The 72,089-nt window shown below is 32.7% G+C and overlaps 1 protein-coding gene and 1 pseudogene across 1 annotated transcript; one reads left to right on the forward strand and one right to left on the reverse strand.

Moving 5' to 3' along the window:
• Positions 1-34,492: 34,492 nt before the first annotated feature.
• Positions 34,493-42,798, reverse strand: LOC149575088 (14-3-3 protein 7-like; annotated as a pseudogene).
• Positions 42,799-64,909: 22,111 nt separating this feature from the next.
• Positions 64,910-67,446, forward strand: LOC149575089 ((R,S)-reticuline 7-O-methyltransferase-like). The gene is made up of 3 exons (XM_089814954.1): positions 64,910-65,831; positions 65,936-66,000; positions 66,830-67,446. Exons 1-3 carry the CDS (start codon positions 65,036-65,038, stop codon positions 67,151-67,153), a joined length of 1,185 nt encoding a protein of 394 aa, XP_089671080.1. The 5' UTR covers positions 64,910-65,035; the 3' UTR covers positions 67,154-67,446.
• Positions 67,447-72,089: the final 4,643 nt, after the last annotated feature.

A 72,089-nucleotide genomic window follows, 5' to 3' on the forward strand; every position in this document is an offset into this window, starting at 1 on the left:
TGACTTTTCATGTCGTATTGCTGAATTCTTTTAGGCTAGTTTTATGATTAGCGATACTTGGTTACCGGATTTGATTAAATGTATTTCATATTCGGTTGATATATGTGTTGAGTTACTTAGTTATTTCATGTGTTCATGATTATTTCGATAATGATACATGTATGTTCATATAGTGATTTTAGTTATCTCATGATGATAGTAGATGGATTATTTATATGCAGTTCTATGCTTACTTACCCCATACTTGCATGTGTATGGTGTACTTGTATTTTTACTTTATGATTGACATTTCTGATCTGGTTGAGGGAGGGAGTTGTAGTCAACTACTAGTCAAGATCTACACGATGCACCACTTCTCGCCATTGCCTGTTTAGTTTAGATTATATGAGTATGTACATGTGTGTATTTTATGCAGATTGTAGGTATTGGGCATCAACTTCCCTAAATTGCCAGGATGAGTGTGTCTTATCACAATATCTCAATGGTAAAAGTGGGAAGATAATTTTTGAGTCCAAATCCTAACCCTGAGCCAATCTGTACTTTATTATGGGTTTTTGTATTTGGTTTTGTGGGTCTATGGTGATTTTCAATTATAATTAAATCAAATTAAAAGATAATTTAATAATTTAATTTACTAAAAAAAATTATAAAGAGAATTCAATATTTAATTATATTTAATTAATTAAGAAATAAATTACATAAAAGAATTAAATTTAAAAGATTTAATTAAAGTTCTAATTTTTAGTGTAATTATATTTATTTAATTTAATAATTATTATTTAGGAGTTTCATTTTAATAGTAAACTCTAAATATTATTATTAGTTAAATTAATAAATATATGATATTAAAAACATCTTGTCAATTAATTAAAGAGAAAAAGAAATTGATTTAATAAAGTTATTTTAATTAAATTGCAAAAAGGTTGCACATGAAAATTAAAATATAATAAAGCAATTAAGGAAAATGGGTTTCGCGTGATTGGACAATCAAAGCCCTAATTTAGGGAAAAACTCTTTATTAGGAAATTAGAGTTCATTTCTCAATACCGAGACTTGGAGGAGCCATTTTCCAAGAAGAGGGTTTTCAAAAGAAGGGAAAATTTGCCTGAAAGCTTTGTACATCCATTGTTTAGCATCAGATCCAGGTAGGATCTTGTGGGTTTTGCACAATAGTTCTTTCATTGAAAATATTTGTCTTCTCTGTGTTTGAATGGAATGGTCTTTTAGACATTGAATTGGGTTAAAACCATTGTTTGTAATATTATTGTTCTTCATTTGAGAAACAACAGTAATTGGATTGAAAGTTTGAAAGCCTTGTCTTGTAAAATTTTAAGATCCACGTTCTTAACTGATTTTAATTTGGGATAGGGTTTGGAAAAGATTACCAAAAGTTAAATTGATAAATTTGATAGGTTGTGTTTGTTTTCATATCAGATCTATTATCAAAATTATTAAAAAAATAAAATAAAATTATAATTAAACTTGCAAGGTTTATTGTGAAGGCATTGTTTTTGTTTTGTTTTGATGAAAAACAAAATTTATTTTAAAAAAATGAAAATAAATTATTATGATCTCTATGATTTTTTATGGCGGGGTGTTGTGTATGGTTTGATTATATATATATATATATATATATATATATATATATATATATTATTGGTTATGAGGAGGCAAGTCCCTAAACCCACCTCCCTCGTCCTCCCTTCCTTTTTTTGTCAGCGACATTGGTTTTATAAAAAAATCCCCCCCCCCCCCCTTCTCCTCCTTGTTCCATTGCTGACTATGATGGTAGCCAATGTTGTCATGTAGTCCTTGATTGTTGTGACTGCCGAGGCTACCAAAGTAGTCAACCACATGTAGTGTAAGCATGACGACAACTCCACTTGGGGTTTGGGCTAAGTTATTTTTAATTTGGTTTTTTTTTAAATGTTTTTAAATTTTATTAATAGTTTTTTTATGTGTTATTTAAAAATAGGTTTATTTTATGATAAATATTAACAATTATTATATAATGTTTAATAAATATTGATTGTATTATTATTAATTCTTATTTTATTAATTGACTAATAATTATTTTATTGATAAATTAATATAAATTATTTTATAATTATCATTATTAATTTAAGTAGTATTAAATTGAATTCTAATAATATTTAATTGGATATTTTTAACTAATTTATTATTAAAATATATCTGTGAAGTCAATTCATAGTTGTAAATTAGGGTGAATTGATTTCTTTAATAAAAATCAAATTTTTATTAAATAGTTCAATTTGTTTATAAGTGATTTTATAGTATGGAAATTTTATTTCTTCTATATAATTAAAAACTTAGTATTCATGACACTTGGAAGCAGGAATGAAAACTTGAAAACCTATAAGTGAAAATTGAACCTTTTGTGTTTTCAAAACCTAACAAGTTATGAAAGTAACGTTATTTGGCACTTTAAGTGATGTGTGGTTACAGATGTTGGATTTAGGTTTGTTTTAGTGCATTGACCAAACAAAATGTTTTACTAGAGGCTTGGGGGTTTTTGTTTTATGATGATGTCATGTATATGATCTTTTCCACTTGACCATTGTGATGTAGTCACATGTCTTCTATAATGAGTTTGATCTATTGTTGTTAATGCTTTCTAGTTGCTTGTATAGAACTGAGGTGGATGGTGTGAGTTCTCTGGTGTAACTTTTGAGTCTTTGTAATGTCCCCAATTAGGATGTTAGGGTTTTAATTTCGACTCCTCATATATTTTCCCTTTTTCCTCTGTATGAACTTCATAATCCTCTTATTTGATGATTATTTTCTATAGGTTATCCTCTCTCTATGTATATTTTTTTATTGTAAGTGTCACGTCTCCTCAATAATTTAATTATATTGATTATATAATTATATTAATTATATCAATTATATATTTATACATTAGTAAGCTTTGATCAATTAATATCATTATATTAATTATTATATCATATGTTATTTTAATAACATATCAACTATATATTATAATATATTGATTTTAATATTATATTATAGTATTGCTATATTAAATATATCTTTAATCATAATATCTTTATTTATTAGATTCGTATTTATGTTATCATTATAATATGATATTATTATATGATTATAATATAATATAATATTGATAAATATAATATGATTATAATATAATATAGTATTACTTTATATATAATACTTATTAAATTATATGTTAAAATGGGGATATCACAGTCCTCCCCTCTCGAATTTGCTTGCTCTCAAGCAAAACCTTTCATACACAAACTTTGTCATAGACACAAAACATATTTGCATTCAAAGACAAGAGAAATTTATGAAATATACATCAAAACACAAAGCATACAAAATGTAGACAGATCATGAAAACACGAAGTAGACACGATGCAGACAGATGAAGACACAGAGAAAACACAATGCAAACACATCATACATTATTTTTCACAAATGAAGCAGAGCAAAGGGAATAATTTATAAAATATATTTCTCTAGCACATTTTTTTTTTAATCATAATTCCTACAACACAAACAATTATTAGCATGTACATGTATATAGTAGCTTCAAGAAAGATTAGTCATGATAAATTACTCTTGAACCAATATCCTACCAAGCCCAAGAGTAGAACTTTGGCCCTCTTGGCCTTGATGGCAGCCATTGACATCCATCAAGGTGGTCTACTTGGAAGATTCTCAACTGAATAGAGTTGACATGATGTCAAGTCTTAATCAATCTAAGCCCAGGAGTGGAACTTTGGCCCTCCTGGCCTTGATGGCAGCCAGTGACATCCATCAAGGTGTTCTACTTAGATGGTTATCTTATTCTTCCTAGCTAAGCCCAAGAGCAAAACTTTGGCCCTCTTGGCCTTGATAGTAGCCTGTGACACCCATCAAGGTGGTCTACTTAGGAGGTAATATTTATTCTTCCAAGAAGGCACCTTTGTATGATGTACCCTGAGATATCTCATCACCGAGGCCTTACTCGGTACCCGTAGGCTTTATTCGATACCCCGAGTGATGTCACCCAATCCATTCCACCATAGGCCTTATCTCGACTTGGAGATGATGATCTTAGATAATTTTATTTTATTAAACAACGTTCTTTGATTATTATCAGCTTAAAAATCAATGTCACTTCCTTATTTGGTTAGAATTATTGATAGTAAATATTTAAACTATTCAATAACAAAATGTGTTGATAATAACAAACACACTAACAATTATTTCATAATATATGAAGAAAACATATAATTTACCTTGTTACCTTTATGGTTGAAGTGGCAATTTAGGAATATGAAGTAATCTTTATATCTACTTAAGGTCTTCTAGTCCAACCATTTGATATGAATAGTAGGTCCTCTCCTTTAGACTTCTTCCATATTGATATCTTTGTGGTTATTAGACTCCTAAAGAAGCTCACTTTCTTGACTTTATGTGTCTCATATTCTTGTATTGATCAAAATATGAAAGAAAACGAGTAAAATAAAGATAACATGAACATAAAATAACTTAATCTACTCAACATAGCACAAAAAAATGAAAGATAAACATGTAACTAAGCATGACATGAAATCAAAAGAGTATAAACTATTCAAAATAGCACATATGCAAACCTCATGAAATCATCGAGTGTAGATGATTTCATTGTTGTGGGATGTGGTTGCTCACAAATCCAGCAGCATAAAAATGAGGTAGATGGTGCTTGTATGAAATGAGGAGAGGGCTCTCCTTTTATACGAAAAGAGGTGCAATGGACGGCTGAGATTGAATGCAAGGTGGAAGGCTAGGATCTCTTAGGATCAATGAGGTGTCCATGAGGTGGAGGCCAAGTAGACTCCATGTGGATTAGGGTTTTTGACCATTCAAAGGGGGAAAGATGCTCACACATGTGTGAGCAACCTTTGATGTGACATGTCTATGATAGGTGTAAGAGGGTTGGAGGCTCAAGGTTTCTCACACATGTGTCAGACACCTTTGAAAGTGATGGGTCAATGACATGTGTAAGAGTGTTGGAGGCTCAAGGTTTCTCACACATGTATGAGACACCTTGGTTCACATGTGAAGGGGGACAAAGTTGTAAGTGTGTAAGAGTCACATGTCACATGTGACTAGGGTTTGCTAATCCTTTGATTAGGATTGTGCAAATGATTAAGGATGTGATTAGATGGGAAACTAGGATTAATTAGTGGATAAGGGGATTGACCTAGGTTAGAAGGATGGGTTAGGTTAGGAAAGTGAGGTTAGGTGAGAGTTAAAGTTAGGAGCCATGTGCTCAAATAGAATTAAATGTAATATTTAATTCCAAGTGGGATTAGGCAAGGTTTAATTAAGTAAATGAAGTACTTAATTAAAGTGAATGAATTAGCATGCAAGGGGAATAGGTTAAGATTTAAATAAACCTTAGTTTATTTAAATCAAGAAAGGGCGAATATAATTAAATAAATGTAAAATTTATTTAATTAAAGGTAAGGGAATTAAATAAATAATAAATATTTATTTAATTGGTCAGGATAAGGGATTTGGACAATTTTAGGTGTCTACATTTTGCCCCTCTTTGATATAGCATTAGTAATGTTATATCAAAGAAGAATAAAATATAGTGGGTGGGAGGATAAGACTAGTAGCATGATGCCCCAGTCATGGAAGGATGACGAAGGATGACGAGGACGGAAGGGTATGCCCCCTCAAGAGGACATGCAAGTTAGGAGAACACAGATTTTCTCTCGAAATGGATGGAAGGATGGACAATGATAAGAGTTATGCTGCAATTGTGTGAACAACCTAAGTTTGATATTTTATTTAACACTATGCACCAAGGTATGAGGAACCAAGATGACAATGTGTCAAGTACATGATAAAAAGGGGTCTAATACAACCATATGCCTTGGGAAACCATGATATGGAAGACCATGATACATGTAGAAAATACTAATGCATACAAGTAACAAGCAACCATGCACAAAAAATGAAAAGCAAACCAAAAATTTGCCCCTAGTCAAGCTGAAAACCCATTAATGGATTGATTGATAATGATTGATTAAGGATGCAAAGCTAATGATAAGCGTAATGCACATCCAAGGATTGGGAAGGATTCATCCCATGATAGTGATGTTTGAATATGCTCAATGGATTATCAGCTGATTGGGTCAAATTGATGAATTGATTAAGGATTGATAGACAAGATTGCAAGATTAGATTGATTGAATTAGTATTGATTGCACAAGTGAGGTTTTTAGATTTTTAGATTTTATGGTGGATAGAAGAATGAACGTGGATGAGAGTGGAAGAATGATGTTGATAGGATAAAGAATGATGAGAGTAGAATAGAAATTGATTTGATGTGAAAGGATTGGAAGAAGGGAAAATTGATTGAAATAGAGGAGAAATGAATTGGATTGAAGTGGGTTGGAAGAATTAGATTGAATGAATGTGGGAGAGAATGGATAGAAATTAATTGATTGAACAAAGGTGGGATAGAATGGATTGGGACCAATGACAAGGGAGAGCCAAGGCATGGTAAATGAAGGAAAAGCAATATGAGTTGGTGGATGAAAGGAATAGTAAAAGGATATGAGGGGCCAAATGATATAGTATCAAAAAATGTGGAGCCAGGGATCATGTTTCGAAGGAGTCCAAATGCCCCATATTGAAGATGGAAAAATGGAAGAAAATGCGGTGGGAAAGGATGCATGAAAATAGACAGATGGTGTGAAGGCTAGCATATGGAGGAAGAGGAGGCATGTGTTCTTCCAAAGTAGGTATGAACGTTTTTGTTGTTGTGCCTCTAGTGGTGATCACGAGCATGGGTATGAAAGGGGAATGAATAAGGAATATGTGAGGAATGGTATGAAAAAAGGATAATGATATGGATAAAATGTGGGATATGAAGTGGATGAAATGGACCAAGATCAAGGAAACATGGAAGAAGGATGGAAGTATGTAGGTGTATGGATGGAAAATGGATGAACATGACAAGGGCTATGAGATGAAAGATAGGGAGAGCATGTCAAGATCAAATGTATGGAAGGATTATGGGATTATGTAGGATAATATATCGACAACAAGAAATGGACATGCGAAGTGTATATGGATGGATGAAAAGAAAGTGAAAGTCAAGATCAAAGATGGACAAGGATGATGAATGGTAGATGGAAGTATGGAGGATAAGTATGAAAGAGTGGTATGGATGGAGCTTGCCCCCAGTGTAGAGTGCAAGTGGAAGAGGAAAAGTGAATGGATGGATAAGTGGAATTGGAAGGCAATTGATACATGATAGGAAAATGGAGGGAGGACTCAACATCTATTTACATTGATGGTATCCCTTGATATATTTATTTTATTTTATTTTTTTCTTTGTTATTTGCACAGAATTTTGACTATTTTCTCCTAGATGTTGATAGGATAGGGAAAAGAAGGATGAAGTGGATTGAGGAACGAAGGACAATGGCCTATGAAAAGGTTTGGAGTAAGGTGGTGGAGTGGGTGGGAGGAAGACATGGTTGATGGATGCTAGGTTGGAAGACTTGTAAAGGAAACGAAAAGATCTTCATTGGCACACACCTTGAAGGGTGATGGAAAGGAGGGAATTGCAGAGGATATGTAAGTTTGGATTTTGGGATATAGGGACCCAAAATGGAAGAAGGCAACAATGGATTTGAGATGGTGGATTTGGGTATATAAGGACCCAAAATGGATTTGGAAGCCTTTGGATTAGCCAAATTGGATGTCATTTTGAATCTTTCTTTGAGATTCATTGCTACATTAAGTAGCTTTGGGATCCACATGATTTTTGCATTTTTAATTTTCAGGCTTTGCGGCCTTTTGATTTTTCTTTGGATCAGATTTTTCTTTTCTTGAGCATGTCATTTAGAGGGGACATGTTGATCCTTGTGCTTTTGTGGATTTTTGGCTTCATTCACTTTTTCTTTAGCATCCAATTTACTTCCATTGGCTATGGTAGGGGTGCATGAAGAAGAGCAAATGGATGATGGACATTGGAAGGAATTCAAGGATGCGTGCCTTTGTTGATCTTTAGTAGGAGCATGAGCAGATGAAGTGGGAAACATGGATATGGTAGAAGGGTTTACGTAAGGACCCAAAATGGATCAAAGGGATGAAGGGTTTGGATGTGGAACATAGGGACCTAGAATGGATGGAAGTGAGGAAGGAGTGGGAATATGGATATAAGGGCCCAAAATGGACTTGGAAGGAAAATGATGGGAAGCTATAGGTTTGGAAGGAAGAATTTTGGATTTGGAAGGAGTGAAAGATGTACCAACATCTTGAGCCATGTTTTCTTCAATGGGATACTTATTATTTTCAACACAAGATGCGAGTCCATGTTTATGGGGTTCATGAGTGGATTGGATAGGCATGATACAATCATGTGGAGGATTAGGATTGTGAGGGGAATTATAAGGGATAATAGGATATGGAGATGGGGTGGGATCATGAAAGGAAAATGAAGGAGAGCTTTGATCTTGGCTTAAAAGGGGATCATATAGCGGAATGAGTGGATCATGATATGGAGTGATTTGATCTTGACATGGAGGAATATTGGTGGATAGAGTGGAAGGAACTTCTGTAAGAAGTGGAGGATCTACGAAGGCTAACTCGTGAGATGGAGTGGAATTGGAGGTACATGGAATACCTTGATTTTGATTAGGAAGGGAATCATGAGATGGACTAAGAGGGATAAATGGATCTTGAGGGATAGGGGAAGGATGGGATGGAGAAATTATGGGATCTAAAGGAGAAGAGGAGTCTATATTGACATGCTTTGGAGGACGGTCGTGAGATGGAATTGGGGGTATAACTTTGGGTGATTGTCTCTCTTCATTTTGTATTTTACACTTAGACAAGAGTGATGTGAAAAACCCCTTACAAGGTGGGGATGAGGTTTTTGGAGGATTAGGATTGTGGGAAGGTGGAACTATGGGTAGGGGATTGCATGGAGGGTTGGGGTTGGATGGGACATGAGGACTATGATCTTCAAAACAGGGGGGAAGAGGACACATGGCATGGAAGGTGGCCTCTTTTTGTTGACTTGCTAAGAGATAATTCTTTAATTGCTCCATTTCCATGGCAAGGTCATTTGTTTTTGAGGAGGTGTGTGGACTATGAATAGAAGTGTATGTAGTGTAAGGATAATGAGGTGGATTTCCCTTGTCAAAGGTAGAAGAATAATGGACATGAGATGGATGAGAGTTGGATATGAAATGTTGAGGATGAATTTGATATGTAGGTTGAATAGGAGGTATAACTCCATATTGTCTTTGAAGATTGTCAACCATTTGATTAAGAAAATTTGGATCCATAGATTTTAGAAGAAGACTGATGAAAGATTCGATGATGGATGCAATATGAACCTAGGACTAGGAGCAATTTTGGACTTTGAGTTGATTTGATTTGAAATGGATTGGAGTTGATATGATTTGATTGAATTTGATTTGATTTTATTTTATTTTATTGGCTATAGGTTTGATTTGAATTGATAAAAACCCTATGATATTGCAAACAAGTGAATGTGAGATTTGAATGAAAGTCCAATGTGTATGACTATGCTCCTATGTCCAAAGTAGAAGATTGATGCAAAGTTGAATTAGAAGAAGACGTGAATAAAATTAGGAAGATTGATTGTGGAGGAATATGTAAATGGATCAAATTAAGAATTGATTAGAAAGGAATGAATTTGACAAGGGATTGGATTAGGAGGATGATGATGTGGAGGATTGAATTAAGAATGTATTATGAGATTGGCGGAGGAAACTGAAGCTAGATGATGATGAAGCATGACTAGGATGAAGATTAGGAAGTAGATTGACTAATTAGGAAGACGAAGAAATGATGTGGATGAAGAGCAATGATCAAGGAATGGTTTGAATGATGAAGACAAGAGATGTGTGAGGGTCATGACTTTGATGATGTGGAATTTATGTGGACAACTTGACTAAGAGGACTTGAACCAAGACTTGTTTTTGTTGTTTTTGAAAATTTTGAACTTTTTTGGATTTTTGAAGTTTTACAATTTTTTGGATTTTTATGTTTTATAATGTTTTTGGGTTTTATGGTTTAAGATGCAAAATCAAACAAGGAAATATGTACCAGGCAAGTGTGTTTCAAACACTGAAGAATGTCAAACACACCAACAAACCTACAAGGTTGCAACTAGGATGTACAAGGATCAACTAGAGGGTGTCCTCGATATACACAAGGTACGTGAGGCCCAAATCTGTAGATGAAAGAACATACTGCCACACAGCCAAGGTGAGACGGTAACCCAAATCTCCTCCTTCACTTCCCAAAGGTATAAAGTTCTTTGGGGCTTAGCCAAGAGTGACAATATGTTGCTTCCAAGAGAGGTGTCTTTTGATTCACCTCCCGATTTTTATACTCTGCTAGAACGTTGGAGTTTAGGTCATCCCAAGGGATGATGAAATCCCCAAGCAAGCTTCCTAAAAAAAATGAAAAACAAGACCACTTATTTCTTATGCACCCAAGATCACCCGAAGGCGCGAGGGGAGAGAATACATAAGTGGCCTTGAGGTTCAAAAGACACGCGTTAATTCTTGATGAAACTTTAGGTTTTCTAATCTATGTTGAAGACACATGTGATTAAACCATACAATGTTCTTTCCAACTTGAAATTTTTCCAACGTAAATGAAAACGCGGATTCGTCAACAAAAAAGTAAATCGAGCGTGTGCATAAGAAAATTTGATAAGGAAAGAATCAAATTCCCTTATGCATTCAAGATTGATTGATTGTTTGTTTTAAGCACCAATTCTAAATGTTTGCTAGCCTAGACATTCATGTCAATTTCCTTAAGGCATTGAAGAGTGTATGAATTTGTTTTAAACACCAAGCCCAAATGTTTGCTACCCTAAACATGCATGTCAATTCCCTTAAGGCATTCAAGATTGAATTTGATTGTTTTAGCATTTAACCATGCATGCAAAGACAAGTGTTTAAGCATACAACAAAATTAAAGTAAAAATCTGCAAGAAATATGGTTAGTGACAAAATATCCCTGCAAAACAACAAGTTAGAGCAGGAAAAATGTAGGAAAAATGTGAAATAACCCTGCAATGAGAAGGTTAGCACAAAGTTTGGTTTTTGACAGAGAAAATAGAGATATAAATAGCATCAAAATCTCATTAAACTAGCACCATGACGACGGGCTCAGAATCAGCTTTTTGGCAATATTTTGTTTTTCAAAAATGGAGACAGTATGCTCAAGTTATGAGCAAAAAACCAAAGGCTGCTCCTTATGGCTTAGAAGGGCATGTGGACTGCTAATGCAGTGATGACATCAGCGACTTGCGAGCAAAAATTTGATGGTAAGGAACACGTCAAGGAATTTTTTTTTTTTTTGTTTTGTTTTTGGACTTTTTGCTTTTAAAAAAGTGTCTAGATGATTGAGAAAAAGGATAAATTTGATGTCTTAAAAAAAATGAAAAAGGCAAATTGTTATTTGTTTGTTTTATTTTATTTTATTTTTATTTTGGTTTTTGAGTTTTTAACATAAGAAAAATAAAAATAAAATAAAAATAACAATATTAAAATTTGTTTTAAGGAAAGGGAAATGGGCGAAGGGTTGTTTAAAAAGTGGTCAAGGAGTAGCCGCGGTCGAGATTGCAGGGACCGAATGTTATAGAGAGCGGAGCGGAGGGTTGTGGCGGCACCAAAGGTCATGGGCGGCGGGAAAGTGGGGCTGCGGGAGGAGGAGGTACCGGTGGCTGTAGAGGAAGGGTTGTAGGTTGAGGGTTTCGGGTGGTAGGGTTTCGAGCAGCACTATGCAGCGACGGAGGGAAGAAGGTTCAGCAAGAGCGAGTGTTGGTTGCTACGAGCAGTGGCTGGACGATTGGCCACAGGCACAGCGGAGTGTTGGTAGGGTTTTAGAGGCAGTGATGGATGAGCTGCGTGACGCCACAGGCGGTGAAGGCGACGACAGCATCAAAGGTGGCCGAAATAGTGACGGGAGGTGTAGAGGAGATAATGCCACTCAGCCGCGGGGGGTGGCCGAGAGGTGTAGGGGCGGGGAGAAAGTGGGGTGAGCAGGGCGGCGGGGGTAGAGTGGCAGGGGCAGAGTGGCCGCTATGGGAGACAAGATGCCGGGCAATAGGGAGGAGAGGTGTCGAGGTTATAGCAGGTCAGTTGTGTGACAGGGGGAGTGACAAGGGGCCGCGACAGCAGTTGTGCCACTCGCAGGTGGCAATCGCGCCGCTTGCGGCTTTTAAAAAAAAACTTTTAATATATTTTGTTTTGTTTTGTTTTTTATAATTTTTTTTTTGTTTTTTATTTGATTTTTGAAAATTTTAACCTAACTTATGATAAGAACAATTTTTATATATTTATCCCCCCCCCCCCTCCTTTTTTTTATTAATAAATACAAATGATTATAAATGATATTTGAAAAACAAAAATGCATAAATACAATAAAATAAAATGACTCCCACTTTTTTTTTTCAACAATTTATATATTAACAAAAAGGGAGTTTTTTTTTTAAATTTTTTTTCCTAATAACGAAGAGTATATTTAATACATATGTACCTCTACCACTTGTAAATAAAGCAATAAGAAAACATAGAGTGTTTTATGTCAAAAGACTTCCCATATGTCTTCCAAACGTGATGATGAGCTTTATGGCTCGATTAGATGCTCCTCATGAAACTTGATCCCCAAATGCAAGCCTTCAACCTACAAGCTTGAACACTCACAAAACACTCAAAAACACATTAGATGGTTAGTTCGAACTCGTGAAGTGGGTCCCACTGGGCGTGCCAAAATGTATTGCATAAAAATGTAATAAATGGAATAAACATTAAGCAACTAATGCATCTATTCCTACATGATTATGCAAACCTAAAAATATGAAAGAAAACAAGTAAAATAAAGATAACATGAACATAAAATAACTTAATCTACTCAACATAGCACAAAAAAATGAAAGATAAACATGTAACTAAGCATGACATGAAATCAAAAGAGTATAAACTATTCAAAATAACACATATGCAAACCTCACGAAATCATCAAGTGTAGATGATTTCATTGTTGTGGGATGTGGTTGCTCACAAATCCAGCAGCATAACAATGAGGTAGATGGTGCTTGTATGAAATGAGGAGAGGGCTCTCCTTTTATACGAAAAGAGGTGCAATGGACGGCTAAGATTGAATGCAAGATGGAAGGCTAGGATCTCTTAGGATCAATGAGGTGTCCATGAGGTGGAGGCCAAGTAGACTCCATGTGGATTAGGGTTTTTGACCATTCAAAGGGGGAAAGATGCTCACGCATGTGTGAGCAACCTTTGATGTGACATGTCTATGACAGGTGTAAGAGGGTTGGAGGCTCAAGGTTTCTCACACATGTGTGAGACACCTTTGAAAGTGATGGGTCAATGACATGTGTAAGAGGGTTGGAGGCTCAAGGTTTCTCACACATGTGTGAGACACCTTGGTTCACATGTGAAGGGGGACAAAGTTGTAAGTGTGTAAGAGTCACATGTCACATGTGACTAAGGTTTGCTAATCCTTTGATTAGGATTGTGCAAATGATAAAGGATGTGATTAGATGGGAAACTAAGATTAATTAGTAGATAAGGGGATTGACCTAGGTTAGAAAGATGGGTTAGGTTGGAAAGTGAGGTTAGGTGAGAGTTAAAGTTAGGAACCATGTGCTCGAATAGAATTAAATGTAATATTTAATTCCAAGTGGGATTAGGCAAGGATTAATTAAGTAAACAAAGTACTTAATTAAAGTGAATGGATTAGCATGCAAGGGGAATAGATTAGGATTTAAATAAACCTTAGTTTATTTAAATCAAGAAAGGGCGAATATAATTAAATAAATGTAAAATTTATTTAATTAAAGGTAAGGGAATTAAATAAATAATAAATATTTATTTAATTGGTCAGGATAAGGGATTTGGACAATTTTAGGTGTCTACAATACCCTCTACAGTAATGTCTCGTTTAGGGCATTTTTGAATTTTCTTCAACTTTTAAAGAATTCATTAGATTTTCCTCTGATTTCCTTCTTTTATTCCCAAAAGCTTTCATGATAATTCATATTTGATTCATATCCCTTTTGAGACATTTATTTATTTGCTTCTTATTTCCATAGTCTTTCATAATCATCTCTATGCATATTGTTCCACAAGCTAGTAGGAACAGTGCTCTGATACCACTTGTAATGTCCCCAGTTAGGATGTTAGGGTTTTAATTTCGACTGCTCATATATTTTCCCTTTTTCCTCTGTATGAACTTCATAATCATCTTATCTGATGATTATTTTCTATAGGTTATCCTCTCTCTCTATGTATATTTTTTATTGTAAGAGTCACGTCTCCTCAACAATTTAATTATATTGATTATATAATTATATTAATTATATCAATTATATATTTATGCATTAATAAGCTTTGATCAATTAATATCATTATATTAATAATTATATTAATTATTGTATCATATGTTATTTTAATAACATATCAACTATATATTATAATATATTGCTTTTAATATTATATTATAGTATTGCTATATTAAATATATCTTTAATCATAATATCTTTATTTATTAGATTCATATTTATGTTATCATTATAATATGATATTATTATATGATTATAGTATAATATAATATTGATAAATATAATATGATTATAATATAATATAGTAGTACTTTATATATAATACTTATTAAATTATATGTTAAAATGGGGATATCATAGTCTTCGATCAATTATCTTTGGATGCTTTCTAGTTGCTTGTATAGGACTGAGGTGATTAGTGTGTTTTATCTTTGGATGCTTTATAGTTTCTTGTATAGGATTGAGGTGATTATTGTGCTTTATCTTTTGGTCCTTTCCAATTGCTTGTATAAGACTAAGGTGATATTGAGATTGGTCTTTAGGTGTTTTCCAGTTGCTTGAAAAGGACTAAGGTGAATACTTTTTATTATCTTTAGGTGCTTTCTAGTTGCTTATAAAGGATTGAGGTGAAAATTGTGATTCTTTGATTTGTACTTTTTATGAGCCTAGGGTAGGTAATCTATGTGTACGCTGGGAAGTGGCTTGCAATTGAGGCCAGAGCCCAGAGTGGATGCCTGAGTAACCCATTGTAAGTTGTTTTAATAAGTGATAACATTTCATTAAATGGGTTTTAAAATGAATTAATAAGAGTCTATTTATTCCTTTCCCATGGCTTGAGTGCTAGTACAACCTAGCATGGGAGTAGAGAGGATGCTTGGTTGCGACCTTGCTTCATTAATATGCCTTATCTATACAAAAGGATATTGGTGCCACATAGAGACACTAGGGGGCTGGAGTCCAGAGTGGTTGCCAGGGTAACCTTAGAGTTGGTTCATATGATGACACTTGCCTATTTGCATAGTAGATTTCCTACATTTCTTTGTTGCCTCTAGGATTAGATGATACTTGTGTATTGGTACCCTATGAGATAGATTGCTATCAAGATTTCCTTGACCTAGATGTTGGTTATGACTTATGTTTTGATATTCATTTGGTACTTGAGTTTATCTCCTCAACACGGTATGAGTGGGCCATTTAGGTCACCATGAGGTTGGGTGGTAGTGCATTTTTCTTATACCATTGAGATCTAACAGTTGGATTTTGATGTTGGATGTCCTTGTGCAGTTGATCCTTTCTTTCCATTCTTGTGTACTATGATGGATAGTTATACTCTATTGCATTGTATTTGATTTCAGAGATTGTACGAGATGATGTATTTATTTATGATGTATATTCTTTGAACTTTTCATACCTTATGATTTGCACAGTGGATGATTAGGCATTCTAGTTATGCCAAGTGGCATCCTTTATAATTGCATATTATTTATTGGATTCATACTTGTGATTATTCCATGATGTGGATTTTGGTTATGTGTTAGATTTTAGTATTAATAAAACTTAAATGTGATTCAATGTCATGGGACCCTTAAGAGATGTAATATGTTTATGATGGTTGTATGTATTGTGAGTTGTTACTTCTACTATATTGTGTTTGTTGTTGTTAAGTTATTATATTTTTAAAAAAATGTTTGAAAAACTTAGTGAAACTTTAGGTTAATTGATTTTAGGTTCCTTGGTGAGGCGTTACACGTGTACCACCCACTGCAAAAGGAAAATAAATAATTTTTTTAGAAACTCTTCCAATTATATATCCCCATTTCTCCAATAGCTTTCGGTTCTCCACTTCAACAAAATGTCAAGAAGGGGCACTAAAATTTCAAAGCATTTAGTCTATTGAGAAGACCCACTTCAAGAGGAATATCGTTGATAACTTATTGTTAGATAGGTCCATAAATCTAAATGCCTTGAATATATTTTTATATGGAGCTGTCTGCCCTTACCCAAAGAGTTACTTGAGTAGGGATCAGAAGAAAGGAAAATAGATCTGAAAGCCATCAATAACTGAGAAATGTGAACTCACAAAATGATGATTCCTTCAGTATAGATAACATACAAGGAATCAATACAGATAACATAGAAGCATAAAAACAAACATTCTTGTTAAAAATTATATTTGTTGGAAAACATAATTGCATTCAATACATATAATTTTAATGAAGAATATATACTGGGCTTTTTAGTCTTGAGGAGAGTGATTCTTGGTGGTACATTTTCTTTGGAAGAATGCAATTTAAAATGTAAGCACTTTTCAAGAAAAATTGGCCAATTTCATAAGGATACATAAATTTAAGAGGAAAATTTATGTTTTTCTAATTATAACAGGTGAATGAGGCAATGAGCTTGGACTAATTATTTGCAAAAATAAATATATCTCACAAAAGGCATGCTAGAAGACACAACAAAAGGTAATAAATCTGCCTCAATGCATTGCATCACATAAACTTAGACTGACTTTCAAATTAAAAAGTTATTTTAAATATTTCTTCCTCTTCAAAGGACAATCAATTAACTCTAATCAACTTCTGGAAATGATTCCCTAGTAAAACCATGATAATTTTGGCTTTACATTGGTCTATGCAATTGGCCATTCATTGGACTATCTTAGTTGGTTGCCTATTTTTTGTTGCAGATAAATAATAATAGAAAGAAATCAGATGCCACTTGTATGCAATGGAATGGAAAAATCAATGAATTTTAATATTATTTTTAGTTGTCATTGATGCATTATTTCTATGCTCGATCATTTGTGTATGGCCTGAAATTTGTATTGTCAATCATGTTAGGAAGTTTGCACCTAAGTAAAATAGTAAATGGGATTGTAAACGATAAAACATAATAAGAAAACCAATTATGTACATTGAGCATGACGACAACTAGAACATAATCATGCCAATCCCTTATGTTTATGTTTATGTGTGGTAGTAGAAAATACTACATGAAAAGTCACTCCACCAACTTCTCTATCAAGCAACTTAAAAATCACACACTAAGTTTCATTCCATCACTAAAAGTGTTAAATAGTCAAAGTTGACTTCTATTTTCCAAGCTTAAATTTCTCCTTAGTGTGATGTTTAAGGATGGCCCTCCCCCACCAATGAACATTATAAGCCTTAACATTCCCATTGCTTATTGGATTGCAAAGGAATATGTACGACGAGATCACTAAAAATGAAGACCTAGCATGCAATAAAAATATGCACCAATTTTCTTGGGCACGTTTGTGAGTTACATTGTCAGTTCTATGAATTTTGATCACTATCCTGAGTGTTTGCAAATCATGAGAGCATGGTCAATTTAAAACCAAAACTAGTGAAATGACAATTTTCCAAAACCAAAACCTCCATACATGAGCAACCTACATATAAAAAGAGTCCTTACATAGAAAGTTACAATAATATGAGTAAGTATACATCTAAATCACAAATAATTTTTAGTTAGATGTCACGGATTGATTGGTTATGGGTCTACTTTTTTATAAATGTGTAAAGAGTGGGATTACATAGCTATGGGTATTTTGTCTTTATATAACATATTACAAACAATAGGAGTAGACATACATCTAAATAACACCAGCTTTAGATGTGTCCTTTGGTTTAGTAATTATGTTTAAATATTTTGAACCTTTGATAGATTATTCTTTATCACATACCATCAATGTTACTAATAATGGTTAAGTAGTAGTTAGATGTGCCATTTGGTTAAGTAGTCATGTGGAGAAGGCATCTAATTTCTCAGAATCTATTGTTGCTTCCACATAATTTTTCCATTCACATTTCTCATTCTAAATGCGTCTACAAGAAGATTCCATGCATAGTTTGGTTTTCTCTTGGCATTTTTGAAGTCTTCTTTTCAATCAAATGACATCTATGTACTGCATAAACAAAGAATTGCATAGGCCTTATACTTTCTCAGATTTATTATATATGTACCAAAGGATACCTCAACTAAATGTTTACATTTTATTGAATTTAATTTGTTTTCTTGTGATTGGATTCCAAATAGGTATGGAATTAGAGGATCACATGAAAAAAATGATAATTTTATTATTTGTATCTTTAATTTAAATTAGAATAAGTAAACAGTTATAAGAAAATAATTTTTGATTATCATAAGATTAAAAAATATAGAATTATTATTCATCCAAAAGATATGTAGAATTAAAACATAAATAAGAGAATAACAAAATTGTTTGTAATAGAATTAAAATCAAGTATTATATTAAAAAAATTGTTTGTAAACAAATTTTTGAAAAAATTAATAAGACATATGCATGTCGTCTAAAGTAAGGTATAGGATACACTTTAAGGTGGTGGATTTTTTGTTTTGAATATTGTGACTATACACTAAAGAAATTAATTGTAGAGTAGTTATTTTCTTACAGTAATGCTCTAATGAGAAGTGTGTCACATGGTAATCCTAACCAAGTTGAATTTCATGTTACTCTTTGAGAAACTTCACTCTTCAAGAAACCTTCTTCATAGTTTTCTATTTCAAGTGACGGTTTCAACATTAGATAAATTATGTGTATCGCAATTGATTATAGAAAGACCTGATTCAACTTTTAGATGTATGCTTGTAAAGATGTTTTCTTCTTGTCTTAAATAGATTTATAATTTATGTTGAAGAATTGAATTTTAAATGTCTACCTAGATGTGGTTGCATATATGCATGTTTACTAGGGAAATTTCAATAGAAATCATATAGTATAAATATAAATGATGAGACCACTTTGATTTGATTCTTAGCTCCTATGATATTTTTATGGAGGAATTTGAAAAAAATAATGAGTTAGCTAGTAAAAAAAATAGCATAATCATAAATGAAATAATTAAAAAATAAAATAGAGTAGGGATTGAAACCATACATTCTATGTAACTCCCTTCACAATTGGGTCATAGGTTAGTAAGGTCAATGACAAGCCTCCCTCTTTTGTCTCCTATATGTAAATCTACAAAATCAATTGAGGATCTTGTTAAAAGATAGAAGCACAAATTGTAGATAAATATAGGGTAAAGAAAATTTATTGAATAAAAATTATATAATAATTATTCATTCCATAATTACAAAGCATGTCATTTATACAAAGTTAATCGCCGTATTAACTAAAATTATAGTAAAGAATAGTTGGATAAACATGAGTTCATCTTTAATTTGACTTACAAATGTAAATTTATTAACAAAGAGTCTGCAATTAAAGATCCATAAATTATAGATAAAATTGATGCCAACACCCTCCGTTTTAAGTCTAAATAAGGAGACAAAATAGGAAAGAAGAGGAAAGAGAGAAAACCCAATCGGAACAAACCCTCCTCAAAGTAACAATAATTTGCATGGCAACCACAATGTTGTAGCATCTTTTACCCCTAGAAGTATGTACAAAAGTGAAATGCAAGAAATGATATAGCCCTCCACAATGTGTAGTCAATGGTAGAAGCTTGTAACTAGATGTAGAAGGTGCTCCATAATCGTCATACTACATTCCTCCCCTTAGGAAGAAATATAATCAAATATGTATAAATAAAATCTCCCCAATATTGAAAAGAATACATATGAAGAAAATGCCAAATGTATGATGTCATTGAAATTTTCTCAACAATTTCCATGTTGATCTTGAAACTTTTCATTATCAAATCAAGCACTACTAAATATGGCAATGTAGAAGATCTTAGAAACTCATGTAGAACATAATCAAAAGGCTCATGCATCTCCTTAGAAGGAAAATATATATCCTTAAAAATTGTGCAAATGTATCCAAACCCATATTAGTTAGCTATGAGGAATGCTTAAATGTAGAGAATTGAGAATAAGGCTAGAAGGTTCCCTCACAAAAACTAGCAAAGATGTATGAATCAATATCATCATCTAGATCTAAAATGAGGGATTCTACACAAAAATGAGATGTCTACTAAAAATTAATCACAATGAGCTAATGCAAGAGACATAATAATCCCACTAAAAAGAATCATTAGAATTTTTTGTTAACTATTAGGATTGTCATTGCACCAAAAGATCAACATGTCAATGCTTGGTACAACCAATAGACTTATAGAAGATAAAAGAGGATGATAAATCATGTTGTGAATCCAGTGATGGATATTTTCCATGCCAACAATCCCCCTCCTAAAGTTACTCAGTGTGGCCTACAAGGATTTAATGTTGTGACCAAACTCTTATACCACTTGTTAATTAATAGAGCTACAGTCGCAATAAAAGATCAACATGTAATGCTTGATATAATAACTAGACTTATAGAAGACATGTGAGGTTGTTTAACCATGTCATGTATCCAATGTGGGGCACATGTGTTGTGATGCGGAGCCTAATCAGACTTCGAGGTTAAATTTTCCCCACTTTATTTGGCATGGTTTCTCCCTAGATTTTACTATAGGGGTTTGGGGCAATGCCCTCGAAAGCTCAATGAACTTTATAATTGTATAAGGTGTAGGCTGCTATTTTTTTGTTGGATGATTTATTCTAGCCCTAATTCTATAAGAAACCAAAATCTTATATAAAATGGCTCATGGTTAAGGATTTCATAATGTATGATGAGATTGTAGCTTCTTGTGGCGGTATTGAGATGTAAGGGATTGTGGATTGTAATCACTGGATAATAATAACATTAAACTTGCTATTAGTGGATGTAGCCCAGGGATTGGGTAAACCACATTAAATTGTTGTATCTTGTGTTCTCTTTTGTGCAATTTATTATTTTATGATATTGGTTAATTTGCATGTAATTATTATTTTTGTCGGTGGTTAATCTTAATAACTAGCCTATTGCCTACAACTTTTAATGAAGAAACTCTAATTTGTGAAGAAACAATAGGCTCACATGTGTTATAGTAAACTGATCATCCAAGAAGGATTAGTCTAAACAAGATGGGGCAAAAAAAAATCTTAGTATCATCTACAAAAGCCTAACTATCTAAGGAATCACTACTTTCACTTGAAGAATCAATGTCTTTGAACAATTGTTTAATGATGGTACATGTAATGAAAGGGAACTCAATGTGCTCTATATGATGTAAAATATTCTCAGAAATATGAATCATATCAATCCATAGACAATGTTATTAGTATTCAACCATGTAATAATTTTGTTCATAATCACTTGGCACAAGAACATTTCCCGTGATAGGGCGATGGATCCTACTGAAATTAGTGATTTTTATATCCCTTTATTTCATGAAATGTAATTCTATAAAGATATCTTGATAGTTAAAGGATTAAAATAATCTCCAAAATACATGATTACAAAAACACATTAGAGATATCCCCAAACTAATGAAAAAATCCATTCTAAAGTAGCTTTGATCTGCAATACTTGAAAAGAAAAAAAAAGAAAAAAAATCCTTCCTAGCTTCTATGGGCTTTGATACCATGTATAAATTTATAGCTAAAGTTGTATAGATGTGGTTGAAAGAAAGAATAAAACTAGCAAAACATTCTAGGGAGAAACAAAGCTTCTCATAAAAAGAAAGTCAATTAATCATTATCAATTCCTTAATTACAAAGCATGAGATTTATAAAAATTTAAGGACTGTATAAATTGAAATTATGACAAAGAAAATTTGGATAAACATGGGTTTACCTAAATAGTTAGACTTAAGCATGTAAATTCAGATTCAATAATTATAGTTAAGACAAAACAAAGAGTCTACGACTAGAACAACTAAAACAACTCTCAATATCTTTATTAGTTCTAAAATATGTAAACAATACATGTAACAACCATAGAAAGATAACCATGCACATAACACCAGATTTGTTAACTAGGGAAACCCTTGAACAGAGGGAAAATTCTACTGGGTATGGTACCCATAAAATGATTTACTAATATTAAAGTTCCTTGTTAGATGATAGACCCTGCTAGGAGTCAATGAAATACAATCAATACATATGAGTCCATGTTAGGAGACTTTGAATCTATGTTAGGAGATTCCAATCCTACTAGGAGTTGTGCCAACCCCATTAGGAGTTGAAGGGAATTCAACTGGACCCACTGTCCAAACAACTTTTGTACTATCCTCACTGAATAATACAAGTGTGAATCAACAACCATCCAAAAACAACTTATCTTACCAAATAGAGTTCCTTGTAAGCTCACCATGCAACAACTACACCAAACTCTTCTCTAATTCAAAAGATATTCACATTCAAGCTTGCACAATATACATCACCATAAATATGATATCACTGATATTTCCACACTCTACAACAAGGAAATCATATTTCCTTTATACCAAGTCCTCAAACAAATTATTGAATTGGCCTTGAGTCTTTCCCAATTTACAATAATATAGAACCACCTTAAGATATTACAATACATGTTACATTACAATATTACATCTTTTCAAGATTACAATGAATATGTTGGCTTACAATCTTCATAACTTTTTATGTGATAAATATTTGATTATGCTAACTTAACCAAGGAATCTTCAATATTTCTTAAACCTATGTCTTAGCTTTCTCTACCAAATTTTATCTCTATTAGGAGATAAAATCCAAACAACAGTACTTGCTTCTCAGAAACATTGTCTAAAAGAGTTGCCTTCACTAAAATCCTCATAACTCTGTCCAGTCTTAATGTTTCCATATGTAATCTTAATTGTAGCATCTAAACATATTGTAGAACATCTCCTCAAGTGTGCATAAAATAATCTTCAATCCTTGAACCGTGCAAAGCCAATATCTCTCTATTGTTTTGTTAGTCTTTACAAAATAATAAGTATGTTGGCATCAATGACAAATTCTGCCATGAATGCAACACATAACCACTGAATTATACCTCTGTAACTACTAGGATACTCCCTCATAGGAATACCATTAGCATTCATGCTAACATTCTCATCATTAACATAAAAGTTGTATCTCATATTTGAATTGAAACATCCATCAATAGCTAGTTCATGATAACTTAAACCAACAAAAAGGTAATTTCTATAGATTTCAGGGATATTTCAACATAGGGCATTCCTCACTAGCTATTCTCCATTTGATAAGAAGGGGATATTTTCCACATCAATTCAAATTGTGATATTTATATTAGCATTCAAGTATGTAGTTTTTGAGTTAAATTCATTGACTCATGTTTCATGAGTAGTGGTTCACAAGATCTCATTTGTCATGAGAATAAATGTAACACTTATCACTCATTGTATCTAAGTGATGTTCATAGACATGAATCACTAGGACTTCTCAGGAGCTCATCATCCCAGTACTACTCCATTTCAAGTGCACACAAAGTTTCCTCATAGTTATAACCAATTTTCTTGCAACCCATTTGAAAAGCCTTCAACAAGTGTTGTGCCTATTGGACCATTCATTAAAATATTTGTTAAGCTCATTAATTGACAAGTTTTGTACCGTATGAACAATTTTGTACCTCATACAACTTCTTTGGAGAAAGAATTGTGTTAGCTGACTTACATTAAATGAGAGAAGAGGAAGATTTTTTTCATGACCTCTTATTCACAAGATGTATTTGCATTATTGCTTTGTCCATTAATCTTGCTATAATCCACATTGATAACCATAACAATTTTATGGTCTGCACTATTATTATTTTTTCACATGTTCCTTGTGTTCAACCGCAATGACCATTGTTTTTCTTATTGTTTTTAATTATTTTTTATTTTATTTTGATTGCAAGACCAAGTGAAGGGTGATGGTAAAATGGATGAACATATGTATCTCCATTAGCAGGTGTACTTATTTTGCAAACATGTTTATATATTGCAAGAGGCTTCATTGACGATGAGCCATTCCAATGAAAAAATAGTAGTAGCCTCCAAAAAATTGCATGCATATTTCTAAATCTATTATTATTATCAATTTATTATAATTAGAAACAATTACGCAATGTAGACTATGAAATCAAAATAATTATATATTTATCTTTAGTTTGTAATAATAATGAGATCTCATTATAATACTTTTGTCATTAATAATTATGAAATTTTTCTTAGATTGGTCTTTTTTTCAAATAAAGAAACTCCACCATTACAATTGTGCATTTCAGATTTTTAAGCATGCTTCTTATAATTTATAAAGGAGATGTAGCCATCTGTGTCAATTGAAACATCTTTAATTTCACTCAAACCCAAAAATTGTTAACTTCAAAATAAGAAATATATATTAAATGAAAGCTTCTTTAAAACTTATTTTCACCATAAAAATGATTATCAGTTTGGTTAAAGCATTGAAATTAGAGGGACGTGCCTGACAGTTTCTCCTCAAGCTAGAGAACTGAAAGTTTGGTTCCTTATGGATGACAGACATTGTTAAAATTTCTCACTGGGCATCCATGCCCACTTTCAAAAGCTTCTTTAATTTTCCAATAGCATTAAATTGCCTCTATTGGAATAATTTAGAATAACTAAGAGGGGAGCTGAATCAGTTATCTAAGGTCCAAATGTAAAAATATTTTTTTTTTAGTACTTAACAAGTATATGTACATGCATTGATTAGGTCATCCAATATCTCAAACCTTTGTATATTACTGTCCTAGGTCAAATGAACTTTGCAGAAATGTAAACATGAAATACTACAAATTTAATCACACAATTTGACACAAGGATTTAGCGTGGAAAACCAATTTGGGAAAAAACACCAGTAACATGCTACCAATTTTCACTCGTCTGAAGTGAGCTTTGTGAGGAGCCAACCCAATTAAAGGTTACAATACACACTGTTAAATGTGACTTTGATTAAAGGATTTGAATCATCCTATTAAAAGTGAGCTTTGTTAGAGGACTTTGAAAATTCTCTTAGAATGTCACCCGATTAAAAGATTTATTCATGACTGTTAGGTCAACCTTAATCCAAAGGATTTATCCAAACTGATACAATTTCTAAAAAGTAATAATAGGACTTGATCTGATAACAAAACAACTCACTTGCAAATTTTAGATCTCTCATTTAGCTCTCCATTTTCCTTGGCATTCATTCCCCTTTGTCTCTGATTGCTTGTTCACCCTTCAAGCCTTCACCTCCTTAAGCTTTCTTTCTTAGTATGCCAACTACAAGTTCATTCCTTTGGCCACCATATGAAACAACACCTCCAGACTCCTTCTCTTTCTTGCTCACACTACTTCTAGCCTTGCATCTCCTTAAATAGAAAATTTTGATCTTTTGTCGCTTAATCATAATTGTCCATCTTAGGGTTGGGTAGATTCATCGAATCCTTCCTTCTTTCCATTATGTTCCCTCTAGAAAATTATCTTGCAATCCTCTTCAAATTTGACTTAAAATGGTTTATCTTGAATTTTGTGCCACTAGCTTATCATACTTATCTTCAACATGCTTCACATAATTCAAGAAATCAACTTATGTTAGCTCAGATTTGTCAAATCTTTGTCAAACTCTTTATGTTGTCACTTAGCAAATAAGATGTTGTCACTCGACAATAACCAACTTCTTATGCTCGATCAACATTATGTTGCTCAACATGAACTAAGTCTTGCTCGATCAATACTATCATCTCTGATGCTTAGTGCAGACTGAGTTTGTTGATGCTCGACACATACTAAAATTTTCTTGGCCTAAACTAAATACTTGACTTACACTGTTTTCTCGGTTAGGCTTGGAAAATACATTCTTTTTGTATAGTATTCTTCTTGTCTTTGCTTCAATATCCTTTCATTGTATCCTTAAGTAGATAAACAATACATTATATCATCAACATCTTACTTGGTTTTAGTGCTCATTTTATACACCATATAACTCAACCTTTCTCTAGGTACTCCTGTTATCCTTTCTTTTCAAATCCTCTTCATCAATCAATCAAATAATAGCATTTTGACCAAAGTTAGCAATTGTCTTACTAGCAAGTAGTAGGTTTAACATCATTGACAAAATAATAATTGTTCCTATGATAGGTTTCATACTACAACAATCTTCTTTTTCAACAATCTCCCTCTTTGGCATTGATGACAAACCAATACTAACATTAATACCAAAAAGAGAATTAACACCTTTTATTGAAATATCTCCCTCTATTAGTATGTGACCTTCATTTGTATAGGTTATTATTTTCTTTGCAATCTCTCTTCTTCTTCAGATAAACTCTCTTTAAGATATTCAGTGTAAACTCTTCCTCTTTTTCTGATACAATTCTCCCTCTTTGACAACAATGCCAAAGACTTGTCATTTGTTCATGTAGATATCTACAATTCAAGTTTCTTTGATAAGGTTCTCCCTCTGTCACCTTGCTTGTGACTATAAATCTTCTATTTCAATTCCTTCCATACTTTAGGTAGTTCCTAGAGTAAGATCCACTGCATCAAGTTGTAAAGTATGTCATTCAACTCAGTTGATGTAGGGCACTACTCTTACTTATTTAAGTAGCTTGGGATAGGGGTATCACCCCTAACTTACCTCTAAGATATTCATGTGCATCTTTAGGTAAATCCCTTGTGAATTTATCAACTATATGTTCCTTTGTATTCACATATTTCATTCTCACTTCTTTGTCCTAAACCAATTCTCTTAAATAATGGTATTTGATTGCAATGTGCTTTGTCTTTGTGTGCATCACATGATTCTTAGATATATTTATAGCATGTGTATTGTCATAGTAGATTAACACAGGTTCAATGATTTCTTCTTTCATTTCTTTAAGTAATTATTTGATCCATACTACATTTGTACAATTCACTGCAGTGTTCACATATTCAACTTTAGCAGTAGATTGTGAAATACAATTTTTTTTCTTGCTAGTCCAGGAAACCAATATTTTTCCTAAGAAAAATGCTCCACCACTTGTTCTTTTCCTATCATCAATGTTTCCAGCCCAATCAACATCTGTATAAGCTCTCAATTCAAACTTGTCATTGTTTTTGTAGTATAGACCATAGTCTTATGTACCTTTTAAGTATCTCATAATTCTTTTAACAACCATTAAGTGATTCTCCTTAGAATTTGTAGAAAATCTTGCAACAATTCCAATAGCTAGTATAATATCAGGTCTGCTATGAACTACATATTGCAACTTTCCAATCATAGACCTATACAATGTTTGATTTACTTCAGCGGAATCATCAGTTTTGGATAGTTTATGTCCTATCGCCATGGTAGTATGAATTGGTCTTGAATGTTCTATAGAAAAAGTCTTCAAGATTTCCTTTGCATACTTGGACTGAGTAATGTAAATATCATATTTCATTTGATATACTTGTAATCCAACAAAGAACTTTATTTCTCCAAACATAGACATCTCAAATTTTTTCATCACTTCATTTGCAAATGTCTTACACAATGCATTTTGTCCTCCAAATATGATATCATCTACAAATATTTCAGCTAGTAAAATTCCTTTACCTCCTTTTGTCTTCAAGCATAGATTGTTGTTGTCATCAGTCTTCTCAAAATCAATCTTCAGAAGATAATTATGTAGTCTTTCTGTCATGTCCCCAATTTTCAGGTGGCAGTCCAATTTAATTAATTTAATTAATGGTTGTCCAAGGACGACTAATTAGTTATTTTAATTAAATAAATAAATATTAAAAGATGACCTTGTATTTAATAAAGTGACTTTAGTATTTAATAAAGTTACTTGGAGTATTTAATAAAGTCACTTGAGGGATAAGATCAAAAAGATTCTAGAAGTCTCTGGAGAGGATGGAGAAAAAGAATAAATAGGCACCCCGGGGCTCCATTCGAATCAGGCAGTTGATTATCTCTCTTGTTTTCTGATTGTGATTCAATCACGGGTGCATTGTGGAACCTAGGGTTTGGCAATTGTCACAGTTGGCCATTGAGAACGATAACTCTCAATTGGTTCGCAATTTTGAGGGTGTGAAATATCATCCGAATTATTGCAGATTGGAGGTGACGCTGCAGTCATTTCATCAGGGGCAGAATTTGTGGCCTAAGGCCATTTTGGAGGATCACTCTGAGAATTGATATTCAAAGATTCAAGCTATTTGCAAGTGGAATTTATTATCTTACAGGAGCAGTTGACAGCGTTTCAGTATATCATCGAGACCCTTTTGCATTTCCATTGTTCGAAGATCAATAGATATCGCAGGATTGGGAACTCTTGCATCTCTTGAGTTGTCCGAGACTAGTTAATTACCTCCATCAAATTATTGGAAAACTGGCTATAGTTAATATTGCAAGGACTTCTACCATCGTCCCTGCAAAACATTCAGGCAAAGGGTTCCAGGAAGCATCTGCAAAACTGCTCCATTCATCATCTCCCATGGCGACAAGCTCTTGAAACCAGGCGGGCTCCAACTCAGACGAGACAGTGGCTTGGCTATGAATCCGTGGGTGAGCGTCGGATTGAATGGGGAGGTTGAATCCAGTTGGCATCGTGCGAGTTGTTTATTCTTTGCGGGAGGGAAGTATTAAAGATTTGTGTGAATTCAAGCCCTCACGCCAGCATTCATCAGTAAGACCGCCGTCTCAGCAATACAAGCCACTGCCTGCGACTGCGAGTTTCACGCGGGTTTCCTGTTGGCGGTTTTTCGCATACCTAGAACAGTGTTCGGAGTATTTCTTAAATATTCCATGAACGTGTGTGGAGATTAAGTTGATCGGCAGAGTTGGTACCCTGTCTTTCGAGTTGCAGAGTAGGAGGAAGCGGCTGGAGCGGAAATCGAATTTGATGCCATTGGTAGGAAGGGAATGGGTCACGATTTGGTAGCAGGAGGGAAGAGCAAAAAGACCAACGTTCGCCATTGACTTGAATAGCAGTTTACTCAGGGATTGGCGCAGCAACAAGCTTCTCCAGGATAAATTTAATAAACTCATGGAGTCAGCAAACAACGAATTCGTTCCACAGAAGAGGGGCGTCTATGCCACTTTCTGATCTGTCACCAGTTGTCAAAGGGACCACATCGCACTTATAGATTAAGAACATTGGAGGAAGCAAAATGTATTGCCAATGCAAAACCAGGTTCTTCAGATGTTATTTATCTATTTTAATGCTCTGATGTTCGGACTTTAAATCAGTGATGAATATTGTTGCAAAAGATTTTCCATGAATATTGTTAGTAAATTTATTTGCATCATTTTGGCATTTTCATAATACAATCTGAGGGTTTTCTTGATAAGTATTTAACAAACGACCCAATCCGGTATTGCTCTTCTTTAACCCATAAAGTAGAGGGAATATCTCAGTGGTACCAGAGCTTGTTGGCTAACTGTTTGACGAAATGTCAAACCTTTGAAGTTTTTAGTATTTTGGTGTTTAAGAGGCAAATATCCTGTCGGGGATATTTCACTTTCATACCATGCTATAGGAGCTTTCTTTAAACCATATAAAGGTAATCTACACACCATGTTTTTATTATTTTGATGAACAAATGCTTCAAGTTTTTCAATGCAGACCTCTTCTTCCAATATACCATTCAGAAATGTTGACTTAACATCCATTTGAAAATTTTTGAATCCTTTATAAGCAAAATAGGCAAGCAAAGTTCTTACTCCTTCCAATCTTGTAACTAGGGAAAATGTCTCTCCATAGTCAATTCCCTCTTCTTGTGCATAACCTTTACGAACTAATATTGCCTTATTCCTTGTTACTTCACCATTTTTAGCTAATTTTTTTATGTATACCCACTTTGTTCTAATAAAATTCTTGTCCTCTGGTCCTGGTACTAGTGTCTAGGTTTTGTTCTTCTCAATCTGATCAATTTCTTCTTTCATGGCTTGAATCCAATCTTCATTATCTATCCCATACTTCACTGATTTAGGTTCGTGTATGTTTAAAAAATGTGTTTCATTACTTAATCTATTCTTTGTCATTGGTCTATCCTCTTTTTCTCCAATGATTTGTTTACCAGGATGATGTCTTTTCACATATTTTGATAGTCTTGGCTTTGTTCTTCTTTCTTCAACAATAGGTCATTCATGAAGTTCAATATCAGGTTGACTGTGTACTTCTCTTTTAAGTAACTCGACATTCCTTTCCTATAAACTGATCTCAGAATTAGAATGTAACTCGACTTTTGATAGTAACTCAACATCCATTGTATGTGATTTGACAGTCACTGATTCTTGTTGATTAGCAGTTTGGTTCATAGTATCATCAACATTAGTAGACATGCCTTCATAGTAGTACATGAAGGTTTTGTAATTTTTAGGTTCCTTCTTTTGTTCATCTTCATGTATTTCTGTATATCCATCAATTTTTACATTTGCACTTTCCACAACTTTGTTATGTTAGCATTCAAACACTTATAAGATTTACTTCTTGTAGAATATCCTAAGAATATACCTTCACTTTTTGCATCAAGTTTTCCATTTTTGTTGTCCTTTAGAATGTAACACTTTCTTCCAAATATTTTAAAATATTTGACATTGGGTGAGTATCCATACCATATTTCAAAAGGTGTGAAATTTATACTTGTCTTAACTTGTACTTGGTTCAAGGTATAGACAGTTGTAATAACAACTTCCCTCTAGTATTTCAAAGCAACATTCTTCTCCATCATCAGTCTTATAGCACAATCCATCACCAATCTATTTCTCCTTTCAACTATCCCATTTTATGTAGGGGTCCTTGGTGCATAAGTTTGTCTTTTGATTCCTCTGTCATTGCATAAATTGTTAAATTCATTTGATGTAAACACTCCACCTATGTCAGATCTCAGACATTATAAGATTTTACCAATTTCCTTTTCAGTTTCTGCCAAATACCACTTAAACATTTGAAAAGCATCAGATTTTTCTCTCAAAAACATCACTATCATCATTCTAGAGAAATCATCAACAAATATAATAAAATACTTGTCACCTTTCTAGCTTTGCACATCAATTGATCCACATAGATTAGTATGAACTAATTCCAAAGTTCCTTTTGAAGTATAAGTCTTACTCTTAAAACTAGACTTTGTCATCTTGCCTAATTGACATTATTTGCAAATCACATTATTAGGTTTCTTTAGTTTTGGAAAACCTTTGACTCTTTTCATCTTACTGATACTAACCAAGTTGTCAAAATTTACATGACATAATTTTTTATGCCATAGCCACACATCATCAAATTGTACAACAAGATAGGTTACTTCAGTCATGTTAAGATAAAATAGATTACCTCTTTTCTGATCACCACTTCCAATGAGTTCTCCATCAACATCATAGATCTTAGCCTTCTTATTTTCAAATTCAAATTTGCATCTTGAACTATTCATTTGTGATACACTCAAAATATTATAGTTAAGTCCTTCCACATATTAAGCATTGTCACACATGATCTTGTTTGTCAATCTTATTGATCCTTTACCTTTCACTGGACAAGGTGCATCATTACCAAATCTAACACTATTTCCATTATAATGCTCAAGGGTTATGAACTTAATGTTGTCACCAATCCTGTAATAAGAACATCCGCTGTCAATTATCCATTTTTCACTTTTGGTCACATAAGATACCAATGCAATTGCTTCATCTTCATCTGAATCATCTTTCATAGCAACATAGACAACTTCTTCATCATGATCATCTGATTCATCATTAGATTTTTCTTTAGCAATGTAGCAAGCTTTCTTTCCCTTGTCTTTATAGCCTTTGTTACTCTCATCTTTTCTACTTTTGTATTTGTCTTCATTTTTGTTGTTGGTCTTCTCAGGACATCTTGTTGCAATATGACCAACTTCATTACAATTAAAACATATGATGGGTAACTTACCTTTTTATTTTCCTTTGCCTCTAAGAAATCTCCAAGCCAATGGTACTTCCAATTCTTCTAGATATTCATCATCTATTTCACTATCACTAGCAAAATGTTTAACCTTTTTCTTTCTCTTATCTTTAGGTTCTTTGAGTGTCAGTTTAGCTTTGAAAGCAGAGTCAATATTCTCATATTTGAAATTATCAAAATTTGAAATTTTAAAAGTAGTGAGTCTACCGACCAATCCTTCAAGGGTCAGATCACTACCAAGAGTACACCTCAGTTCTTGTATAGCAGAGACTCTAGTAACATAGATATGTAGTATGGTTCTTAATATTTTCTTATCAGAGTTTCATATTCATTCTTTCTATTAGATCCTCTAATTGTATTTACAAAATCTTTGATTCTTCCAAAATACTAATCTATATTTTCACCTTCTTATATTTTCATATCATCAAATTTTCCTCTTTGACTTTTTGCCTTGGCTCTTAGCACATTCTTGTCTCCTCCATAGATTTTCTGTAGAGCATCCCACATTTCTTTAGCATCAACACATTCTTTGATGTCATCAAACTCTGAATAGTTTAGGGTAGATGCAATCTCCAACATTGCCTGATTGTGTTCTTTTTTTTCTTTCAATTGTCGTGCAGTAAGGGCTCCAATCACTTCCACATATTCAGTGGTCATAGTTGACTGTGCAAAATCTCCAAGTCCACCTAGATGTAGCTTCATCAAACTTTTCCATGCAAGAAAGTTTTCCTTTTTTAGCTTGGGCACCTCCTTTCTGTACATCTTTATCTTTAGCTTCAAGTACCTTCAAACTTTTCCTCACAAGAACTAAGAGCTTTAATACCAATTGTTGGAATAATTTAGAATAATTGAGAGGGGGGATGAATTAGTTGTCTAAGGTCCAAATGTACAGATAAAACATTTCAGTACTTAACAAGTATATGTGCATGCATTGATTAGGTCATCCAATATCTCAAACCTTTGTATATTATTGTCATCGGTCAAATGAACTTTGTAGAAATGTAAAAATGAAAGGCCACAAATTCAATCACACAATTTGACACAAGGATTTAATGTGGAAACCTAATTTGGGAAAAACCAACAGTAACATGCTACCAATTTTCACTCTTTTGAAGTGTGTTCTCTGAGGAGCCAACCTTGTTAAAGGTTACAATACACACTGTTAAGTGTGACCTTGATTAAAGGATTTAAATCACCCTATTAAAAGTGATCCTTGTTAGATAAATTTGAACATTCCATTAGAATGTCATCTAATTAAAGGATTTACTCGTGCCTATCAAGTCAACCTTAATCCAAAGGATTTATCCAGTCTAATACAATTTCTAGAAAGTAACAATAGGACTTGATCTAATAATAAAACAACTCACTTTAAAATTTTAGATCTCTCATTCATCTCTTCATTCTACTTGGCATTTATTCCTCTTCATCTCTAATTGCTTGTTCACCCTTCAAGCTTTCACCTCCTTAAGCCTTCTTGCTTAGTATGCCAACTGTAGGTTTATTCCTTCGGCCACCATATGAAGCAATAGCTCAAGATTCCTTCTCTTTCTTGCTCATACTTTGCTTTTGGCCTTCTATCTCCTTAAATAGAGAATTTTGATATTTTTCCACTTAATCATAATCATCTATCTTAGGGTTAGGTTAGATCCATCAAATCCTCCCTTCTTTCCATTATGTTCCCTCTAGAAACTTCTCTTGCAATCCTCCTCAAATTTGACTTCAAATGGTTTATCTTGAATTTTTTGTGACCATCTCATCATACTTATCTTCAACATGCTTCACATAATTCAAGAAATCAACTTATGTTGGCTCAGATTCATCAAAACTTCATCAAACTCTTTATGTTGTCACTTGGCAATAACATGTCACTCAACAATTTTTGACTTTTGATTCTTAGTCAACGATAGGTTGCTCGGCATGAGCTAAGTCTTGCTTGATCAATACTGCCATCTCTAACGCTCAATACAAACTAATTTTGTTGATGCTCGACACATACTAAACTTTGCTCGGCCTCAACTAAATGCTCAGCTTACATTGTTTTCTCAGTCAGGCTTGATAAAAAAGTTCTTATTTTATAATCTTCTTCTTGTATTTGCTTCAATATTCTTTCATTGTAGCCTTAAGTAGATAAACAATACATTATATCATCAAAGTCTTACTTGGTCTTAGTGGTCCTTTTATACACCATATAACTCAACCTTTCTCTAGGTACTCTTGTTATCCTTTCTTTTCAAATCCTCTTCATCAATCAATCAAATGATAGCATTTTGACCAAAGCTAGCAATTCTCTTACCAACAAGTAGTAGGTTTGATATCAGTAAAAAAATAAATTTTTTTCCCATGATAGGTTTCGTACTACAACAATCTTCTTTTTCAATAGCCTCAACAAGGTACAATTATGGGTTCAAATCATGGTTCTCATTATGGGAAAATTCAAGCCAGGCATCATCCAGATTGTCTTCAATGTGAGCAGGTGTAGTTGCCAATCCAAAGAAGAAACCCCCATCTTCTTCTGCAATACAACAAAAAAATTCAAGATGCATTGAGAAGAATACATCTCCAATAAAAATTTAAATTACAACATCCAATTAAGGAAACTTATTTTTGAGTGAAATTTAAGGTTAAGTAGTAGGGTCTAATTACAATCTGTATCCCATTTGGATATACAATCCTTAAGGATAGATTGCTCTTTCCAAACCCCTTTTGGATATACAATCCTTAAGGACTGATTGCTCTTTCTAGACCCCTTTTGAAAATACAACCCTTAAGGATAGGTCCTAGACAAATTGACTAGGATGACACACAAAACCCTATTAGAATTTCAATGCCATCTTTCGTGGTGTCTTTTTTTTGTGTGATTCAAAGTAAAATAGACAATCTTATTGGAACTAAGTAATCACCTCCCCCCCCCCCCCCCCTCTAATGTCTCTCTTATATTAATGTTAGATTCGATAAGGGCTTAAGTTACTTGGCAGCCTGATGTTTCCTTCTGTATTTCTCTTTGATAAGACCATACTATAGATTGGATCTACTTTACTGTAAGCATGAGTTTTCATCATACACTCACTAAAGTGAGGGTTAAATGTATAGTCCTAAAATGTTACCGCCCATTAAATTATAAGCTCTAGGACAAATTAGGCACCATTTTAGTGCTCTTCTTTATCTTGGATGTATTTGCACTTTATTTTCCCACTTATTTGTATGCTTTTCTTCCAAATTTCAAATGCTTATTGAAACCTCACACATTAACCTTAGAATAAACATTGTCATGTATAGGTCAACCTAGGGTGACTTATATAATGAGGTATTAATTTTAAATTGTTTTGGGGCCTGATGAAAATTATTTTCATTTTCTCACTTTGTGGATTTGACCTTCATAAAAAATAACTTTGAAATAACTATAAAATGAGGCCTCTTCTTCTCATTTTCATATCCATGTTTAGTGAGTTGTAAGCAATCAATCTACAAGAAAGCTATTGAACATTTAAGGAGTTCAAGAAAGAGAGCATTCATTCCATCCATCCATCAAATATTGAAGCATTTCCTTCTATTATATCTAGCTTATACCTTGAGAATAAAAGGAGTTGGCCATCAAGGGAGGTGATCTACATCATTCATTCTTCTTCCTTGTTCATAACGAGCATTCATACATCCATGATCTATGAATTTAGAAAGTGTCGATCAATTACATAAGTAAAGACATCCTATATTCTACAATCCTATATTTAACAAACATACAAGCAAGACATCTTTGTGGTGCAAGAGATCTAAATCCATCTGCAAGGGTTTGACAAGAAAGGTATACTTACATTTATCTTTACATGTTTTACTTGTTTCATTTAAAGGTTAATTCCTATATAGGGGCTTAACTAAGGCAAACCCCTTTCCACAAATAAATTTCTCTATCTCTTATATGCAAGTGTAGATTCACATAATTTTAGATCCAAAATTGTAGATCCAAAGATAAAATTTTAATCTTAGTCCCAAGACCTCTATTTTTAGCCCTCTCAGTTAGGTCACCCTAAGTCCAATTATATCGTTATAGGTCACCCCAAGTCAACCTATTCCTGGCATCTTGATATTTTCATAGTAGAAGTTGTAGCTCTTAGATTTCCAGATCTCGGTTTATTTCTAGTTTTGACATTGTTTGACAAGGTTTCTACATATCTAAATTTACATCCTTTATTAAGCCTCAAGGTGAGTTCTTCCTCTTTTATCTTCCTTATATAGCACTTATTTTGGTACAGTAGATCTAATCTCCTGGTGTTATATAAGTGTTTTCCTTACTTTCCATATACATTTACATACATTAAATGGAAAAGAGCTCCCATCCATATCCTAGAATTAACACTTTGTCTTAGGTTGTGGATTTTTCATTAACACCTCTACATCTATTCAGTTGTGTTGAGATGTTTTTCACCTAGAAGGGGTTTTAATTTTGGGAGTCCCTTGTTCTCTTTTTTGAATGTGTAGTGGTAAAGTGGGAATCTACCATTGATAACCATATTTCACCATATACGTTATTTATAGCCATATTTAAAATTTATATGTCCTCATATCTATAATATTTGAAAATGATCTACAGATTCCCCAATATGGTAAGTTCTACCTAAATTATCCCTCTATTTATAATATTGTTAGATTTCTTCAACTTGCATATTTCAACATACTTTAGTCTTTGAAAAAAGTGTTGAACTATGCATATTTCCTTAATGGTTTTTGTTGTTACAATTGATTTTATTTTGATAAAAAATCATCTTATATTTACCATACACATTACATAAAGGTGTCAAGTGTAACAACAACTTAAAATAATAGTCATCTCAGACCACCTAGAGGAAATCAAAACTTAAAACTATGTGCATAGCATACTTAAAACATGGTTTTAGCCATAAATGTTACCCAAAAACTTCAACTCTTTCAAGCAAGTATTGTAGGTGCCTCTCGTGTCATTTGGGTGGGTGTACAAATGAAAATAACTATTTAGATGCCGCATGTGCTCCAAAAGGGTTTCCCTTCAAATACATTTATATTTAAACATGGAAAAACATAACTACATATTGTAAATTAGGTGCAGATACCACATGCCTTGGTCTTGTGGATACATGGTATGTAGGCAGCTTGAAAGGTGAAGGAAGCCTCTATTGTGCAGGTGTATGAGATATCAATTGGTCATTTTTTTCATGTGAGAAAATTTCTTACCTTAGTGTGCCCCTAGTCCCTCACATAGTTACCCCTACAACTTTCTTGCATGACTTTGCATTCTCTATTATCACATTTTCTTGTAGGTTTAATAAAAGTGGTCAGTCAAGTTGGGAATGGGATGATTCCCACAACCAAATGGAACACATCAATAATTCAAAACATTTATTAATAACCCTTTACTTCTTACTTTTTCTTCCAAATAACAAACTATCTTTTCTTGAAAACTTTGATACAAACATTAATAAAATGTAATGTACATGTGAATCTCATTGTTCTACTTCAAATGACTTCTCCCACACATTCTTTATTGGTGGTGATTAAAGCTTGAGTTGGACATTGCTATAGTAATAATCAGTTGGATGATAAATCTGGTGGTTGTCCAACATTAGTATGTTGGTTATATTATGTTGATTTTTCCTTTAGTAATTTCTATATCTTTACTCTGATGCAATTGCTAATTATTTTATTAATTTAGTCTTTCTTTAGAACCCTCTTTACATTCACTCTTATTAATTGTTAATTATTTTATTGACCCCTTTCGATCCATATTTCCAACTTTCACTTCACTCTATTTGATATTTTATGAAATATTGTATATGAAAAAGTTTTGTTCACCATCAATTTATTGTTTCCAATTTGTTTGAATGCTTTTGTCGATTATTTAATATATGTTTACATATTCATAATCAATTTTTTTAGAATATTTGTAAAAATATATATTGCAACTTATACATTTATCATCTAAAACCCATGGATTGTATATAATAATCTTAGAGATACCTAAGAAAACAAGCCCATCATAGAGAAAAAGTCAAATGGAGAAATTATTTTCTATTTACCAAGAGGCTACTAAGGTTGAAAATAAAGTCTCCAACGAGGTTGGAGATGAGAAAGGCAATATAAAGCATTAGAATAGAAGTAAGACCTACAAGATCTACTTGTTCTTAAGTTTTTAAACTTATCAATATTGTTAGCAAAACCATGTTGACATTGTGAATACATGGGTCTATAACAATTTCGATGAATTCACAACTAGGTTGGTTAAATTTATGTGGTATAAGCATGAAGTTCAAACCATTAGTACATGGGGTATTTAGATGGTCAATATATATTTTCCTCCTTAACGTATTGCATTTAGCATTTATATTATTTGAGGATACAATGGCTGTTACCAAATTCAATTGTGCTTCATCTTCTTCTTTCTGCTTTGAGCTAGGCGTATTTTCTTTTTCTATTAGATGTTTTTGGTTTTAGTATTGTTTGTTAATGACTATATTCATTTTTACAAATGTTTCAATGTTAGACAATTTTTTTCTTTTATTGTAACATCATTTTTTGGGTTTACCGTATCATATTCACCTTTTTATATTCTATCTAATTAAATGCCAAATGCACTCTTCAGAAAGCATGTCATGTCTCGCTAATAAGAGCATTATAGCCAAATTAAACAATGCTACCAATTTTTTAGGAATCCTTTACTTGTCAAATGTTGACTTGAAAACATAGAAGCGATTCACATGTGATTTACAAATTTTTGTCAATTCAAAACTATTTTATCTATTACAATCATTATTGATTTTAATTTGTATAATGTAACATAAGGAATATGACATGAAAGTAGAAGAAAATGATTTAGAAGTCTACTATGATTAAGTTTTAGTAACAAAAAGGATACACAAAGATAAGTAGCATACAAATAAATAAGTCATTGTTCATTAGAAGGAAGGGAGAGAGGGAGTTGATAGATGTTTAGATATTCTTATTAATTAACAAAAAAATGTATGAAATGAGTAGAAACTAAACATCAAGGAGTAAAAATTATCACACAAATCAATAATCAATGCAATCTTAAGATATCCTTAATAATAATATTTGACTATACTAAGACTATTGTGTGATATTTCTTACCCTTCCTTAAATTCACATTTAATTTTTTTTTTGAATGACTATTTTTCAAAATAAAGGTTTTTTTATTTTCAAAATACAATGAAACAAAATATAGAACTATTAACATTTTAATATTGTCAATATAATAATATTCTTATAGTAATACTTAGTGCTTCGAGAGCTATGATTATTTCTTTCTATTCATTATTTGATAGCACCCAAATATTAATGTCTCTTAGTCTTTATGTGCTACGAATTGTCAATTATTAGACAGTGTACCAAGATTCCAAAAAAAAAGAACGGTTAGCATATAGACATACTACAACAAACATTTGTATTGAAAAAGCAAGAAATATAGACTCTTAGTGATGTTTACAAGACTAAAGAAGAGCTCTATTCGAGAACAAGTCCTTGCCCTTTATGAAAAGCATAGAAAGAAAAAATATAATGTTCTTTATAAGTGAAAAAGATGGAGGATTATTGTTACTATGAATTGAGGATATTATATTTGCTTTTTGGAATTAATACTTATTAGGCTTAGGTAAATCAAAATCAAAATCAAACTATTTTGTAACACAACCATTGGCCTAATGGATAGTGAGACTACATAAATGATTCATGTACAAATAATAATAAAAGACCAATAATCAAATTGAAGATTTTAAAAACCAAAACAAATGTAGAAAGTACAAATAAATTATATTCCTTATTCTCTTCATTTAACTATAATAAATGCATGCATATATTTCAATATTCATTTAAAAAGAAATATTGACAGTGATCTTTTTTATCTTTCTCAAATTCCTAAACATCATTTTTTTGAAGGATTATCTACATTTTTGTGAAGGATTATCTGCATTAAATGGAGTTGTTTCTTTCTAGTATACAAGTCTAATCTGTCAAATATGGTTTGTGAGTGATAACTAAATTATTTAATAAAATGGGCAAGAAATCTCGTGCTTCAACTCAAGATTTCTATTCATTTCAATGTGTATTCATACAACTTTTGCAACTACTCATTTATTACCTTTCCACTAAGAACTAGGAATTTAACTAGCCTTTCATTCATAACAGTCAACAGTGGCAGGGAAATTTCAACATCTAAAGGAAGATTTTTTCTTACAAATAATGCACGTGCCATACTAAATAAGATAATAAAATTGCAGCATCTTGAACAAAGGCACTAAATATACTTTGAATAACCTTAAAAATTGTAATATCTCAAACTTTTTTGATGAGACAATCACAAATGGATAGTTTATGTTGAATCAATGATTTAAAGCCAACCAATAAACTAGCACAATAGAGTTCGAGTCAGTGATGCATACAATTCCTTCCTCCCACCAGCTGCCCTAAGCTTGCCTTAGAAGGGCATTCAATTGTATATGAGACAAGCAGGCATCTATTCCACTAGCAGTCACAGGTCTTGATCTCTTGGTTTGGCCCTTTAAGAGTTTCTTTCTTTAAGATTTGTTTGAGAGATTTATGTTTTCTTGCTTCATTTTGGTTGTGTTGAGGGGTTTGCCTTCAACGTTATGAGGGCTTATATTTCCAAAAAGAAGACAACTTATATTCTTCTTGTAGAAAATTTGGTTGAGGTGGGAATGTATGTCCAATAATATGAACATATGTAAACATACTTTATTTTCTAATTAGAATGATAAAACATGTGTACATTACAAAAGTCTATTTGTGAATTGTTAAATCTTGGTAGTCTTACTAGCAAAGAAAAATAACTAGTAATAGGAAAAAAATTGCAAATAAAAAACTCATAGGAGGAGGTAATATTAAGACTTATAATAGTGAAAAACTAGGCAATAAACTATTGAACAACATATAAAGGTAAACATAGTACGCAATGGCATTTTCCATTTGACCCTTTAATTAGTTCCCTTTAGTGTTAGTCCTACATCTTCTTCTCTTCAATATAACTATTTCTGTTGATGACATTTGTTAACAATGAATGAGCCAATAACATAATGTTAGCATGTAATTTTGGTAATATATAAAATTTTCATATTTTCTGGTATTTTAAAATGAGGTTTAAAATAAGCTAAAGGAACAATAAACTAGTAAATAGAAAAAAATTATTCAAAGCCTACATCAACTTCTCAAACAACTTCCCAAGTTAGATCTAAATTGAATTACGTCAAAAAAAACCCTCGATTTACAATCCTATAAAATTATAAAATACCTAAAAAATAAATCTCTACCCAAATTATAAACCAAGAATTAAGCATTAACTTACCTACATCTTTTTGTAAATAGGAAGTCTACAAAGTAAGATTGTCTCTCAATAATTACATTATCATCATAGTACCCTTATAGGACTCTTCACTATGTATATCTCTGCAATGGCTTCATCAAAAGCTTGTTTTACTAAAGGAAAAGCTTTGTAGGAACCCACCAATAATAACAAAACAATAATAATATTTCAAAAAATTCATTAAAATGATATAACAATAAAATAAAATAAAGCAAATCTAGAAATTCAAAAATTGAACCATCTTGGAAACACTTTTTAACTTTCTAAGTACTAAGAAAATTGTTCCTTTTTGTGAAGATAATGGTATCCTTTGAATAAATAATTAAAAATTAACCATGTTATGTACAAAAAAAATCACTTAAACTCACCTTTGGTTGAATTTAGAATTTCATATTAGAAAACTTACAAGTTTAGTGCTAAGCCAAACCTGGTAGATTGAGTGGGAAGTAGATTTGTAGCTGCACTATTTGAAGTAGCCTGCAGTATCAAAGTAGTCTCATTAAGCCCATCTAGGAATTGGTTTTCATGTTAAAAAAATAAATTACAAGATTTTTACTTATTTATATGACTAAAAATATATATGTTTATAGGAGTAAGCCTTCAAAAATTGGTCGAAAGCCTCTTTCATTTCATGTCCACTTTTAAATTAAGGACGATATCAGTAGTAATCTTCTTCCCTCACACAATAATTGAATTCAACAACCACTTATGGAAGGCCATGCAGATTTATCTTTATTCTATAATTTTCATAATGATCATCTACAATTCCAACAAATCATTCTTATGGATGAAAAGAAGATAAAATAGAAAAATAAATGTATTCTCGTGAGGTTCTCTACTAAAGTGAAAAATGATACGATAATATTATGCGACACGCTTTTAGTACTTTTTCAAAAAATAATTATAATAGAGATAGGAGATAGATGGAAAAACAAATAAAAAGAGTTTTCAACATAGAACCCAATGGCAAAGATAGTAGAATTGAACAATGTACAATACCTCATTGTTGGATGAAAAGAACAAATAACAACAATAGAACTACATCTTGTAATAAAAGACAATATATTCTTGTGAAGTGGAAGTAGGAATTAAATGATCATCAATTATAGATGAAATATTATTGCATATTTTATACTTTTAGCGAGCTCATCTGTGACTTCCTATTGATACTCTTTGATCCATTTGACATTCTATTCATTATGCTTGGCTTCTTCCTTCTACTTTTTGATGACAACATACACCATGAAGCCCTAATAGCATAAATAAAATTCTTATAAGAAACTTTATCTCCTCTATAGTTAGCCCCGAGTCCAATTCGGCAACATTCTTCATTGCTTGCACCATCTCTACAAAAGCTTCCTACCATATTAAAAAAAAAAAAAAAAAACCTAAAAGCAACTAAACACCAAGCTCTACATTTTGGGGACAAAATGTAGAACAAGATATCCATGGGTGAAGTGTTGCATTTGAAACTTTTCCTCTAACAAAATATTTTTCAATACACAGAATTAAATAAAAGAAATATTATCATAGTGTTTAGTAATTGTAGAACTTATGAGAGACCGGATAATAGTCATGGACATAATTTCAATGCAAGTATTTTTCGTTTCCTAGTTTGGTCCATATATGGTGACCTAAAGAAGAATTTAGAACACCAATTCTCTTTGACACATTAATAGCAAAGAGTTATGTAGAGAAATACATTTATTGATAGTATAGTAGCCAAACTAGAACACATTTTTGTAGTGCCTGCCCCTAAGTCGCATTTTAGTCTTCATTGCCAAACTCTTTTAGGCCAGTTTTATACTTGATGTTTAGTAGCATTACTTTCAGATTATTAGATGTTGTTTTACACTCAATTTATTATATGATGAGATGACTTGGTACTCTATATTTCATGCATGTATGATGATTATTCAATGTTTTCAATTATCAATGATGATTAGTTATATGGTTTATTATCACACGTGCTTTCTTATGGATACTTACCCCATACTGCATGTGTATGGTGTGCGTGTTTGTTTTCTTTATGTATTGTGTTTCTGATGTGGTTAAGGAAGGGAGTCGTAGTCACCTGCTAGTCGGGATCTACACGATGCACCACTTCCTACCATTGTCTGTTTAGCTTAGAATATTGTGTCTGTACATGCGTGAATTTTATGCAGGTATCGGGTATCGACTTCCCTGAATTGCCAGGATGAGCGTACACTATCGCATTATCTCAATGGTAAGAGAGGGGAGATAAACTCTTAAGTCCAAATCCTAAACCCTTTAGCCAATTGTCCTAATTGATAATTAGGACAAGTATCTGAGTTAAGTACCCTCTGAATGCATCAAATGATGTTATTTCGTGATTATAACCCTTTTTGTTTGATTTAGTATGTGTTCTTCTATGATGGGTTTTCATATGTTGCTTTATGAGTCCTTGATGTATTTTCTATTAATTAAGTTTAATTAAAAGGATTAATTAATGATATAATTTAATAGAAAATTATTATGATATTTTAATATTTAATTATATTTAATTAATTGAGAAATTAATTAAATAAAAAGTATTAAATTTGGAAATAAAAGTTTTAAGTATAATTTTAGAATGTGATAATATTTATTTAATTTAATAATAATATATATTTAGAGTTCATTTTTAAATAAATGCTAAATATTATTATTAATTGAATTAATAAATATTTTATCAATTAAAGTTTCTTAAATAAATTAAAAGTGGAAAAGATATTAAATTATTAAAGTTTTCTAGATCACATGATCTAAGCATGAGTTTAAATATAAAAGAAATTAATTAAAACGATTAATTAATGATTTAATTTAATAGAAGATTATTATGACATTTTAATATTTAATTATTTTTTATTTAAATTGAGAAATTAATTAAATGAAAGGAATTAAATTTGGTGATAAAAGTTAAAAGTTTAAATTTAGAACGTGATAATATTTATTTAATTTAATAATAAAATATTTAGAGTTCATTTTTAAATAAATGCTAAATATTATTATTAATTGAATTAATAAATATTTTATTAATTAAGTTTCTAAAATGAATTAAGAAGTGGAAAAGATATTAAATTATTAAAAAGATTCTACATTGCATGATGCGTGCATAAGTTTAAAATAAAAGAAATTAATTAAAAAGATTAATTAATGATTTAATTTAATAGAGAATTATTTTGATATCTTTAATATTTAATTAATTGAGAAATTAATTAAATAAAAGAACTAAATTTGGAGATTAAAGTTCAAAGATCAATTTAGAACAGGATAATATTTATTTAATTTAATAATAATATATTTAGAGTTCATTTTTAAATAAATGCTAAATATTATTGTTAATTAAATTAATTAAATATGTTATCAATTAAGTTCTAAAATAAATTAAAAGTTGAAAGATATTAAATTATTAAGAATTCTAGATCGCATGATCTAAGCATGAGTTTAAATATGAGAATTAAATTAAAAGATTAAATAATAGAAAATAATAATGTTATTTTAATTTCATAAAGTGCACATGAGATTAAAGTAATAAATTAATTTAAAATAGAAGTCAAGTGGATTATTAAATAAAGTTATTTTATAATTCAACTTAATGTGCATGAAAGATGAATGCAAAATAAAAGAAAAGATAATAAAGGTTAATTTGGGAGTTAACTGAGTTATGCAATGAGTCTTCTCGGGTGAACGCACAATTAGTGCCTCGATTTGAGGAGAATTTGCTTATCACAACTTTGGGGGTTCATTTTTGAGGGACACGAATTGGGACACGAATTTGGACAAGGAATTTGGGGAAGACAGAAATTTTGGGAGACAACTTTTGGAAGCAAATTTCAGAAGGCAAATTCTAAAGAAGATTTTCAGAAGAAGGTTATTGAAGAGGAGCGAATTCTCTTACAGTTTTTGGAGATTGCATAATAGCATCAGGTTGAGGTAGGGTCTTGTGTTTGATTACGGGTTGAATTATGCAATTTGATAATCTTGTCTTCTTCGTGCTTGTGGATTATCAATCTGAATTGTCTGGATTTCACTGTTTGATCCTTTCACCCTCTTATGAACCTTATGATACTATATTGTATTTCATCTATATAATAGAATTGGAAGAATAAATCAATTTGAAACCCTCGTTCTAGATGATAGAATTTTACAAATTAAACTAGGGAGAGCTTTTGAAAGAAAATAAAATCTTGATTGAAATTTTTTATTAAAATGAAAGAGAAGAAATTTGTTATATAAATTTTTATACTGAAAAGAGACGATATTCTTTTAACGAATATTTTAATTTAGAGATCTAAGTGGTTAGTTCTATCAGATTAAAATTTCACTCATTTATTAAAAAATAAATAAATATATATATATATATATATATATATATATATATTGAAAAAAGAAAATTGTTTAAAATAATGTTTTTTTAAAATTAAATATATTTGAAAAGTATTATATAAAATTTTAAACAAATAAAAAATATATATATAAAAATATATATATATAATTTTAAATGTTGGTGGGAGGGGGCGGGAATACCCACACCCCCCCCCATACCTACCTTTTAAGACTGCCGCCGGCAGTCTGCTGGCGCAGGTACTGCATCAGCCAGGCTGCCGCAGGCCCTGCGTCAGCAGGCCTGCCGCGCTGGCCAATTAAAGGCCGATGGCCTATATCAAGTAATGTAAAGTTTTATTTATGTTTTGTTTTGATTTTAATTATTAATTTTAATAATATTAATTGTATTTAATTATTATTTTAATTAATAATATTTTTAAAAAAAAAAAAGTTTTAATGATATTATTAATTATTATTAAATAAAATTATTAATAAGATTATTAATAATTCTTAATTAGTATTTAAATGAAAGTATTAACAAAGTTTTATTATTGTTTATTTAATAATAATGTATTTAAAATAAGGTTATTTTAATTAATAAAATTATTAGTAATTATATTAATTATTAATAATTGATAATTCTAGGAGTTGGTAATATAAGGATAGGTTAAGGGATATATTGTAATTCATAAGTACCTAAATTATACACTGGAAACGAGAATAGAAACCCGTACATTTGAATTAACATTGTATTATTAGGATTAAATCAAATTGTGAGACTATTCTATATTTCTATGTGTTATCTGTATTATGGGGTGTTTCCTAGCATTGACCAGTCCTAGGTTGTTACCAGAGGCTCGGGGATTATGTGAATGTGATGTTATGTTGTTTTGATCTCGATCTTTTAAACCCAACCCTGTTGATGTGTTGATATGCTCTATGACATGTTCGTGATTACTGTTGGTTATTGCTTTCCAGTTTCCTTGTGTGAAGCTATGATGTATGTATTTAAGATACCTGACTTAACCATTTTCGAGTCTCGATCAGTTATATTTGATAACCATTTTTGAGTCTCGATCAGTTATACTTGGATTGCTTTTCGGTCGCTTGAAAGGACTGAAGTGTTTGTTATGTTCTTGATGATGTCATGTTTTGACTTGACCATTTTGGAGTCTTCGATCAGTGTTGTAATTTACTATTGAGATACTTTCTAGTTACTCATTGGAGAACCATTGGATTTTGTGATCTATCATTGATGCCTTCAGTTGCTGATAGAGAACTGTTGTGGTCATATGATTATTATTTGGTGCTTATCTGTTGCTCATGAAGAACTGATGTAGTTTTGTGGCTTATCTTTTATGATGTCTTTTCAGTTGCTTGTATAGGACTGAGGTGGTTTTATTATGATTCTTTGATTTATGATTTCATGAGCCTAGGGTAGGTTATCTATGTGTAGTGTTGGGAAGTGGCTTGCAATGGGGATCGGGGCCCTAAGAGGCTGCCTGGAGTAACCCATTGTAAGTTGTTTTAATAAGTGAAAATATTTACACTAAATAAGGGAAAATGAACCTAATAAGATAATTGTATGTTCTCTCCCATGCCTAGAGTGCTAATACAGACTAGGATGGGGTAGAGAGAACGCTTGGTTATGACCTTGCACTCCATAATATGCCTCGTCAGTACGAGAGGATACTAGTGGCCGCAGGGATCAGTAGGGACCCAGGATTCCTAAGGGATTGCTCGGGTAACTTCTACGTGACTTTTGCGATGACACTTTCCTACTTGCATATTAGGTTTCCTACGTGTCTTGTGGTACCTCTGGGATTTAGATGTCGATCTTTTTAGGAACCCTTGAGTTAGCATACTTATAGGATTTCTTGGACTTAGAGATTATTTATGATTATAGGTTTTGTTATCCTATTTGGGACTTGAGACTATCTCCTCAGCGCAGTGGGAGTGGACCATTTAGGTTCCACGCGGTCGGGTGGTAGTGCTTTTTACTCTTACCATTGAGATCCGTTCCATGATCACCGTGGCTGGAGTTTTCGTGATTGGCATTTATCTTCACTATGTTCTTGTATTATTATGATGGATGGTTAGATTTTATGATAAATGTTTTATCATTATGGATGTATGGATGTATCAGGTATGGTGAATAGATTTATATATTTTTACTGTACCTTGTATCATGGATTTGAGGATGTTGTATCTTTATCTTTACATATGTATATTCTTTTAAGCCTTTCATACCCTATGACTTGTACAGAGGATGATTGAGCATTTCGAATTAATTTTCCAAGAGGCATTCGGAACAAATGTATATAATGGACATGGGACTTTCTGATTATTCTTTCATATGTATGTGATAGTTGTTAGACTTAGAATTAATTAAATTTAAACGTGACTCAACGTCTTGGGATCCATAGGAAATGTAACTTGCAATGTATGTTTTTCGATGATTACATGTTATTGCTTCCGCTACTATGTGTTTGATGTGTATGTTATACATTCTTACTTTTAAAAAAAAAATGTTTAGCAAACTTAGTGAAACTTTAGGTTAATTCTTTTGGATCCCTTGGCGGGGCGTTACAATTTTATAGATAAAGAGGGTAATATAGTTGTATTGTGATTAACCCCACTATTCTTCACATAAAAAGAAATAGTAATCAATAAATACCTAATAAATCCCAATTCTTTGAAATAACATCATTTACATTTTGTATAATCAATGACTTAGATAATAAGACAATAATAGAGTAAGCATTACTCAAAAACAATTGTAAAGGAGCTCCCTTTACTAATATAACCCTAAATTTGTAAAGAAGCATCATTTTAATTTGCACTAGACAAGAAAGGAAAGACATAAAAATGACGCTAAAAAGAGCAGAATAAAAAAAGCATGAAATGTGCTTCTACCTCGGACTTGCTAGATTAATCACTTAGATCAATCACTTTTGGATTATCCAAATCTAATGTCTCTGCAGTGGAAGGCACTTGGAATTGGTTACAATGTTCTTCACCTTGTAGGATCTCTGTCACTACTTTAATATTGCCACTACCTTGGTAGAAGCTGAAGCTCAACTTATCCCTTATATCCATACCCAATTCTCTGGTTATCATGCCTATTTTTTTGAATGCACAATACCCCACTAAATAAACCACAACCAGAGCGATCAATATAACAATGTTTATGACAATGATCTTATGTCAATCATGCTTCAAAATCGAGGAGCCTACAATCTATGTCTGTAAAGTTTCCTACTATGGAAATCCAATAAGTGGCCTATAAAATTGCAAGAGCTTGAAGACTTAGAGCAACTCGCCTGCAATAATCAATTCAAATTTTATGTAATCTTTACAAGTAGATTTTAGAAACTACTAAGTTACAATATTTAAAATAAAATGAGACATTGAGGTGTGAAAGATCAAGTGAATCACCTAAATGGGGGATAAATTGTCTTTATAGAATTGGTCTGGAATCATAAGCAGCTCCAAATGCAGCCATGCTTGTTGCTTCCAACATTCTCATTAACCAAAAACATAAAAGAATTAATGATCGATAGAGAAAGTCAATTCAATTGTCTAAGACATTCAATATGATTTCAACAATTGATCAACAATGTTTGGTTGTTTTCTCTAGTATAACTGCACCTTTAGCATAAATATGACACCAAATTTACAGAGAATTTTGTATTCAAACACAATAATTCTATTAGTTTTAAAAATCACCAACTCGGCACATTATTTAAAGTCTCTCACCTAGAGTGGCATACAAATTGTTTGATTACAGAACATACAGAGGATTTACTGGAAATAATGAAAGCACGAAACAAAACAAAACAAAAGAGATTAGGGTTTGAGATTTTTCATAAAGAATCAAATAAATTGAATAAAAGAGGGCACTGCGATTTTACCTTTTCCAACATCGAGCATTTTTTAGGAGCTTGGAAAAATGGTAAAATACTTTGAGAAACTATAAACATATAATGAAATTCATGATAGATCCAACCTCCCTTTCCTATAAGAGAATTTGAATGTAGAATCAAAAGAAAATAAATATGGATAATAGATTGAACACCTCAATATATGCATTCAAAATGTGGAAGCATCAACATGACATGTGAACCCTTGCAAGTAAGAAATGTAGAAGCAAAAACCTTCCACGTGAACTGTTTTCATAACACCATCTACTACAACATGCAATTTTTAGGAAAATATTTGATTGATTAAAAAAAGACTACCACTTAAAATAGCTCTAGCCAATTAGAAAATAGAAATAATACAATGAAAATTCACTAATATAATTGAACTAAGAAAACCTTAGGTGAAATGCTTCTTAGGCACAATTTTTGAGGTAGTTTAATCGAAAAGAAGCACATGATAACTTTAGTCTCCTGCCTTACAATAGGGACTAATAATTTATAAAATCTTGTTGATAGAAATTTAAATTTAAATAATAGATTGTATAGTATATTCTAGATATTGAACAAATCTTACATGTGATCCACACTAGAATTTTAGCTAATAAAATTTGAAAACATACATGTTGAAAATAGGGGAAAAAATGAAGCTAGCAATAATCATGACAATGGTTCAATAACTATTGATAATATATAATAAGCATGTCAATAATAGAAAAAATGTTAAAACAAAAATCAAATATATTTTAAGTTAAAGCTTGTAGCTCAATTCATTGAGCATTATTAATAAGGATGGTGTTATGTGATAACCAAATGTTCAAACCTCCTCTACATGACTACTTAACCAAAGGACACATCCAATTACTAATTTACTAATATTATATGGTACATGATATATAGAACCATCCACCAAAGGTTCAAACCTTCTCCACATGACTACTTGACCAAAGGGCGCATCTAACTACTACTTAACCAATATTAGTAAGGATGATGATATGTTATAAAGAACCATCTACCAAAGGTTCAAACCCCTCCCAATTAACTAGTTAGCAAAAGGACACATCTAAAGATTGTCTTATTTAGATGTATGCCTACTCCTATTGTTTGAAATATGCTTTATAAAGACAAAATATCCATATTTATGCAATCTCACTCTTTGCACATTTATAAAAAAAATAGATCCACAACCACTCAATCCATGACATCTAACTAAACGTGTGATTTAGATGTATGCTTAGTCATATTGTTGTAATTTTCTACACAAGGACAAAGATATTCACATCTATGCAGTCTCACCCTTTCTATATTTATTAAAAAAAGAGGTCCAACACCAATCAATCAGTGACATGTGACTAAAAAGACATGACTAACACTAATATCTAAGTAAAGATGACATGTGATGTAGATGTATGCTTAGTCATGTTGTGATAATCTCTTTTATGAAGATACATATATATCATCATCTATGTAATCTTTTTTTTTTCATCAATTATTAGTCCCTTACTATATATAGGTAGGAACCTATTGTTCCCACTTGTCTCACACAATTAAATTTTATAATCACATTTGGGGAATTTCTACAATTGAAAAATAGTATAATCTTATAAATTAATTTCTCTTTTTCTGATTGGCTGAGGTCAAATTTAGTAGGGGTTATATTGATTTACTAATTTAAAAAATTAGAAAAAATAATTTCCTCGAAACTTCATCTAAAACTAGATCTGGAAGTCTCTGGAACTAGTTATGTCAGTCAAGTTACCATCCAGGTTCCTTAATGATGTCTTGATAGAGGAAGAAAAGCATTAATGTTTCTCATATTTCAAAGCCTTCTTTGAAGTAATCAATAGACACAAAGGTCATGACAACTGCAAATTCAACAAAGCTTTTTTTTTGTTACCATCTGTATCAACCTCTGATAGCATATTTGTTAGTTCCCTAAATGGAAGGCGTGGCCGATCTTGGTCATGGAGTGAGTCAACTCAACCGTTGTTATGTAGTTGTTGTTGTCCCTATCAAAGGCACAACAAATCTTGAGAAAATTTTCCTAGTTATTGCAAATCTCCACATTTTTGGCCATTTCAAGAGCTATGAAACTAAATAGCTCCACAAATTTGATTTTTTTATTACCATTGGCATCTACAATGGCAAGCAACGAGTCCAATTGTTGGCCACTTGGTTTGAGCCCTAAAGAAAGAGTTATTTGAGTTTCATTGATGGTTTCCAAGTGGACTAATTCTAATGGAGACCTTGCTAACAAATTATTCAAATCTAGGTTTTGGGAGTTTTTGGGTTTGATCCAAGAAGGCTTGTGTGTCAAATAGTTGTAAGTGTAGCGTATTGTTTGGAAGCATAATTTCTTTACAATTTTTGCCACAACTCATTTGAATTGTTGTAATCAACTTTTGCTAAGTCACAACCAATAAATGACTCTTAGTCCATTACATGATTCTTAGTTTTAGTTAACTTTTAATCAACAAGTTCTATTTGATTCTATGAAGTATTTTTTAAAAAAAAACCTAATTTTCATATTAATTTTTTTGTTAAAATAATATAAGAAAACATATATTTTCTAAAAAAATTATGATGATATAAAATGATACCTTTAATTTTTTATAAATAAATAAGAGCTACAGAAGAAAAGGATAATACAAATTTTAAACTATTTGAAATTGCAGAAGTTATCAATGCTAAAACAAGAAAACTGCATATAGCACATCTTTGTAGAATTATAATATTGTTGGAAATATAGATGGAGTAACCGAGATGGGGGGTGAATCAGTTACCACAAAAAAAATTCCACAGATCCCTTAGATGTCTGATAAACTAGTTATTGTTGTCACTTGGTAAACATATAGAAAAATGTTGTAACTCGGTAGATGCAATGTATGTTAACTTTAACAGATTCTTAAACATTCACAGTGATTAACATGCAACCATAAAAGAAATAACATGAACACATGAGACACTAGATTTAACATGGAAACCCAATATGGGAAAAACCACCAAGTAACTAGCTAGTGATTTTTACTGTTCTGAAGTGAGCCCTATTAAGAGCCAACCTGGTTAAAGGTTACAAAACACACTGTTAGGTGTGACCTTGTTAGAGGATTTAATCACCCTATTAGGAGTGGCCTTTCTAGAGGTCTTTAGAACAATTCAATGGAACTGTCACCTTGTTAGAGGTTTTACAAATGGTTTTTAATCCAGCTCTGTTAAGAGATTTAGGAATCACTGCTATAATGGTGAGAAAGTAACAATGAAATGACTTGAATTAGATGCAACTGAATTGTTGATACAAATCTCTGTTCTACTTCACTAGATCCTTCCTAATCAAATAAAACTTTTATGCTCCTCAAGGATATCTGATCATCCTTCAAAGTTTTCTCACACTTTCTTCTTCAATCAATACACTTGCATGCTCGCTCATTACACTTTAGAATTCTCAACTTGACCTTTCATATATACCTTTTAGATTATCAAGTCGGCTCATTTACAACTTTCAATTACCAATAATCATTACCTTAGTCGGCTACTATCATTACTTGAAATAATTAAACTTTATTTCCTAAAATAACAAAATCCTTCATTAGTCGACCCTGCTCGGTAAACACTGTTCCTAAACTAATTTCCTATGTTAACCAACAGAGGCTTGGTTAACACTGCGAACCCTGCAAAATCCTTTGGAGACCGAGTGAACTCGGTAAACACTAACTTTTGCCACAAAATCCTTTGACACCTGAGTTAGCTTGGTAAATGCTCAGTAGACTCTAAAATTTTCTTTGCTGACCAACTGAGCTCAGTAGATACTGTCTACCAACTGATATGACATTTGTGTAACATCAAGGACAACACACAATTGGACAATTGTATCCAACAATCTCCCTCTTTGGCATTAATGGCAACACAACATGTCATAGCACAATGAAATTTGAAAAAAAGTCTTTTTTCTGATAGAAAATTTTCTCCCTCTTAGATTTTATGCCACAAACTTCTTTAATGCAGTAATCTCCCTTTGTGAAGGAATTACATAGCTTCTTTTCTAAACAAAAAACTCTCCCTTAAACAAGTTCAAATTTTAGAAAGATATGAGAGTAAACTCTCCCTCTTTGACAACACATGCCAAAGACAACACATACCAAATGAGTATCAATGTACCTTGAGTATTGATTCATATGCAATGTTTCCATGACTATGCTGCATCAATTGATAGATCTTCAACTTGGTTCCTGTTGATGCATCACTAAAACTTTATTTTAGTGAGCTTCAGATAGGGGAATGACCCCTAACTTACCTCTTAGATACAAGAATGCAACCTTGGGTAATGGCTTGGTGAATATGTCAGCAATCTATTCTTTTGTATGGACATATTCCAATCTAATCTCCTTATCTTGCACCAATTCTCTGATAAAGTGATACTTTATTGCAATGTACTTGGTTTTGGAATACATCACTAGATTCTTTGATATGTTAATTGCACTTCTATTGTCACAAAACATAAAAAATGGTTCTTTGATCTCAACCTTCATGACTTCCAACAACTGTTTAAACCAAAAAATATTAGAACAGTTCACTACTACTGCAACATACTCTACTTCTACTATAGATTGGGATGTGCAATTTTGCTTTTTTCTTGTCCAAGATACCAACCTTTTTCCAAGAAAGAATGCTCCACCACTTGTACTCTTTCTGTCATCAATGTTTCCTGCCTAATCAGCATCAGTGAACACTTTCAAGTCCAAATTTCCTCCAAATTTATATCACAATCCATAATCTTCAGTGTCTTTCAAGTATCTCAAGATCCTCTTGATTGCCATCATGTGATTTTCTCTAGGTTTTGCTGAAAATCTTGCCACTATACCAACTGCAAGAGCAATATTAGGTCTTGTATGAACTACATACTGTAATTTTCCAATCATTGATCTGTATAAGGTTTGATCTACCTCTTTTGAATCATCATCTTTGGTAAGCTTTAGTCCAGTACACATGGGAGTTCCAATTGGTTTAGAATCTTCCATACCAAACTTCTTGAGTATCTCCTTGATATATTTAGATTGAGTGATGTAGATACCATTCTTGCTTTGCTGAATCAGAAGACCAACAAAAAATTTAATCTCACCAAACATAGACATTTCAAATTCTTTGTTCATTTGCTTTGAAAAATCTTTGCATAGATCCTCATTCCCTGTAAACAAAGTATCATCTACAAATATTTCTACCAAACCAATCTTGTTATCTGGTCCTTCCTTGATGTACAAGCTACCGTTATCATTAGTTCTCTAAAAACCAATCTGAATAAGGTAGTTATGCAATCCTTCATACCATGCTCTAGGGCTTGTTTAAGACCATACAATGCTTTGTGTAATTTGTAGACCATGTCCTTTTTGTCTGGATCAACAAAGCCTTCAGGTTGCTCAATGTAGATTTCTTCATCCAGAATACCATTGAGAAATGCAGATTTTACATCCATCTGATATACCTTAAATTCTTTGTATGCAGCATATGCGAGTAAGGTCCTGACACCTTCCAATCTTGCAATAGGAGAAAAAGTCTCTCCATAATCAATTCCTTCTTCTTGAGAGTAGCCTTTACATACCAATCTAGCTTTTTTCCTTGATACCTTACCATCTTCATTCAACTTATTCCTAAATACCCACTTTGTTCCAATCACATTTTTATCTTTAGGCCTAGGTACAAGAGTCCATGTTTTGTTTCTCTTTATTTGCTCTATCTCTTCATTCATAGCCTCAATCCAACTTTTATTTTCCAATGCATCTTTGGCATTTCTAGGTTAAAAATCAGCAAGTAAACAAGTACCTTTTAGCTTACTTCTTGTCATAGTACCTTCTGATTTGTCTCCAATAATCTGATCTGGTGCATGATGTCTCCTGACATATTTGGCCACTATAGGGTCCTTGCCTCTTGAATGAATTGCATTGTCATCCTCTTGTACTTCAACTTCCGGTTTTGGTTGCTCTGACTCGGTAGGCATTGGCTCGGTAGCTTTAGAATGTGACTCGAGTTCCTACAACTTGGTTTAAACTTCTTGCAACTTGGTGACTGATGAAGACTGAAAGATCCCTGATGGATCTCTTCTGCTAATCTGCTATAAATTTATATTTTTAAATTTATTTTCCCTATTTATTAAAATTTTCTTGTAGAGCTAGATAAAAGTTGCAGAAGGGTTTGATTATTTTGTATTTTTGATGATTTTCAATAAGTAATAATAGAAGTACAATAACATGAACCAATTATTAAAATTTATTTCGAATATATTTAAAACAAGGTCACTTCAAGCAGATTTTCCTAAATATATGCCTAATAAATAACCGGATGAAGATTTATAATTATATCCAGATGAATACAACCAAGGACAAAGCCAACCTAAAGGCATTAATGAGAAATATCAGCCCAAAAAGAAGTTATAGCCAAATTCCAACTCTTCAAGTGTTGCATTTGGGAAAGAATATGGCTACCAGGCACAACCGTACAACTGCAAAGTGTCCAAACATGGATAAAATGTCCAAACTGCAACTAAAACTCTAACCCAATACTACGTTCCCCTGAAAAAACAATGCACAATCTCCAAGATGCTTTTGATTGCTAAGAATCCAAACCACTATTTTGGGGGCTACATCCCAAACAGGCAAAGCAAGAGGGTTTGGCATCCCGAATGTTGAAAGCTCAATTAGAGCCCAAAACACAAATCCAAAATTTAATATGTCAATAATGCCTTCGAACTTTGTCCTTACCTCCTTATAACCCACCAAACTTAGCCCAAACCCTAAAAGTGTTCCCATGTGGCGTTGGGTTATAAAATAATATATTTCTCATTTTTTAAGTGGTCAAGTATCTAGAAAATGACCTTTTCCCAATAGAAAGAAATCTGTTCACCAAAATGCTCTTAGTCAAAAGAAAAATATTTAGAAAAATTCAAGACCTTTCCAATGAGCTATTACACCAAGGGATAAGCAATCCAGATGAGGCCAAAAACCCCTTATTACTCCAAAATGGCTATAACTTAGCCTTATTTAATTATTAAATGCTAACTTAGGAAATAATAAAAATATAACCCAAAAAGCCACAAAATGCCCAACTGACATCACAAACCATAAAATCATCCTATCACCTATCTGTAACTAAAGTCAGAAATCAAGGATCTACTAGCAGTCTGATCCCTAAAATCTAGGGATGTTCCTAAAATTTAGGAAACAAGCCATATCCCTCTGAAACTAAACCCAAAGAGTAATCTCATGGAGACCCAACCCTGGGCAAGATCGTACCTCTTAAAAAGTAGGAAATTCCTCCTAAAAACAAGGAACATCTCCCAACTGATCAATAACTGCCAGAACATCAAGTCCCCAACACTGAATAACCATACTGGGTCTCTATCCAACCCTGTCAGCCTACAAGACCCCATAATAAGCTAACTCACATGTCTCTACTAGACTCAGCTAAAAGAGGGGACATGATAGTCCTCACCTCTTGGAGATGCTTGCCCACAAGGAATGAACAAACTCTTGTTGCGCCACTATGATATACACTCATGGGTGTGTGAAATGAAGCAACACATCAAGGATCGCCCAATCAAATGCACTGCATAGGATAATACCAGGATCCCACACTGGATGAGAGTGTTCCCACAACCAAGGTGGTAACATACTGGAATCATTGTAAGACAAGGTGTCAAACAAAACAACACCTGGATTCCAACACCATCTGAACTAACACCCATCCATCAGGTATAAACAAAGATAACTAGAAACCTCTATCATGCCATATCTCTTCGCAACCACCGTGATACCACCATGAAAGTAATAATCATCCAAAGCATCATGTCTGCTAATACCCACATCATCCTATAACCATGATCCCAGATGAAGTCTATATGATATAGATGTGATAACCCATGTTAGAAACTGCTTGACATAATGTTGGATCATTTGTTGGTCCCACCAACCAATCCTCCCAAACTACTAAGTCAGGTGCCTACAGTCAATAACTGTATCCTCTGAAGATGGGAGTGCACTATCACAACATGGATAGTATAATTCTTGCTTCAATATCCCCATAGCCTTATGAAGAGCATGGAAACCTGCCATGGAAAATCCTCCATTATCCTACTCATCAGTCATAAGAGCACTCCAACTGAGTGTAGATAACATCTGTCAAGTGACATCAAAGTGCTCAACCACTATGTCTACCCTCCTATCATCAACCTTGAGTTGTCTAATCAAGTGATGAGGAATCTGAAAATGATAGTTCTCAGGCATGTGTACTACCTCTGAATCTGCGTTATGGTAGAATACTGTGTTGGAGTCATGTACAACGTTGTAAGGAGTATCCAATATGCATTCACTAATGCATGTATCCTCATTTATAGTACTGCAACTTTGTACCTCTGAGACCACCTCCTCTGTTAATGATGAAACTGCTATCACCACACTATGCTCAGTCTCATCAACTCCCCATGTGTCTACACATACAACCAAATCATGATCTTGGGATCTAGTGTCACTAAGAGTACACACTACTTTGATTTCTAGGGTATGGTCTAAGAAATCAAACTCGTCATGACATGAAGTCTCATCACCCAATGCCTTTGAAATGCCTATGTTCGGATTACTCTCTTGTGCAAACCTCACCAAAATAATCCTGACCCTTTTTATTACTTTTTGTTCCATTCTTAAGTCGAATACCATCATCAACATCATTACCTCCATTTGAAATAAATGTTACCTCATGATTTGAACTATTGTTGCAAATTTTAGAATTGGCCTCACACCTTAGTGTCCCATTTCCAACATCTCTAGTGGTTTGTCCCCTAATTGTAATCTCTTCCAATTTGTGACCAATGGCTTCTTTATTATCATTTAATATTTCTTTCTCTTTTTGTTGCTGAAAAGAGCTTGTAGATACCCAGTTATCATCTGCTTCAGGTACACCCATAAATTATGTAAAAGAAAGGAGGTTGTGTATCTCCTTAGGAAGAGAACAATACTAATGGTAGTTGCTTATAACTACAACATTGAATGTCTTGGCAAGAGGCATCTTACTTGTGCTTGTTAACGAAGATGAAACCTTAGAACACCCATTTTTATTTCTATCCATGGTAGGTTCCCAGTCTATTCCAAACCATTGCCAAAATGAATTATCAAAACTTTTTAGCTAGTACCCAGATGCTTAAATGAATTATCGAGACTTTTCCTGAAATCTATTGTGACAATTTCTCACAAACCCTACAAGCTAGCAAGATGTAAGCTTTGATACCACTGAAAGATCCCTGATGGATCTTTTCTACTAATCTACTATAAATTTATATTTTTAAATTTGTTTTCCCTATTTATTAAAATTTTCTTGCAGAGCTAGATAGAAGTTGAAGAAGGGTTTGATTATTTTGTATTTTTTATGATTTTCAATAAGTAATAATATAAGTACAATAACATGAACCAGTTCTAAAAATGTATTCCAAATATATTTAAAACAAAGTCACTTCAAGCAATTTTTTTTGAATATACACCTAATAAATAACTAGATGAACATTTATAATTATATCTAGATGAATACAACCATGGAAAAAGGCAACTTGAAGGCATGAATGAGAAATATGAGCCCAGAAAGAAGTTATGGCTAGATTCTAGCTCTTCATGTGTTGCACGTGGGAAAGAATATGGCTGCCAAGCGTGGCCATACAACTGCAAAGTGTCCACACATGGATAAAATGTCCAAACCCTAGCTAAAAATTTGACTCAATACTATGTTCCCCTAAAGAAACAATGCACAATATCCAAGACGCTTCTAACTGCTAAGAATCCAAACCACTATTTTGGGGGCTATGTCCCAAATAGGCAAAGCAAGAGGGTTTAGCATCCCAAATGCTGAAAGCTCAATCAGAGCCCAAAACCCAAATCCAAAATGTAATATGTCAATAATGCCTTTGAACTTTGTCTTTACCTCCTTATAACCCACCAAACTTAGCTCAAACCCTAAACGTGTCCCCATGTGGCGTTGGGTTATAAAATAATAAATTTCTCATTTTTAAAGTGGTCAAGTATCTAGAAAATGACCTTTTTCCCAATAGAAAGAAATCTGTTCACCAAAATGCTCTGAGTCAAAAGAGAAATTTTTAGAAAAGTTCAAGACCTTTTTAATGAGCTATTACACCAAGGGATAAGCAATCCAGATGAGGCCAAAAACCCCTTATTACTCCAAAATGGCTATAACTTAGCCTTATTTAATTATTAAACGCTAACTTGGGAAATATTAAAAATATAACCCAAATAGCCACAAAATGCCCAAGTGAAATCACAAACCATAAAATCATCTTGTCACCTGTCTGTGACTGAAGTCAGAAATCAAGGATCCATTGGCAGTCTCATCCCTAAAATCTAGGGACATTCCTAAAATTTAGGAAATATGGTCTATCCCTCTAAAACCAAACCCAAAGAGTAATCTCATGGAGACCCAACCCTGGGCAAGATCATAGCTCCTAAAAAGTAGGAACTGCCTCCTAAAAATAAGGAACATCTCCCAACTGATCAATAATTGCCAGAACATCAAGTCCCCAACACTGAATAACCATACTAGGTCTCTATCCAACCCTGTCAGTCTACAAGACCCCATAATAAGTTGACTCACATGTCTCTGCTAGACTAAACAAAAAGAGGGGACATGAAAAAGACTCAGGAGTAGAAGTCTCCTAATTGACAAATGTGTCTGGCAATGTATCAGGTTCAATGAAAATAAATCTCCTATAATCTTTTGGTTCCTTTTTGCTTTCTTCTTCTATCCTTTCTGCAAACTCATCAACTTTCACATATGCACTTTCTATGATTTTGTGAGTAGACAAATTCAAACATCTATATGCCTTACTCTTGCAAGAATATCCCAAAAATATACCTTCATCACCCTTCACATCAAATTTTCCTTTTCTAGATTCTTTCAAGATATAATATTTACTTCCAAATACTTTCAGGTAACTTACATTGGGTTTATAGCCATACCATAACTCATAGGGGGTTTTGAATGAGTCCTTCTTTAGTTGTACTTGGTTCAAGGTATGAATTGTAGTGCTGATAGCTTCCTTCTAGTATTTGATAGCAATGTTCTTTTCAATCATTAGAGTCCTTACACAATCCATGATAGATCTGTTCCTCCTTTCAGCTGTTCCATTCTACTTGGGAGTTCCAAGAGCTGATACGTGTCTTTTGATTCCTCTTTCAATGCAAAAGTTGTTGAATTCATGGGAGATGAATTCACCACCTCTGTTTGACCTCAAACATTTCAGTCTTTTCCCTATTTTTTTTTCTACTTTGGCCAAATACCATTTGAATTTCTCAAATGCTTCTAACTTCTCTCTCAGATACATAACAGTCATCATTCTAGAGTAGTCATCAGTAAAAAGAATGAAGAACTTTTCTCCAATATAGCTCTCAATTCCAATAGGTCCACACAAATCAGTATGCACAATTTCTAAAATATCTTTAGACTGATAATTTTTATTTTTAAAACTAGTTTTTCCCATCTTACCAATCTGACAATTCTTGCATAGGCCAACATTAGGTTTCTTTCTAATAGGAATGTCTCTTACTTTCTTGAATTTTCTTATCTTTACCATGTTATCAAAGTTTACATGACATAACCTTTTGTGCCATAACCACATTTCTTCAACTTGAGCAATAAAACATGAGCACTCACCAAGATCAAGATAAAACAAGTTACATTTTGTTTGTATGCCTGATCCAATCAACTTTCCTTTGTCATCTAGTAGTCTTTCTTTTCCATGCATGAATTCCACCTTGAATCCAATATTGATTAGTTGTGCCACACTCAACAGATTATGTTTTAGTCCTTCAATCCAATAGGCATTATTACATACAAGTTCTTTAGTTAATGAGATTCAGCCTCTTCCTTTTATGAAACAAGGTTCATTATTTCCAAACCTTACACTACCACCATCATAGTATTCAAAATGTTCAAACTTAGTTTTGTCATTAGTTATATGATGAGAACAACCATTGTGTATGATTCATGTATCATTTTTTCTCACATGAGAGATAAGTGCCATCTTATCTTCCTCATCATTATCATATTCATCTTTCACAGCAGTGTAAACAATTTCATCTTCACTATTATCAAAATCCTTAGAGTCCTTAGCCATAAAACATGTTTTCTTACCTTTGTCATTGAATGATTTGAAATCTTTCTTGTCATTGCACTTATGACCTTTCTTCTCATCCTTGCTTTTCTTGTTTGTGAAACCTAGCTGCAATATGATCAATTTTCTCACATGAGAAATAGATTAGGGGAACCTTGCCTTTGTATTTTCCTTTGCCTCTAGAACATTTCCTTGCAAGTAAAGTCTCAACAACTTCAAGATCCCTGTCAGAACTTTCTTCTAATTCTTCTTCACTTTTAGACTGAGTGTTCTTTATTTTCTTCCCTTTTTCTTTGAGTGAGAGCTTGGCTTCAAATGCTAATTCAATATTATTGGAAGTTGGAACATAATTGTCATAGGTATCTAGCTCAAATGCAGTCAATCCTCCTACTATGTCATCCAAATTTATCTTATGATTTTCTTCCCATCTTCTTTTTTGAATTGTAGATACTCTAATTGCATAAATGGGAAGCAATGTTCTAAGAACTTTACTTAAAACTATTTCTTCTTTAATGTCTCCTCCAAAAGCTTTGATTGCACTGATACTTACTTTGACCCTCTCAACATATTTGGCAATGTTTTCATCCTCTCCCATTCTCATCTGATCAAATGGTCCTCTTAGATTCTCTACTTTGATGCTTCTCACATTGTCATCACCTCCATAGATATCTTTCAGCTTGTTCCACATAGCAAAGGTAGTTTTGCAATCCTTGACATTATCAAACTCTTCATAGCTTAGGGAAGATGCAATGTCTATCATCATGGTGTTATGAGTCTTCTTCTCAGCAATGTCATTAACAGATAATGTACCAGAAGGAGTTGTGTATTCTTCATCAAGGTATTTCAATCCTGTATCACCAATGGAAGCCAGATGAAGTCTCATCAGTCCCTGCCATGCTGAAAAAGTTATCCTTGTTAAGCCTTGGAATTTCTCTCTTGTAAGACATCTTGATCTTTTAGCTTTGGTCCTTGAAACCCTTCTTGCAAGCACCAAAAACTCTAATACCAATTATAAGAAATATAGATGGAGTAACTGAGTGGGGGGTGAATCAGTTACCACAAAAAAAAATCCACAGATCCCTTAGATGTCTGATAAACTAGTTACTACTATCACTCGATAAACATACACAAAATGTTGTAACTTGGTAGATGCAGTGTATGTTAACTTTAACAGATTCTTAAACATTCACAGTGATTAACGTGCAACCATAAAAGAAATAACATGAACACATGAGACACTAGATTTAATGTGGAAACCCAATATGAGAAAAACCACCAAGTAACTAGCTACTGATTTTCACTCTTTTGAAGTGAGCCCTATTAGGAGCCAACCTCGTTAAAAGTTACAAAACACACTGTTAGGTGTGACCTTGTTAGAAGATTTAATCATCCTGTTAGAAGTGGCCTTGCTAGAGGTCTTTAGAACAATTCGATAGAACTATCACCTTGTTAGAGGTTTTACAAATGGTTGTTAGACCAACTCTATTAAGAGATTTAGGAATCACTGCTACAATGGTGAGAAAGTAACAATGAAATGACCTAAATGAGATGCAACTAAATTGCTAATACAGATCTCTATTCTGCTTCACTAGATCCTTCCTGATAAAATAAAACTTTGCTGCTCCTCAAGGATATCTGACCATCCTTCAAAGTTTTCTCACACTCTCTTCTTCAATCAATACACTTGTATGCTCGCTCCTTACACTTTAGAATTCTCAACTTGACCTTTCATATATACCTTTCAGATTATCAAGTCGGCTCATTTACAACTTACAATTACCAATAATCATTACCTCAGTAGGCTACAATCATTACTTGAAATAATTAAACTTTATTTCCCAAAATAACAAAATCCTTCATTATTCGACCCTGCTCGGTAAACACTATTCTTGAATTGATTTCCTGTGTTAACCAACAGAGGCTCAGTTAACACTGCGAACCTTGCAAAATCTTTTGGAGACTGAGTGAACTCGGTAAACACTGACTTCTACCACAAAATCCTTTGACGCCTGAGTTAGCTCGGTAGAATCTGTTTCCACAGAGTAATTTCTAAGAATGCTCGATAGACTCTAAAATTTGCTTTGTTGACCAACTGAGCTCGGTAGATATTATCTGCCAACTTATATGACATTTGTGTAACATCAAAGACAACACACAATTGGACAATTGTATCCAACATAATATATCTATGTAGAGTTAAACATTAGAAAACTTAAAAAGAGAACAAACTCAAACTAACACAACATAAATATAAAAGTATGGTAATGTGGGTGTCTTCAGATCCAATTTGAACTTAATCAAAGATACCAAATGTCGCCATACCTTATGCATGCAACTTGAGAAACTCAAGTGTCTACAAGATGAAATATTGAAATTCTACAAGTATTAATACCTTTTGAAGTAAACTAAGCCAAGGTAATATAAATGTCAGCTTCTTTTACTTCATATTAAATTTTATAATTTTTTATAGTAATCATTACCCATATTCTAAAATATCCTAGAAAAATGAATTACAACAACATTCATTTCAAAAAATATAAGGGGCTATTTTACTAGGGATTTTATCCAGATCAAAAAAGCCTATCTTCTCTGCTTGCTTCAATCCACGCGTAGATACATCATTCTTGACCGAAATACCCATAACCTAACTCCATTATGATCAAAAGTGAGTTGCAAACACTACAACAAAGCTCTCTAATTAAATTTTACATGTATGATGTTCATCTTAGAAATTGTGACATGTTTTTTAGAAATCTTGATATCGATCTAGTGCCCAACCCTTACAACTACAACAAAACTCTCTAACTAAATTTTGGGTGTATGATGTTCATCTTAGAAATTAACATCACTCTCCCACGCTTAGAAAAAAAGACTCAAACTCAAGCAAAAAATGGAAAATAAGAAAAGAACATAAAAACTCACTCTTATTTTAAAGGATTTTTAGATAGAGAAACTACATAGAAACAAAATTGACTCTTAGATTGAATCCTCTTCCATGTGACTGTTTAGAAGGAGGAGACTTAGTTGTATCTACTTATTCTGCGCTCACATATTTCCATCATATAGAAAACATGTGCATAATAACAAGAAAGGTACAAAGCTTTTAGTGCGAAACAGTCCATGGTGATGGGACCATTTGGCAGAAATCGAAGTTGAATGGCAAGTAGAGTGGCATGGAATGCTTATAAACGATGAATGTGAAGGGCAGAATCGTGAAGAGGCAACAATGGATTACGAGAAATCAAATAGCATCTCTGTCGATCAGAGAAAGGGCGAGGATTTGGAAGGTTTTATCGATCTATGGAAGCTCATGTTCGGTTTTATGTACTCCCTAGGGCTTCGATGGGCTGTGGAATCGGATATTCCAGACATTATTGCCAAGGGTGGACCTGAATCGATGCTTTCCGCAGAGGAAATTGCCGGATTTCTGCCTTCCCCTTCACCAAACATAGATTTCCTCTCCCGCACACTCTCATTTCTGGCCACCAGAGGCATTTTCTCCCAAACCCTAGTGCCGGATTCCGCCATTAAATACGGCCTTACGCCCATTTCGAAGTGGCTTGTCAAAGACAACGACAATGGAGGAGCAAAGGAAGGGACTTTTGCTCCCTGGCTTTTACTGCACACTCATGAATCTGTAATCACACCGTGGTATCGTTTGGGCGAGAGTATTTTGACCGGGACCGGTTTTCCGTTCGAGCTTGCTCACGGAAAACTGCTCTTCTCCCTTGCCGAGGGTAATCCGGAGCTTGGCAGGCTGTTTAACGAGGCCATGGGAACATATTCGAAGATTCTGGTGAAAGATATTTTAGCGGCTTATGGCGATGGATTCAGCAAACTGGAGTTCAGGACTCTCGTGGACGTTGGGGGCGGAAATGGTTCCATTCTTTCCGTTATTTCCCGCTCTTTCCCCAATATCAAATGCTTTAATTTTGATCTCCGTGAAGTGATCTTGGAGGCTCCCAGTTATGCCGGTACTTGCTTTTAACACACAATATTTGAATTCGTTTTCCTGTTTCTTCACAGATTTTGTGTAAAAAAATCCTTACTGGTTGTCGATGATCTGTTTGTGGTATAGGTGTGCAACACATTGCGGGCGACATGTTTGTCAGTGTTCCAAAGGCAGACGCTATATTTATGAAGGTAAACTCTCCAAATGATTTTTTTATAGGAATACGAACATCTCGAATCTTTTCCAGCTTGTGAGGGTTTCTTTGGAGTTTACCATTAAAGAATGGAGCATTTTTTTCTTCGCTGTAATGTTGAGCGCAGGGGGTTTTTAATGGTATCTATTTTACCCTTATTCCTAATTTAGGGTACCGATTTCCCTAACATGTCATTTTTAATGGTCTCCTTAACTGGTATTGGCTAGAATTTGTGGGAAATTTGACAATTAGAGGGTTTCATGTTTTCCTTCGCTGGAATTTTTGTGAATTTACAGGGATTCTCGACATCAAGAAGCTGGTATCGGTGAGAATCTGTAGGATTTTTTTCCTTTTCATAATTTATTTGCGATAACTAGAGAATTTCATGGTCTCCTTTGTATTCATGAGGATATGTAGGAATTTTTAGCTGGTACTGGTGAGAATCTGTAAGAATTTTTGACAATATACAGAGTTTGTTTCATGGTCTCCTTACCTAGTATTGCTGATTTTTGACAATAAGACAGTTTTGTGGTCTCCTTAGCTGGTAATAAGAAGATTTCATGGATTTTAGAAGATTAAGTCAATAATACTCTTAAGTTCAGGATTCTTTACTACTTCTCATTTTGATAGAAAAGATTGGAAGGAATTTATTGCATTTCATCCGCAATTAACCCTTTTAGCATCACCAATTATGAATGAAAACTTGCTTTGAACATGTTCAATAAATCACAGAAAATTTAAAATGGCAAAACTTTCTGGGTAGTTCCCTAGAATTTGGATCTGTATGCAACTTGACATGTTTGTTTTCTTTTCACATTCCGCTACAGCAAATTTTGCATGACTGGGGAGACGAGGAGTGCAAGAAAATCCTGAAAAACTGTCATCAAGCACTTCCAAAACAAGGGAAATTGATATTGGTAGAAATGGTGTTGCCAGAGCCAGGGCAGAACAAGTCCAGCTGGTCCGAAGAGATAGGAGGAATAAGGGATATGATAATGCTGTCACACCAAAGAGGGAAAGAGAGAAGGGAAGAACAATGGAAAAAATTACTACAGGAATCTGGCTTTAAACACTACAATATAATCCCTTTGCCTTCTGAGCCCTTGCAAATGTCAGTAATCGAAGCTTTCCCTGCTCATCTGGAGAACTGATGGATTGCTTGGACTAGTTGTTTGTTTTCATTTCTATTTCATAGCATTTCAATCGCATTCGAGTTTTCATCTGTGTAAGAAGGTTTGTGTTTAATCCATAGTAACACGGAGATGCATCCCCCTCTTTTTGCCCCCCATCTCGGAGGCTTGGACACACCGGGGACTTGGGGACTCCATCCCCAGTGGTGCCACCAGATTCCGCCACCTCTGCTGAAGATGAGAGACGTCCTGATGTTGACTATTTGTTGATTCGACTATTTATGTTCAATGCTCAATGTTCCAATTCCATCCAATGTTCAAGTATTTACTCATTTACATCTTTACATCTTATATTGCAATACATCTTTTGATAACTAGCAATTTAATGTACCATATGCATATATATACACACCCCCTCCTGTCCCCCACCACCATCCCCCCACCATCCCCAAATTAAGGCCCCTCTGTCCCCTGTCCTGGAAACTTGTCCCCCCGTTTCACCACCCCCTCGTCCCCTAGGGTGGTGTAACTATGGTTTAATCTCTATTTCACGGTTTTTCAATTGCAATCAAGTTTTAATCTGTGATGAGGTTTGTAAATAATCTCTCTTGCATCAGAACATGATCTCGATAAGTTATATCATGATTTACAATTGTATGGGAACTGCCCTTTTGCAAATTCTCCCTCTAAATCTCAGTATAGTATTATAAGGATGTTTGGAAAAGAAAAGAGAAAGGAACATATTTGAGAAAATTTTGTCTATTTTTAGTTTGTAGGTTCCATAAGCAATGAGAGATATAGAATTGAAATTATATGAATGAATAATTTCAATGATGTCTATGAGATTAAATAGATAGGCAGTCTTAAGCAATCTCCATATTATTTTATATTTCCAATCTTGTGTTATGAATCTTAGTAAAAAAATCAATTGTTTGGTTGACATTATCTTCTTCAAATAAACTATTAATGTGGTCAGTCTTTGAAATAATTTATTGCTGAGCAAGAATATCTTCATATGTTACACATTTGCTTTCTATGAGGAAGTGTCATTCAGTACCAATGCACCAGTCATACAAAACATACAAGTTCTCTTTTTTGAAGCAGGCTTGGAATTTGATGGCCTTGATGGTCATTTTTCTGTTTTTAAACGTTATATGATAGGCCAAATTTTACATTTAAAATTTATAATAAACTGTCAAAATCTTCTAGACAATGTAATATTTTATTTATTAATATAAATAATATAAATGACATGCATGATAACTAATATATTTATATTTATATATTTCTATTTTATTAATATATACTAATATTAATTTAGAATATTTTTAAAATCTTCAATGATTTCAATTTTAGTATATGTTTTGATTTAGAAACATGCATAGTTAATTTGATTATATATATAAAAAAATTTCTAATGTTGATTTTTTGAAATCAAATCTGTAAGTTTAGAAACTTTCTTCTATAATTTAAATTGTTTTGATCGTGTAACTAATTTTTAACTAATTTTTACTTATTTTATAATTTTGTATTATTTACATATATATCAAAAAATTTATATCAATAAGAACTATCATTTCTTATCAAGAGACAATTGCGTAGAAATAGACTTATGATAACTTCTTCATAATACAATTACATTATAAGTTATCTCATGTATTTCTCCAATGATTGTATAGAATAGTGTTTTGCATATGATTACTATGTTGACTTTTGTAGGTATTTCAAAAAATGTCTTCAAATGGAATAACACAAATATTAGAGAAATGTAAAGTTTCAAAAATTGCAGTTGCATGTATTGTCTTTTGTAATACAAAATAATGACATAAAAGTATTCACATACGATGAGGTTATAAAAGGTTTTTTCTTATTATTCAAGTAAGTAATGTTGATTGTGAAAGAGGATTTTAAAACAAAATATCATCAAAACTCCTCTCAGAAAGTCAAATATAGGCTTTGATACACTAGATGCATTAAACTACTTTAAATCAATTTGAAATAAATGATAAAAATTCAAATGAAGCATATATATATGGAAGAATGAAAAATCAAGAAGAGGTCTTGATCTTTGATAATATTTGCTTATAGAATTTTATGTTTTATATCACAATTTCAAATGGATATAATAAACTTATAAATTAGAATCTTAGAAATCTTCTTGTTTTATTTTGAGAGGTTTCTTTAAAAATCACATGTTCAATTTGAAAAATAGTAATTAGATAATCTAATTTTTTGCATTTTTAAAATATATTGCACAAGCATATTGATAAAAAAAATTAATAATAATAATTTATTAAAATATTCATTAATTAAAAAATATTGACAATCAATAATTTCCTTCAAGCGTAAGATGAAGGTCACTAAAATGACCAAACTATCATAAAAAAATCATATGATAGATACGGTGATTGTCAAATTCCAGACTCCAGACTTGCTTTCAAGCCTTTTTGGACCTCTTCTATCTATTCTCTTACATTTGAGGTGAAGTGATCCGATTGTCAATTGTGACACTATCGGTCTTATTTTTCCTTTAATAGTAGCTCCTATATACCACATGTCCCCAGGTTGAGTTGAATTCTTTGAATTCTTGAATGTATTGTCTTTTCTCGATCAATATTTTTAGTCCACATTGAAACTTTTATATTACAAGCTTTTTTATATCCACATTTCTATTAAGACAATAATATAGCTTAAAGTTTCATTTATTCAACTACTTTTCATTTTACTTCATCCAAATTTTCTTTCTATCAACAACTTTGGTTATTTGTAGAAACTAGTTGAATTAAAATTGAAGGACATATGGAAAAGAAGAGAAGTAACTTGCTTCTGAAGTAATTTGTTCACTATTAGTGGAGGCATTACAACCTTATGAAGGATGGTTTGGCACTAATACTTAGGGTGGGGTCTGAGCTTCCTAAAAAAATTGAGTTGGTGGTGCATATAAATTTTAGGAATATTTAAACCTAATGGTCCCATAAATTTCTAGTGCAATCCAACTTAAAAATTTAAACTCCAACATTGAAGGAAGTTGGGAGTTATAAATTTTAATATTTTTAAATAAAAAATAATTATTTAAAATTTATTTTTGTAATTGATAAGAAATAGGTAAATTTGATTTTCCTTCTAAATTTTTATTGGACTAGGAATGTAGATTTTAGGGTGCAGTCCCATGAGGGGGGCTTAAGGATCTATTTTTGTGGAGTGGGTGGTCATATGAATCCAAAAACAAGTTTTCTACAAGATTAATAAGAATCTTCTCTTCCAAAAATAGTAGCCCCTACTTTTTAGGGTGTAGATTTAAGGGGGTGGAAAAGATGGGGGCTAGAAATTGCCCCACCAACTTAGGCTTTTTTTGTGCTACAGGTCAACCATATACCATTTTCTTATTTTTATCAATAAACTTTTTAGACATGTTTATTTATTTATTCAGTAAGTAAATTGAATACGTTAAAATAAAAATAAAAATCATAAGACCACTTGCTTCCATAAATTATGGGGCTTAAACTTTTTAAGAATAACCCCAGTACAAAATTCATGGGATCTCTCACTTTAAAATAATCCTAAAAAATCTCTAGGGTACCTGCTAAATTATTTTAGGAAGCCCCTCCACACTGAAATTTTTTCCTAAATTTGTGGAGTTAAGTCTAGCCCCACCATTATTTTTGTGCTTAAATAAGCAGAGCTATACTCTAGGGGCTCCTATTTTTTGCGAGAAGATTCTAAATGAACATGTAGCAATTTGTTAGCCAATCATTTAGCACAATTACTCAAAAAGTAATAAAAAATATTGAATAATCAATAATATTAAAGAATTTTTGAGGTTTAAACATTTTTCTATTTCTTTTAATGTTTATTAAAATGAAAAAATACTATTTATTTAGAACCATATTGGTGGAAAATATTAAGGAGAAAAATAGTTTTGTGAAACAAAAATTAAGGAAATTTAGAAGTGACAACCATCTTAGGGATGGATCTTGACAATTCTCAAAAGTTTTGGAATTCAAATTACTGTGCTTCTAAGCAATCAAGATCTTCTGAAACAATTTTCTCGGATACCTAATTTAGAAATTTTTAAGATACACAATTTGGACATTTTCATTTGTTTTTACAAACATAAGAAACACCGAGTTCTTCACCACATCTTCTAGTCCTCTCACAAATAAAATCACATTCTTCTGCTCAGATTTTATGTTTTTCAACAACAGGGAAGGGATGTTGATGAAGAATTCACTCGTGGTAATGACCATTCACAAGTTGTTCTCTCTCTTTTTTATGAGTCTGTATGAAGATTTAATCTCCATCCAAAAATTCCTTTGTTCTTCGATTTTGCAAATGCTATTAACAAAGTCATCGAATTGTTTGTGGAATTTTAATCTGAAACATGGAAGAAATTTTTTCCTAATCAAAGATAGAAAACCAAAGGCTATGCGAAAAAGATTGTTATTTTCTTTCAATTTCACTCCTCTAAAACCAAAACAAGATATTGGCATAGAGATTTAGTTTGTATCTTACAAATTCCCCGTCCATTGATTATGCAACTGTTATTAACATAGCCATGATATTTGATCTAAAAAATGGAAGCAACTTGAGGGTCATAAACTAAATGCTATGAAGAAAAACTTTGTAATTTTCTTTCAATTTCACCCTGCTACAACCAAAACAAGATGTCTTTCTCTTAAGAATCCCCTATTCATCGATTCTCCCACTCTTTATAAATATAATCACTGATTAATCAAGAAAATTGATCTACAATATCCAAGAAAAGTACTTACACCATCAATAAAAATATTTTTAAAAACTTTGTGATTTTCTTCCAGTTAGACCCCTCTACAACCATAATAAAGATTTTGGTGTGAAGATTCAGTCTCCATCAAACAAATCTCCTTCATTGATTCTACAATTGTTATTAACATAGCCATCATTCGATCATGAAATTTGATCTAAAAATCATTACACA

The sequence above is a fragment of the Cupressus sempervirens genome, chromosome 2, assembly GCF_028749045.1.
Source record: "Cupressus sempervirens isolate cs-2001-9-10 chromosome 2, ASM2874904v1, whole genome shotgun sequence".
Taxonomy (NCBI): Eukaryota; Viridiplantae; Streptophyta; class Pinopsida; order Cupressales; family Cupressaceae; genus Cupressus; species Cupressus sempervirens.

Bases quoted from the DNA above. Each gene is read 5' to 3' on its own strand.
- LOC149575089 (XM_089814954.1), top strand. From the start codon at position 65,036: ATGCTTATAAACGATGAATGTGAAGGGCAGAATCGTGAAGAGGCAACA. The intron at 65,832-65,935 runs GTACTTGCTTTT...TTTGTGGTATAG, and splicing joins GGAGGCTCCCAGTTATGCCG to GTGTGCAACACATTGCGGGC. The intron at 66,001-66,829 runs GTAAACTCTCCA...ATTCCGCTACAG, and splicing joins CAGACGCTATATTTATGAAG to CAAATTTTGCATGACTGGGG.